Source organism: Protopterus annectens, chromosome 3.part1, assembly GCF_019279795.1.
Source record: "Protopterus annectens isolate FY-2018-M chromosome 3.part1, PAN1.0, whole genome shotgun sequence".
NCBI classification, from domain to species: Eukaryota; Metazoa; Chordata; order Ceratodontiformes; family Protopteridae; genus Protopterus; species Protopterus annectens.
The window spans coordinates 434744795-434816883 of record NC_056732.1 but is presented as its reverse complement, the minus strand read 5'-3'; positions in this window follow the sequence as shown (position 1 = coordinate 434816883).

Sequence of the window (72089 nt, the reverse complement as noted above, 5' to 3'; positions counted from 1 at the left end):
AGTAGAGTGAATCAAAACAACAAGGTGTTTGAACTTGCCTTCCCACTGCCCATTTCAGATGGAATGGACATTATTAGGTGTGTTATTAAGGAAAATTGGAAGGTGAGTTTGGACATTTTTTGAATTGGTAAAAAAAAAAAAATAAAACCATCACCAACCTCACCGAATATAAGAGCTTACATAACAAAGTCAAAAAACTCATTGCTACTGACCGCAGATTATACTTTACCACCCTTCAAACTAGCCATAGTACCAATCCCAAACTGTTCTGGAAAGGAATCTCATCTCTCCTCAACCCAGGCAAAACTGAAAATCCATGCCCCAACCAAAATGCATCTGATATGGACTTAGCAAACCAATTTAATTCCTTCTTCATAGATACCATCAATAAGCTTACATCAAGCTTCAACAATAACTCAACAACTAATGCCAAGCCTGCAGCTCCCTCCCAAAACGCCCCAAGTCCACAACCCCCACCTTTTGCTATCAATCCCATATCTATTAGCACCATCAAAAAACTGCTCCTAAAAATAAAACCTGGTTCAAGTGCCCCCAACGAAATCCCTCCTACATTCTAAAAGCAGCTTCTGAAGCTATCGCTCTTCCCATCAGCATACTTATTAACCATTCCATCTCAGAAAGTCACATCCCCCAACTATGGAAGAAAGCTGTCATTATACCTCTCCATAAAGGTGGCAGCAATAAAGACATTCAAAACTTTTTCCCAATTGCTATCCTTTCCCCTATCTCAAAATTACTTGAAAAGTGTGTAAACCAACAACTCCTACCCTATCTTACCAATAACCAACTTCTAACACCTACACAGCATGGTTTTTGGCCTGGCCACAGCACCTCCACAGCACTCCTTTCCTTCCCTGAAACAATCAATAAAGCAGGTGACTCCGGTCACTTCGTATCCTCTCTTCTCCTCAACCTCTCCAAAGCATTCGACACTATTTCCCATTCTCTACTCCTCACCAAACTAAACCTGACTCCTTCCTCCATCCAATGGTTCTCAAGCTACCTCTCAAACAGACAACAAGCAGTTAAATGGAATAAGGCCAACTCACCCTTCCTCAATACTACCACAGGCGTCCCACAAGGTTCCATTCTAGGCCCCCTCTTATGCAACATATTCATTAATGATTTCCATCAAGCCATACCCAACTCCAGTTTTATTCAATACACTGATGATTCCACTATAATCTCTTCCTCCCTCTCTCTCTCAAATCTCTCGCATGTTACCCAAACCACATTCTCTGCAACTGAGCAATGGATGCTAGAAAACCATCTGGCTCTAAATGCCTCTAAAACAAAACTATTGCTTTTCAGCCCCACTAAAAGATCACCTCTTGACAGTCATTCATAATTACCTGCAAAACAATAGTCCCCTTGAAATTGTGTCTGACACAAAATTTCTAGAAATAGTCATCAATGACCATCTAAAATCTGACAAGCATCTATTAACCAACATAAAAAAAAAGAACATAAAAAACTAGGTATGCTCTACCACCACAGTCATTTCATTTCTCCCTCTACTAGAATCACACTAGCTAACACATACCTTACCCCATCCCTGTTATATGGGGCAACTATCCTTACCAATCTGCAATCCTCCCTTAAAACAAAACTTGCAGCCTGCTATAACAAAATATCCAGGTTTGCCTCTGGTCACAAGGCCTCTTCCCACCACTGTAGCTTCTTTCACCAACTAAGTTGGCTAGAGCTACCCAACTTCCTCACTTATACCCAACTTAACCAAGCCCATAAACTCATCTATAAACCATTTCTCTGTCCCTCCCTAGCCAGTACCTTTGAAATGTATATACCAAATCGACTCCTAAGATCCAATTCCCAAAACCTAATTAAACTATATAAACCCTCACGCCCAGCTGGGAATCACCTGCTATCCTTCTCCCTAGCATGCCTCTGGAACTCTCTTCCTTCTTCCATCTGCACTACCTCTTGCCTTTCATCATTCAAAACATCATTACACTCATATCTTGCGTCATAATGGTTATGCTCCTGCTCCCACCCTACCTAAGCTTACATAAACAGAAAATATAATGGTAGCCTATAGAAAGTAGATTGTGTACACAGAAGATTATAGATGCACAAAAACTAACAGTCAGTTGAAAACCCTGAACTATACTTAAACTGCTAATTCACTAATATAAACATAATAGTACTACTGCCCTCAAATATAACAAAATATCCACACAAATGGTTCTACTCTACACCCAAAATACCATGCATTACCTCAGAAATTGTTTTTCTCCTAATGATATGCTATATTCCTGATTTTCATATGTCCTAACCATTAAAGTGTCACTCTTCTTCAGAATCTGAACTTTCAGTGTCAACCTTGCTGCTAGTAATTTTAATTTTGATTCCCAATTAATCTCACAATAATGTATGCTTTTAAATGTAATGCTATACTACTACTTTATTTCAGAAATTGTACTGTACACTCATTATCTACTTAGAAACTACAAGCATAACTTCAATAGTTCTGTAATTTCTAAACAAAAATATTTTTTTCTATGTAAAAAAAAAACAAACCAAAAAAAACAGTTTTTTCTATGTAAATTTTTTTTTCTCAATGTAAATGTCATTTTATCTTCTTGGAGCTTTTCTCTGCAGGGCTCCATTGAAAACGGGTTTCTTGGCCCAATGGGCTATCCCGGTAAAATAACTGCAAATAAATAAATAAAGTCCTGGGTAATTAATCTTTGTTCACCTATAAAAAGGTATGTAACATAAGATGTATACTTGAAAGTACTTCTAAGACATCACACAATGGGGTCAAAGACCCTGTTGGGACTTTTGCTTGTGGTCATTGCAGGCAATGTAGATACATAGCCAATTCAGGTTCTGTTGAGTGGAAACATTTTAAGAAAGTTATTTGGGCAAAAGACAGGTTTACATGTGATTCTGTGGGCATTGTTTATCTTGCAGTATGCAATTCTTGTACCAGTTTTTATGTTGGCAAGACCATCAGGTCATTAAGTAGAAGGATTTATGAACATGTGTTGGCAGTGAGAAACAAAGACAGGAATAATGCACTGGCACGACATGTTTTATTATGTAACAATTTTACGAAATTTACATTCTTTGTTTTAGACAAAGTAGTTTGTGGTCCTTTGGTGGGTAATTTTAAAGCCATATTAGAATGTAAGAAAACCAAATGGCAAATAGCTTTAAGAGCAGACTACCCGCCAGGACTAAATGAAACTATTAACATCAGGTGTTTTCTTCAATTACAAAGGCTTTGATGTAGTGAGTCAAGCTGTTCACAAAATGGGCTTTATTTGATGAAACACTGTGCAGTAGTTTGTTATTGTTGACTATTATATATATATATATATATATATATATATATATATATATATATATATATATACATTTTCATGTTTTTATACATATGCAATGTTAAAAAATTATGTAGTGTATTTTTAAATTTTCATGACATCACAGTGGCTATTTAAATAATTTATTTGAAGCATTTTGTCATTGGATGAGTTTTTGCACATGACAAGTATTTAAAGGGTGGTTTCAAGTTTTTGTATTTATTCTGCTGAAGTTCGTGGTGTTTTATTAGACAAACGAAAGCTTATAGGTTTTGTGGTCTGATTCCTTCCTGGTCTTTGTTTTGCTGCTTTTTCATTTTTACTTTGTTCTTTGGAGTTGTGTAGCAGTTTTTACTGTTTGTACTTGAGTTACTGGGTCCTTGTACATAGCCTGCATTAATTCTAACAATGTTTCTGAGACTTTGAACCACCCCAGCACTGCCCAAATCAGCTTACTTCGGACCTTGTCATATGCTTTCTCCAAGTTTAGGAGTGCCCGGATGGACTCTTTCCTCATCCATAGCTTCTTCTCAACAATATGTCTCACTACAAACATCAGGTCTGTTGAACTGCTTATCTCCCATCTCACTTTCTACTACTCTGTGTATCCATTTATCAATCATCCTCTCCAGAACTATCATGCAGTTTGGTAGGAGTTTGATGCCTCTGTACTGCCCACAGTTGTGGATGTCCCCTTTGTTCTTGTAAACTGACACGAGTATGCTTATTCTCCCAACATCTGGGATCCGCCTTTCTCTCCACACTGCTATGAGTACCCTCAGGAGCCATTTCTCCTCTATCTCATCCAGAATCTTCGTCATATCAATATGCCTAAAGAAAAGGTTGACTTATTTGTGGAAAGATTTTACTAGTCGTGATGCAGGGTGGCATACAAGCTGATGCTTAGTTAGTAAGGACCACATCAAGGGTATTTGGACTACTGGTGGGGAGTTTACCAGTTGACATTACTTAGAATGGTTTGGTGCTCTAGGAGTTCTAAATTATAATTGTGTAGCATTAGATATGGGATGAGGGTGTTTCTGAAAAAAAAAATAAAAAGAAGAAAATCTCCCCCATGGCTAATGTTAGTCTGAAAGCATAATACATATGGAGCACTGGTACAGAGGAAGAAGTTTTTTTTTTACTGCATTACAACCAAGTTTCTGTAACTACAGAAATATAGATATGTTAAATTTGCAGGAGTGCCTCAAGTTCTGGCATTTTGCTAAGACTCCTAGCATTGAGGATCACCACCTCAATGTTGTCAGGATCTGAATTTGCTATGTTGGGCCTAACAGTAAATTGACCATTAAAAAGTCAGTTGGGGTCAGGAAATATTTTTGCCAATACAGAAAGGTCTAGATGTAAGAGGTGTCAGCCATTCTTGCCAATGCAGGGTACCTTATTTACCATTTCATCACAGGCTGGTGCATTGTGGGTCCCATCTGAATTACTGCAAATAGTTAGCCAGTTTAAAAACTAACTGCTAAAACTAAAGTAAAAACTACTGAGGCTATTAAAAACCTTTCTACAGTCTGCAGAGGAAGTCTCAAACTCAGGTTCATGACCTACCATCTATTCCCACACCCACTGACACCATGTCAGCATATAGTTCCCAAACTAGTCACTAGAGAGAGGCAGGCAGAAGCCCATAAAGCTTAGTCTTTAACATCACGGCAAAAGACAACACCACTATATACCCAACTGAACACACCAAATTGCTAGGAGTGGAAATAGACAAACTAAAATTTGACATTCACATATCCATGACTATAAAAAAAGTCCACAAAAAACTAGGAGCGTTATACAGAAATAAGCAATTTCTCACCAAAGCAGCAAAGATTTCAATAGCAAATTCCCACCTTATCTCCACCCTGCTTTATGCCTCTCCAATATATACCAACCTAAGGCAATGTGATCTAAACAAGCTAGAGACCTGCTACAACAAAATCGCCAAATTCGCCACAGGGCATCCTACCGTAGTCACCACTGTCTCTCACTTGCTGAACTGGACTGGCTTGAACTCCCTCACCTCCTTCAGTGGTATCAACTCTCACTCGCCCACAAACTAGTAAACCATCCATTAAATGTCCCATCCCTCCAGAATCTACTCCAACCCTATCGCACCACCAGACCACTAAGATCCAGCAGCAAAAATCACTTGCAGATCACTAAAGCCAATAACTCTGCTGGTGAAGCACTATTCTCTTGCGCCATAGCCAAATTATGGAACTCACTCCCACCCACAATTACCTCCATACCATCAGGCACCCACTTCAAAAAGCGCAACTAAAAACATGCTGGCTATGCCCTTGCAACTCCCACTCTAATATCATCCCCCCATCCAACCACTACCTTTCTTTCCACTCCACTACCTTGATTATAGCAAGATCAGATGCTCATAAGCCAGTACTTATTATACAGCACGAACTTCTTCTTCTTGTAACATTTGTTAATGTCTGGTATGCACTTCGCAAATCAAGATTCTGGTTGTCTACTGATGTACTATGTTCTTCATCTGTAAATATGTTGTAAGTAATTGCTATGTAAATTATTATTCACTATGTAATCTAATGTATATACTGTCTGTTTATTTTAACTGTGGAGCTTTTCACACCGGGCCTCCGCTGAAAATGGACCTACATCCAGTCGGACACTGCCGGTCAACAAATTTAAATAAATAATAATAATAAATAAATAAATAGTTGTTGAAACTAGTTATCTTGTCTTGATATTTAGGCATCATTTTGGTGAAGGTAAGATGCTATTCAAAGCCAGCATTCTCCCTGTCCCTAGCACATGTGTAACACGTTCTATCATATATCTTTACAGGTCTCATAGTGTGGAGCACTTAAGGTCATTCATTCACTTCCACGTGGTCAGTTATAAGGAGCTTCTGGGCACTTGTGAATCCTCAAAATCTGTCTCCAGACAGACAGCCCATGGACAGTCTGTTCTTGTTTAGTCTGGTGAGTGTGGAGTTAGGTTATTGTACAACAGAATCAGACATTTCCGTTATGGTAATAGGGTCTGAAAGCTTTATGGGCTTCTGCCTGCCTCTCTCTAGTGACTAGTTTGGGAACTATATGCTGACATGGTGTCAGTGGGTGTGGGAATAGATGGTAGGTCATGAACCTGAGTTTGAGACTTCCTCTGCAGACTGTAGAAAGGTTTTTAATAGCCTCAGTAGTTTTTAAAGTTCAGTTGGTTTGCACTGACTGGTGTAATGCTGAAAAAATTAGGTTCTTGCCAACAGTGGTCTGTGCAAAAGTTAAACTTTCAGGTTAGCTAAGCATTTATGCTTCTTGTAGTTTGTGGTGTTATTAAGAAGAAGCAATGGGCAGTTGGTACGTAGAAAGCAACTGCTACACTGCCTCAATATACCTAGTGTAAGGAGACTAGTCCCAGCAGGGTACAGGTAACGATTAATTGCTCTACCACAATGCCAGAGGTATGGGTCAAAGAAAAATACAAGAAGTATTTGAGGTTTAAGACCAAGGTGATGGAAGATATAGAAATGATTTGGGGTTGGAAAGCACTACACCTATATTAATCCTTAGGTTAAAGGAAATATCAGCTATTGCATGTTATAACATTGCAATCATTATCTGTTATAACATTGTACTCTGTAAGGGAACAGAAACACCTTGGGTGTTATACAGTGCTGTATCTACAGGATTTCAACTTTTTCATTTAGAGATATTATCAGCTTAAACATGCTTTGCAGAGCTATAATGTGGTATGCAGTTTTATAATATGTTATATAGTGCTATAATAAAGCAATAACCGATGATGTGGTGTGGTATATTGAAGATTTGCCCACAGTTGGTGTGGTTTAATCACGAGGGCAAAGCCCGAGTGATTAAACAAAGGCAACCGTGGGTAAATCTACAATATACCACACCCACAAAGTCGGTTATTGCTATTATACAATGACATTATTTAAGAAAAAAAATGCTTACTTTTCTTAAATAATGTCTTTGTATAACAGTGGATTACTGTTCTTCCACCGGTTGTGGTATACTGCTTGTTAATTTTGATGTACTGCGCATGCGTATGGGACTTGCGTTCTCACGCATACCCAGTACATCAATGCTTTGAAACAGAAACAATGGAGAAAAGAAAGTCTCAGTTGCTCCGTGTTCTCTCTCTTTTTTTTTTTTAATTGTAAAAACAAAAAATGGTTTTGGGGCACTTTATACCAATGGAAAACCAGACCTTTTTCCGTTGGTATATTGTGGGATTTACAATGGGCACGCTGGATGGGCTGGTCCAATCAGTGTGCGCGTTTTCCGGAAGTAATAGGGAGTCATTGTATAATATTCACTACTGTCTTCTACCTATAGGAGTACAACTTCTCATGTTAGAAACAGCAGATAAAATACACTTTTGCAAAGCTATAATGTGTTGCACAGTACCCTATTCACATGAGTACAACTTTGTGTATATTCAGTCAAGATGTGAGAGCTATGTAGACAGAAATGTGCAAGATGTGAAACGTTGACTGAAACAACATAAGCAACTAGTTAATAAATTGATCAAAATAACAAAGAAATACAGACTCAGGTGATATTAGTAAGGTAAAATAGCACATGGTATGCACACAGTACTTTATGGTAGAATAAGGTAGAATACCCCTACAATACACATATAGTATGAAAAGGCAAAGTGACTGAATAATACAGGCACTGTAATTCAAGATTTCAAGCATCAGAAAGTTAAACACAGAATGGTAAGTCAGTATCACAGTACACTAATTCAGAGTGTAATAATGCAAAAAGGTTCAAAGATGCAGGCCCAGATGCCATGAAGTTATGCAAGCACAGAACAATAGTTCAAAACATGGTATGAAATACTAATAAGCAAATGCTGCAAAATATATTGAGTTGATGACCTTAGCTGATAAACATATTAGAAGAAATATATTATAACTGGTGGCTTTAGGGATAACATTTCATTACCAGGAACACACTATTAAATCTTTCAATTTTCCATAACAGATTGCATTTAAGGATAAACCTGTAAAAATTAGTAAGCTGGAGGTTTGAAGATATATATTTCTGAATTCTGTACTATCCTGGAGGGGAGTCAGAAATCAGTGGCGGCTGGTGACTTCAAATCACAGGGGGGCTGCAGGAGATGCTGAATGGGTGGGGTCAAAGGGAAGGGGTGTGGTCAACCATAAAGGGGAGGAGCTATGCACAAAACGACAAAAAACTAACTGTAATTAAATACGCTGCCCTGGGTGGCAAACCATCATTATGAAAGTCCAATCAAGACAAAAATAAGTGTAGAAGAATAAAAATATTTCAATGCATTGGCTGCATGACAGCTTACTTAATATCTAGATGGAAACAAAAGGTTGTGAGGCATGAAAAAATAAATTACTTTTTAAATACATTACTGGAATGCCAGTCAAAATCAAGTATAAGAAAAACCAGAAGCACTCAACTCAAACCACTTCTCCTTGCACTGCAGTTCTAATTATAATATATTCAGCTTTATTAAAGTACCAAGCAACATGCTGAAAGTAGAAATCTATGTGATGCCCCCACTTGTAAAAATGTTTCTTATCCAAAAAGACCTGCTGCCTGACAACTTGTTTCATGGGGAAAACATGATAAAAGTAAAAATGAAAAGCAAACAAGAAACAAGCTCAAGATACATTGCTTAAAGGATTACTGTACAGGTTATGGACCACACATGATTGGCATTCTGTTTAGTTTACGGGTAAAGTCTGTAGAGATGACTGGAAGTCTCCAACAAGTGTAATGAGCTTTTTAAAATAATGGAATCCTGTCCTTTAATACCCAAGGCTTATACATTATCTAGTCAAGTATTCTCTGCATGGCAACAACAGAAAGGCTTTCAATGTTGGCAATTCTTTAACAGTATGCTTATTAAAGCTTACTTGCATCTTACGATGTCAGACAAGCTTACCTTATGGTCATTAAAGCATTGCTACTTAAACACAGAGCAACAGGCACTTTGAGTAATAAGCATAAATCTGAGTAATAAGCATAAATCAACAGTACAAAAATATGACAGAAACCAGACCATTCTGCAAAATCAAGGACAGATGAAAAGCCACTGTAGTACTTATGCAGTGTGTCCTCCCCATCCAAGGTAGATACAACTACTCCTTGCCTTGCTTGGACACATCCAGAGTCACTACATGGGGAGTGGGGTGCAACAAGCATGTCACAATTTGAAATCTCTCTGGCTGACTGTGATGGCCCTGACACATTTGTCATACCTCTCAACCTCAAGAGCAAGAAATCTGGACAAAGCCATACACAGAAGTGGGACAAAGGCACAACAATAAGGACAATTTTTAAATATTGCTCTAATAAACTTAGAAAGATAATAGAATAGGTCTTGCATTAGTATGAATTTTCTGAAGGGTATAAAATCTGAAACTCAAATGTCTGTCATTTTCTAACTTCAGTCTTTAGTGATTTGTCACTAATTTGCCAAAAACACAATTTTATGAAAAATGGACCAATAATGTGATGCAAAAATATAAAATAGACACACAATACAGCTGCTACCTGTCAAAGAAGGGACACTTTAATATTAGTACTGCTACCTTGAGCAGCTGACAAAATAAAAGAATCTACATGCATTTCAAGTAATCTATAACTTTGATTATTACAGTTATTTCCTAATTGTAAACCCTCCATGTTTTCTTCCAAAATTGCTATTTTGCGGAGGGATTATTAGGGGGAAGAGCAACATTTTGAGCCAAAATTGGGGACAGTTGAGAGGTTGGCTATGCCTAATTCTATAAAGCAATTTATTTGCATGTACCTCTCAACCTGTTAATGCAGTAAATCTGAACAAGGCCAAATATATTGGGGGCACATATAAACAGTACTAAAAATTGCTCTTGTATAAATTGAGACAGTTGATAGAACGGCTCTTACTTTAACATGCATTTTTATGAAGGTTATGAAGTCTGAAACTTATTATTTAGTGACTTCTGGCAAATCATTTAGGAATTAAAACTACAAATTTTATGAACAACAAACCAAAAATAAGAAGCAAAAATCTATTCATTCTTTGAAAATCTGGACAGTTGGGAGGTATAGTTCAGCTGGGCCTGTCTGAGTTTGCTGCCCTTCCCCTGACAAAATAATGGTTGAACTGGAGCCTCTGCAGCCATTCCAATTAACCATTACTTGGCTATTTCACTCCATTTACCATAAACACTAATGTGCATACTGCTTTACTTCAATGATTGGACTTCATTTGAAAGTTTTATTTTGTATTTTACAGCACAAACATTAAGTCATCTGTTAAACAAAGCAATGCAGTCTCACAATGAAAACTTAGCATTAAAACTTCTCTGCCCTTGAAACTCACATTCATTGAAACAGCATTGAAACCCACATTCAAAGAAAATACATTTTGCCAGTGGCAGATAAAGATTAATTTTGGGCTGTTTTCGAATCATAGGCCCCTTGCATATGAAACATACATGTGCTCTTTGATACACCTTCCTCATTGTACTAAAAATTATATTCCTTGTACAATGCAGTACACTTGTTAGAGGGTGTTTTAAATTTGTTTTGAACATTTTTCCAGTAAGCAATGAAACAAAACATATGCACCCATAATGGCAAAGCTGCCCAGTTGAGAACATTTATCATAAAAAAGTCTACTCAGACTTCCACAGTCCACCATTATTAGTAAATATACACAATTCTACAGTCCACCATTATTAGTAAATATGCACAATTCCACAGTCCACCATTATTAGTAAATATGCACAGTTCTACAGTCCACCATTATCAGTAAATATGCACAATTCTACAGTGCACATTTATCAGTAAATATGCACAATTCTACAGTCCATATTCAGTGAATTCAGTTCTTGCCATAGCTGTCAACCTTAGCACAAAAACCTGGGCGAAGCCAATAATGGGGGAATACAGTCCCAAAAATAGGGACAAATTTAAAATATTCATCTTATAAACTTAGAAAATTGCTAGAAAAAAAGGTTGTGCTACTATGTATACTGTAGAACATGAAGTTTGAAATTCAAATGCCGGTCAATTTTACGCGGACAGAACAAAAACAATTTTCAGCATAGACGCAGGGATTAATACTGCAGACACGTCTTTGTAAAATGGCAGGGCACCAGAGCAAATCCACACAAACACAGGGAGGAGATGCAGACTCCACACAGAAGCCACCCCAACCAAGAATCAAACCAGAAAACTTATAGCTGTGAGGCAACAATACTACCACTGCACCATCAAATCTGCAAGGAATTAAACATTCAGAAACCTGAAGTCTGAAATTCAAATGCCGGTCAATTTTACTGCGGACAGAAGAAAAACAATTTTCAGCAGAGACGCAGGAATTAATACTGCAGACACGTCTTTGTAAAATGGCAGGGCACCAGAGCAAATCCACACAAACACACGGAGGAGATGCAGACTCCACACAGAAACCACCCCAACCAAGAATCAAACCAGAAAACCTATAGCTGTGAGGCAACAATACTACCACTGCACCATCAAATCTGCAAGGAATTAAACATTCAGAAACCTGAAGTCTGAAATTCAAATGCCGGTCAATTTTACTGCGGACAGAACAAAAACAATTTTCAGCAGAGACGCAGGGATTAATACTGCAGACACGTCTTTGTAAAATGGCAGGGCACCAGAGCAAATCCACACAAACACAGGGAGGAGATGCAGACTCCACACAGAAGCCACCCCAACCAAGAATCAAACCAGAAAACCTACAGCTGTGAGGCAACAATACTACCACTGAACCATCAACTCTGCAAGGAATTAAACATTCAGAAACCTGAAGTCTAAAATTCAAATGCCGGTCAATTTTGCTGCGGACAGAACAAAAACAATTTTCAGCAGAGACGCAGGGATTAATACTGCAGACACGTCTTTGTAAAATGGCAGGGCACCAGAGCAAATCCACACAAACACAGGGAGGAGATGCAGACTCCACACAGAAGCCACCCCAACCAAGAATCAAACCAGAAAACCTATAGCTGCGAGGCAACAATACTACCACTGCACCATCAAACCTGCAAGGAATTAAACATTCAGAAACCTGAAGTCTGAAATTCAAATGCCTGTCAATTTTATTTAACATTTGTTAATCAGGACAGTCTGACTTGGAACAATAAAACAATTTTCAGCAGAGGCCCAGGAAGAAATAATGCAGACATGTCTTTGTAACATGGGAGGACACAAAAGCAAACCCCCACAAACACAGGGAGAAGATACAGACCCCCCAGCCAAGAATCAAACCCGAGAACCTGCAGCTGTGAGTCAACAATGCTACTACTACACCATCAAATATCAAGCATTGCAACATTTACAAACCACAGATATTATGAGGAACAGATCAGATCAAATATGAGGCAAAAATCTGCAATTTTTTTACAAATGGTGGTGGGTAGGGAACTCAAGTCTTTAACACCTGCATACAGGGTACAGGGTTCAAGCCCGAGGTATTCCCTACCACACCACCATGAGCACCTGGGGCATTTTCACACACACACACCCCCCCCCCTCCAGTTACAAGCGCCAGCTAACACATACACATCTCCAAGCACCAGCTAACACATACACAACTCCAGTTAAAAGCACCAACACATAAAGTAAAATGCACCATACACTTACCTGTCTGTTCTCCATACCATATCCTGCCTGCGCAATACTCACAAAAACCTGCGAGATCCCAGTAAAGCTCCTTCCTGATGACGAGATCCCAAGCTCCCTCCCAAGACTGTTCTGGCTGTTGCAGTCCGGATGCAATATATCCTCCCAGCGTGTCTGTGCACTTTAAAAGTGCACAGACGTCTCCTTGCATCCCTCTATGGGTCCTGCCGGACTGCCTTGAGGATGCGCATAGACCGATGGTATCGGGACTACTGCGCATGCGCGAAGTCCGCGAAATTTAAAAAAATTATTTTTTTTTTGTTTTCTTTTTTTTTTTGTTTTCTTTTTTAATTTGAGGGGGCTGCAGTCCGGCAGCCCGATGCCATGAGCCGCCCCTGTCAGAAATCCAGAGCCAGTAGTCTGGAAGGAAAGATTTTAGGGGGGATTTGAAACTGTAGAGGGTGGGAATTAGTTAGGGTTACCATAATTGTTTGTATGTAAAAGAGGACGAAAAAATATGTGTTGCTACCAGCACATATTATTTCGTCCTGTTAGGGCTGAAGAGCAAAAAAAAAAAAAAGGTCTTTACTCTTGTAGGTACCCTCTTAGCTTGAAGAGCAAAAATGCCAGTATACGAGCCAATCAAAACCTCGAACAGCAGACCCTCTTCTGTTCAATGCGGAACATCAAGCAGTTCCGCATTGAACAGAGCTCCATTTTTTTGATTGGCTCATATACCGGTATATGAGCCGATCAAAAAAAAAAAAAAAACAAAGCAGAGGAAAGACTCCGAAATAGGGATGTCTGTTTTTTGAAAACAGGGTTTTAAAACCCGCACAAATCGAGGAAATCCGGCCATATGGTAACCTTAAATTAGTCTAAGAAATAAAGGAATACTATTCAAGAATTTAGACATATAGCCTGATTAAACAGAGGATTTCAATGAGCAGATATATGATATTTATCTCTAGACTGTAGGTCTCTTGTAAAACTGAGCTATGCTGCTATGGATGGACATTTCAAAGGCTGACAGAGAGTTTTGTGGGCTGTTATTAGCTGGAATATTTGAATGAATTGCATAGTTCCAGTCAATTAAGTTTTGAGAGGGCCACACAATGGTGTGTTCTTCAAGGGACGATAGCTTTAAGCCTAGCCATTTTTATTGTAGCATTGTTCTAGCATAGAGACTTGAGTCTCTGTGGTGAGTGTGAAGTGTGGTGAGTGTGAAGGACATTTATATGCTGATGTTGTGGTTTTGTAGCTGAGATCAGTGAAGAACGGGGTTGTTCTGTATAAGAGATACAGTCTGGTGAGCTTTCTTGATAACTTGTGGAATATGGATGTTCAGGCAATTTTCTGTGTGAGAAGATACGATCGTGAAGGCAGATTTGTTGTCAGTATTTGACTTAGGGATGAATAACATTACTTTAGTTTTTCTGGAGTTTGGTAGCAGGTGAGAGTGTTATAACCAAGTTAATATGGATGAGTAAATATTTAATTACAGGTCTGCAGTTTGAATATTGCGGTGACAGAGAGTATGAAGGAAGCGCTATCTGCATATTGTATTAGTGTTGATTGTTGCTTATTGCAAAGTATTAAACAGCTCAGCTCAACTCAGACACTAGGTTGCACAATACAATATAACTTAAAGTGGAGCACAACAAGCAGTCAATAGAAACTCACAGTGCTAATTAGCTACTAGCAAACACATGTCAAGAACAGTGCAACTTCCACTTCTCTCATAAGAAGAAATAGCAAAAACTGTTCCAGATGTTCATAGGTTCATAGGTGTTTACTAGGCTAACAACCCCAAGATCCTGTTTAAGCCTAGCCATGCATCCCAAATCTCTGACAAGTTCTGCTACCCTTGATAAGTGTAAGCATGGGCCTAGGAGATGAACCATTTACAGGTTACCCATTTCCATTAGAGACATAGGTGCAAACCAGGGATGAATTTCCAGTTTCCCATCCAGTTGTCCAAGCTGCACTTGAATTGGGTTAGGCAGGAACTCTGCTTCACATGGATGGGGAGCCTGTTCCATAGATGTGGTAGTCTCTGGGATACATACCTATCTCTCCAGCAGGTCTTATTTATAGCACAGGCAAGGTTTAAGTCTTAAGAATGGGTAATTCTGGTGCTGTTTGTTTTGTGGGTATGCAGGAGGTCCATCAAAGTGGAGTTTTACAATGCCCTGTATTCCAGGCATAGATTTCCCACCAAAAGCCTGTAGGAGACAGAATACAGGGAGAGGGCCTTGAGGCAGTCCACACAGGACATTTTACTGACGCCTTGTATTCTTTTAGTGAGAAACTTCTGTAGACGTTACAATTGTTGGATATGCCTGGTTAGGTACATACCAAAGGAGGCATTGTACTCAATGACAGGTTTGATGAATGCCAAATATAGTGGAACAATGACTTCTTTGGACTTAGATGCTATACCTTTGTTTATAAGTTGTGCAACATAAAATAATTTTTCTCACCACTGTAGACACATAATGATCAAAGGCTAGATTGCTATCTATGTGTGTCCCTAAGACCCTGACTACTGGATCAACTCTAAGGGGTGTATTGTCAATATGATAGTTACCAGGGATGGATGACTTCCCAAAGGGTACTATTATGCATTCATTGGCATTTAGTTTTAGTCCATGGCTCTGACACCAGTTGTTTGCCTGTGTCAGCCCTTCCTGGAGAACATTTATGTCAGTGTGAGATTCAATGACAGCTCCTAATTTACAATCATCTCCAAATTTAGTCAGACAAAGACCACAGACATTGGCCTTGACTACTGAGAAGTAAATGCCAAAAAGGAGCAGTCCAAGGACTGATCCCTGATGGACTTCACTTGTGACTGGCCTCTTTGTAGAGGTGAACTTCCCAATTCAAACTTCTGGGTCCTCTCTGTGAGCCAGTTGGCTAGCCACTGGGTGACATGCAGTTTGTACCTAACATCTTGAGTTTGTCAACAATGCCTGAGTGGGGTATTGTGTCAAATGCCTTAGCCAGGTCAAGGTAGGCAGTGTGAATGATTTTGCCTTCATCCATTGCTTTGGTGACTTTCTCAAAGAAGTCCACCAGGTTGAGTAGGCATGATCTGCCATTGACTAAATCAAACTGGGTTGGGTCCAGTGTCTGGAGGTGTACTATATCTCTGTTGATCATCTCCATAATAATTCTTTCCATGGCTTTACATGTAAGAGTAGTGAGACTTATAGTTCTGTAGTTTCCAGGGTCTGTAGATGGCCCACCTTTCTGCAGAGGTATGGCTGTTGCCTTTCTCCATTCATAAGGCATGAAACCTGCTTGGAGGCTACAGGTGAATAGTAATTCCAGAGGCCCTGGTAGGTCATGTTCCATGCTATTTAGAAGGCATCCTGGGATATTGTCTGGCCCCATTGATGCAGTGTTCTTTGTCTTAGAGACAGCATTAAGGATCTATTCCCTAGTGATAGTAGGGGGAGTTATATTTGATGCTATTTCCTGAGGGAAAGTTGAGGGGGAGAGAGGGGTAAAGTTAGAGATGAATTTGTCAGCCAGGAGGTTTTCTATGACTTCTGGCTCAGTATAGGTGGCTCCATTTACAATGAGCTCTGCACACAATTTTGTATCGCCTTTAAGGTTGCGGGCATCACTAAGGAATGCTTTGTGGTTGTTTTTGGCCTGGGAGGCCAAACTTATCTCATTTTTGGCTTTGGTAGACTTTATTTGTCCTATGAGTTGTTTGTTTAGTTTGATGAGAGTGCTTTTATCCTGCTGGGTGCTGCACTTCCTAATTTTTGCCACGATTTTATTCTTCTGTTATACAGCCTATTGATTTTGTGATTCCACCAGGGTGGCTTATTTTTTGGGTTAATTCTGTACTTCTTCCTGGTGGGTACAGCTGCATCTATGCAACTATTAACATGCTTGTACAGTGTTTCTGTGAACAGATCTGCATAGGCAGCATTGTTCTCACAGTTTATGGGGGCTTGAAATTTTGCCAGGTTCTCACTTAGTAGCATGAGGTTAGCCTTACAATAGTTCCTCATTATTCCAGGTTTAGCTGGGGGTCCAGGTATTATTTTGTCTTCAAAGGGTACCATTTTGTGGTCTGATCTTACCAGTGAAGACATTAGGGTAGTGGGTATGCAACACTGTCCCATATTAATAAAGACCAGATCCAGAATGGTTGCACCCCTGGCTGGTGTATTGACTATCTCGTCCAGGGAGTTTGTGTTTACAAAATCCAGGAATCTCTGTGCATGTACATTTATATATAGGATTCCTAGTTAATAGTAGGGTAAGTAAGTCACCCTTGTTTGTGGTATTGGGTTGGATGGTTGGTGTTTCTAATAAGTTTAAATACATGGTATGGGTTTTCTGGGTCATAGATGGTGACTTATAGCTTGCAAGGAAGTGGTATTGGATTTTGCCTATCGTGATTTGAACATGGAACAACTCAAGTGCATTGTCCTGTTTGACCAGCCTTGAAGTATATTTATCTTTGATATAAATAGAGACAACTCCACCTTTAGTCCCTGCCTGTGAAGTAGCTGGCCGAAATGTGTGAAAGGCATTATAACCTTGCACTGTTGGTGTGCTGTCCACGGCTTTAAACCATGTCTCAATGACTGCACAGACATCAGCATTCTCTAGGGTAAAGAGAGCTACTAGAGACTGGAGTTTTTGTTTAGACTCCTAGCATTGAGCAGTAATACCTTTAGATTTTCTTGGTTTTGATTTGCAATGTCAAAAGTACTTTCATTTTGGGATTACCTAAAAAAGGCACTATGGGGGAAGACAATGTTTTAGCTAATATTCAAAAGACTAGAGGAGAAAGGTGCAGACCATCCCTGACAAAGCAGCATTGGTCTCTTCACCATCTCCTTCCTTGCTGACAAATATTGCACCCCCTTATAATGTCACCAGAAACTAAGCCTATTATTAAAGTCAATCATCTTTTGTTCATATTGTGGCATCATCCTTGGAGAAGGTAAAATGCTACTTAATGCTAGGCTCATACCAGCCCAAAACACATATTCTGAGAGCTTCATGAAGTTCCTCTTCATATAGTCTAGGGAGGTACGTCTCAGGTCATTTGCTCCCACATGGACTGTACAGGGTTGCCACTTTTTAACAAGGGCAAAGTGGAGCATGGGGGTGTGGTCAACAGGATAGAGGTGTGGCCAACATGACACTGGCCACACCCCCACCACGACATCACCAGAGTTGTTAAAGGAGATGCAGTATTAGTTGTGGATGCAACATTGTGACATTACAGCATACTGAAAACTCAAACCATTTAAATGAAGTGAACTATTACTGCAAACACACACTAATCAGTTGTAACAATAAATAAACTTTAAAGGAATTAAAAACACATTACTCATTAAACAGACACTTGTTTATTTAAAAAGTAAAATTCATAAACCGACCATTGCTATTCAGAAAGAAAACTTAAAAAAAATCTACATACCACATACAAGCCAAGTATAAAATTAAGACTTTTTATTGTCAATTAAAGCTAAAGCAAAGAACAAACACAAAATTACATACCCTAGCACTACATATGCACCCTAGCAAATTAATGCTAAACAAAGAAAAACACAAAATTACGAACTGCACCGTAATACTTTATACTGCACACTAGTACAATAAATCACTTTTTTTTAAAAGTGTATTTTGAATTTGATTTTATGGCTTGAAGAAGGGCCCGATTTGAAACAATATTTGAGTAAAAGTCACAACATTTCATCCGGTAATTTACACTCATCATTAGTTCAACTTTTAACAAACACTACATTGGTTTCACACATCTGTCCATTTACCTTTCACCAATGAAAAAACTCTTTCTGCAAATGCGTTTGAGGGTGGTATAGATAAAACCCTAGCAATTACCGGATAGAGTGTAGTCAGTTCAGGCCCTTCTTTGAAAAGCTTCAGCCACTTCTCTCCTGGGGTCAAGCTTGTGTTACATAACTGTTCGAGAGAGGGCCTAATTGCCAAGTAGTCCCTAAAAAGATAATCTTCATCTACATCCTGCAGACTCAGGGCAGTGGTCACATTAAGCAAGTCACTGAAGGCAAAGGGCTCATTTAGAGATAATTTAGATAGTGTAAACAAGTAGTTGCTTTCAGTATAATCAAACCACTGCTCCAGGTATTTCACTGCTGTCTCCAAGAACACAATGAAGTCTCTTTTCAGTTTGTTAGCAGAAGTGCTGTCTAATGTGCTCATAAGTGCCCTAAGTTTCCCTCCAAAGCACCTTCAGCTCTTGCCTGCAGTTTTTGCTTCAGAGAGACCATTACACAAAAAGTTTCCATGGCAGTAAGTGCTGATTTTTCTAATGTACTTATATGTTCATTAAAATCAACAAGAACAGCACAGAGAAACTGCAAATAGTACTGGTGCAGCGTAGGCAATTCATTCTCACCATGTTCATTAGCTGAAAAGTGCTGCCATATCTGCCAGGGGGTCTTCTCTTCTCCCTGAGTAAGGAAATAGGACTGGAGCACTGGGAGATTTTTCACTACTCTTTCAATGGCTGGGAGTAGTGACAGCCACCTTGTTGGCACATGTCTTAACAGACTCTCAAATTCCATGCCACAAAACTCAAAGAAGTCTTTCAAGTCTCTGGTCCTTGTGGCAGAACCGGAAAAGTGGCTGAAAAGTCTCATTACAAATGGTTCCACATCATATGGTAGTTGTGCTGCAGCTTTTTTGGCTGCATTGTGAATGATATGGGCAACACAGTTAGCCTTCTGGAGTGATGGGCACTTTTGTTTTAATCTGGTATACACACCAGATTTCTTCCCGTAGTTCACACTGGCATTATTAGCCCCATAAGCTGAAATATGGTTCCAGGGCACTGTTAGTAGGGTGAAATAGCCTGTGCCGATTCATCAGGGTCTTCATAGAAGTCCAAAAGGCCATTCACCACCCATTCTTCTTTAGAAAAATACCTCACAACAAGGGGAAATAATTTTATGTTCCCCTTGTTGGAAGCATGTGATGAAATTGCAGATGAAGTACCTGGTTTTTGAAGGTCATGCATGAGGCATTCCAATGAGTGTGGTCCCAAAGCATTTTCGACTATGGCTTCAGCCTTGGTTCTGCCACAAGATAGTTTCTTTGCAGTGTCTGAGTCACTGTACAACTGGCTGGCCAACTTTACTGCACAGTCCAAGCTGTTATACGAAATATTGTGCTTAACAGCATGGAAAACCTCAGAGGCTTCTGCTGCAATGATCCTAAGTTCTGGTCCTTCAAGGTTTGTGTTCCTTGCCCACTTTGTCATCAGGTGAGTGGATTTAGCTTGAAGAATGGCAGTCTTATGTTGTTCAGTTGCCTCATGTCGTGCAACATCATTTCTTCCACCGTGGGTCACTAGAAATTCTCTCTTGCAGTACCTGCAGAACGCTTTGACATCAGTGCATCTCTCGATCCAGTCAAATTCTGTTTTCCAAACGTCCTGCCACTTGCACATTCTCTTGCTGCTGGTTGACTGTGATGAAACTGCTGCTCTCTTCATGCTTGAATCTGTACTTACGTGATATGCAACATATTTACCAACACTGTTAGTAGGGTTCAGTAACATACTGCTGCACAGCACAAATGAACTGGCTTAATTGGCACACAAAAAACTGACTCGAAAAACATTGGCATGCGAAAGAACTGGGTCGAAAAACATTGGCATGCGAAAGAACTGGCTCGAAAAACATTGGCATGTGAAAGAACTGGCTTGAAAAAATATTGGCACACAAAAAACTGGCTCGAAAAACATTGGCACACAAAAAACTGGCTCGAAAAACATTGGCACACAAAAGAACTGGCTCGAAAAACATTGGCACATGAAAGAACTGGCTCGAAAAACATTGGCATGCGAAAGAACTGGCTCGAAAAACATTGGCATGTGAAAGAAATGGCTTGAAAAACATTGGCATGTGAAAGAACTGGCTTGAAAAAACATTGGCACAGAAAAGAACTGGCTCGAAAAACATTGGCATGCGAAAGAACTGGCTCGAAAAACATTGGCATGCGAAAGAACTGGCTGGAAACACATTGGCATGTGAAAGAACTGGCTTGAAAAAACATTGGCACACAAAAGAACTGACTTGAAAAACATTGGCATGCAAAATAACTGAGGAATGGAGCAAAAAAGAGTTTGCAAACAGTTTAAAAAGGTCAAATAGTAAATGAGGTAATGTAGGGGGCATTTTGGCCATTGAAAACTAACATTAATACAGCTTGTAGAAAATGAAATGCATTATTTTTACCACTGAACATGCCCACCTCACCCCACCCCTCAAGACAAAAAAAGTTAACCACATTCAGTGAACCAAAAAACAGTAAAATGAATGAGAATGCACAGTGGATACCATAGACCTAATTTAGCTTTTGACCACAGCAGTTAAGAAATGTATGGCACTAATTTACACAGCGCAATGATCTATTAATGAACATGCCCAACAGCAGCATTGGTCATAATCAGATTATAATGAAAACAGTACATTGTAAGTTTATTGAAGACATCACTAAAACACAAAATACAAACTTTGCTACTTATAGACGCAAACTACCCTGTAACAACAACATGGTTTAGCACAATCTCAAATACATTGCATTAACTTCTGAGCATCCATCCACAAAAAAAAATAAATGGGAAAAAAGTCCATAAACATTTTAACTTTTAAAAATGCTTCTTGCAAGAGAAGTAATATAAACTACAATGTACAGCAGACTCCATGGGCTCCTTTTACCTCAAAACATAGCAATTAATCCAGCACAGCAATGCAATAAACAGGCCCAAGTAAAAGCAACACACCCATATTCACATTACAATCAAAGCAGTACACTTTAACCTTATTAAAAATGCATAATAAATTAAATGCACACATTTACAAGTATAAATGAAAACAATCTTGAAACAGCTTCGGCAAATTGGCTACATGTACCTACTAGAATGATAAATGAATTACATTAACTGTTAACATTCCCCCTCAAAAGGTAGACTTGTACCACATAGACATGGACTTGCAGGAACAGGAAAAATTACCTATCGTAACTTCCTGAAAACAGCATTAAAGTGCACACATTTCCATACAAAAAAGTGCAAACTATGCTCGAACATTTCCTATCTGCAAACAGACAATACCCAGAAAAAGCTACGACAATAGAAATGCGTCACACTAAATTTATATTTCACTGCCCCCCCAACAGAAACAAACAACTTCTATACACAGTTCAGCCTTTTAAAAGTAATGCTTCCAAATCATACCCCCAAGAATAATAACAATTACATATACATTCAAGTTTTATATCTTTAAAAACTACTACTCAAAAATATCAAAATTACCACTGCACAGATTTAAATACTGCGTACTGCACCCACCATCTACCTCTAAACATTAAAAAAATTAAACCACAACATATTCCCATTTTAAACTAGTACTCAAAAGTCTCAAAATAACCACTGCACAGATTTAAATACTGCATACCTACATCCCCATCTACCTCTAAACATTAAAAACTTAAATAAAGCATACTATTCCCATTTTAAATAACTAAAGCCACAAAATTCAATTATCTACTTACCACTATCACAGTTATTGCTGGGCTAGCTTGCTTCCTTCCTGCTGGAATGACTAGTTGGTTGTTCAAGCAGTGGCTGGGCTGGCTGGCTCTCTTGCTGGCTTCTTTCCTGGCTGGCTGGGCTGGCATGCAGGCTCCCTTGCTGCTTCTTTCCTGGCTGGCTGGGCTGGCTGGCAGGCAGGCTCCCTTGCTGCTTCTTTCCTGGCTGGCTGGGCTGGTTGGCAGGCAGGCTCCCTTGCTGGCTTCTTTCTTTCCTTCCTGGCTGGCTGGCTGGCTTCAATCCTGGCTGGCTGACTAGCTTCAATCCTGGCTGGCTGGCTTCAATCCTGACTGTCTGGCTTCAATCCTGGCTTGCTGGAGATAAAAATTAAATCAGATCTTTCGCAGCTGCTATAGAGCTTAGTGCTCTACAGCTGCGACCTTTATAGGGCTCTTCTGAACAAGTTCCCGCCCCCTCCAATCCCTGCAGCCAATTACTGTGCTGCATTACCACCCGGACCTAGCAGGGAATCCCTCTAACTGCAGGTCTGGGTGGTGACGTAGCCACATTGCCGTAGAAAAACCGGAATTATTTTCGGCTTTTCCACGGCAATTGATTTGAATTACGATCGCGAAGCGAAAAGGGGAAAAACGGGACTTTTAAAGTCCCACGCTTGGTGACTGCAGGAAGCGGGATGAGAGGCCTCAACCCGTGAGTGTCCCACTGACAACGGGATGGGTGGCAACCATAGGACTGTATGAGTCATATTGGTAATTATGGTCCAATGACCTGAGTGCCTGCATAATGTGGTGGATCCTAGCCCCTGATAAGCAACTGACTATCACTTTCTCCTTACTCAGCCCAGTGAGAGGGACATCAGTGTGTCTCATGATGGAGTCTCCAATGACTAGAATGTTGGATTGTGTGGTGGATTGCCCTAAGGGCTTAGAGGTAGAGGCTCCATTAGATGTAGCTGTATGTGTTGATGTGGGTGTTGTTTTGAAAGAGCGTATTTGGGGCTGCTGAGGGTATTTGTTATGTGCACTTTGTCTAGGAGGACTTTGTGGTTTAGGAAGGTTACATTTAAGAGCCTCAGCATGTGTGGGTCGATATGTCTGCTTTAAATTGTGCGTGATGGGTGCAATGTTTGTACTGACAACCTTATTGACATTGGGAGTACTTTTATGTGAGAGCTTTGCCTCCAGTGACATTGTGTAAATACATTTCTCACATACCATATCAGTTTGTTTGAGAATTAATTGGTTGTCAGTAAACATGAGGCAATTACTATATTGATTCAGGATGCCCATATCCACCAAGCTGGTAATGGAAACAGTAGGAAAGTTCATATCCATGGAACAGACCCTTTTTTATTGATTAGATAGCTGGAGTGAGAATATCAATCACTGTCAAGAGTATCCTGTTTGCAGCTATGGGGACAGTGCTTATCACTGCAAAGTGGTTGTCCTGTGTGCAACTAGGTATTGGAGAAATTTCAATTGTGATATTACAGGAAAAATGTCACTCAAGGTGTCTGAGTCTATACAGAACACTGCCAAACACATGAGGGGAAAGTACTACATAAACCCTGAAAATTTAAGGATAAAGTATTTAGGCAGATATTCTGAAGTTAGAAACAAATCAAGCAGTACTTACTGAAAACAAAGAATTAGCTTGTCAAGAATGATGAAAAGAGGGGAGTCATATGAATGGCTACTGCCTGGCTACTACTAATACTGGTCTCACCACAGTTTCAGTCTGTTGGGATACAATGCTCCTTTGCTTCTTCTCTCACCAGAAGCAAAATATTAGCACCAGTCCCAAAATAAGGAGGAGGCCACAGCCTGTTTGGTGATCCACAGTCTTAGCCTAGATGATCAAGGGTCTCTAGGCATGTAGCCTTTTCCTGCTAGATGCCTTGAATAACAACTAGACCAATCACGAACGTTAAGCATAGGCACTCACTCTCCAACCAGAAACAGTTACAAATCAATGCACTCTGTTCCTTCTTTCACCAGGACCAGGATATAATCCCAGATTCCAAGCTGCCACCTATAAAGTAGTTATTAGGCTTTGTGGTGATCAGCTGTCTCCAGGAAATAATGTAACTGCACTCCTTCTCTCACCAGGAGAAAACAGAAGCACTAATTCCAATATGACTACTGAGAGGCAGAATGTGGGCTGTCCTATAACTGGTGGTCTTGCAATAGATGGTTAAAGGTAAGATGAAAAAAATGGTTTATCCTAAACACTGCATTAAAACTATTATCACCAGACAATAACAAGTCTCAAATTCAATTTGTAAAAGAGATTAAAAAAAATGAAACAGGGATCTTTAGAAAAGGGAAGGAGCAAATTACATACAAATAAATAGAAATTGTGGGAACAATACATGCAGAATAATGTCCAGGAGGAGGAAAGGGAAGTCAGGAATTGAACAAATTATTTAAGGTTGGACTGATGATACTTATAAAGAAAGAAAATAAAATATTTATGAAGTATTACGTATGCAGAAGGAAAAAATGTTAATACAGTTTGTTTTATTTTCCGTAATACATATCTGACTATGTTTTAAGTGATAATTTAATAAGGGTGTTTAAAAAAGCATTACTTCCCTGATGCTAAGGGATCAGAATGGTAATCACTTCCATTATTTCTGATGCTCAGAAGAATGGCATCATGCAGCTCAGCTCAAACACTGTTGACACATTCAAATACGAGTGGAGCCCAGTGGTGCAAAGGCAGAGCCTCCATTTGAGTCACTGGTAATCTGGATTCGGCAATGGGGTTGAGATGCCTAGTAGAGCTAATTGAGGGTGAGGGATAGGATGAAATGGCCAAGAGCCATTTCTCCTTTTCTTGGTGGAGTGCAAGGGAAACTGGACACTCTACTGGAGACCAGGAGCATCACAATACATCTTAAGGTAAAATTACCACTCAACTTTCCAGATTTTCACAGACTGCCAAGATTTTGCCTCGTATTTTTTGTCTATTTGTCATAAAATTTGTGGTTTTCTGGAAAATCATTGAGGACTGAAGTCACTAAATAAAGACAAATGCGTGTTTCGGATTTCATATTCTTCAGAAAATGCATGCCAATCAAAGCCTATTATTCTAGTAACTTTCTTAAGTTTATAAGAGCAATATTTAAAATGTGTCCCTATTTCTGAGCTTTTGTCCCCCCCCATTATCTTTGCCTTTGTCTAGATTTCTTGTGCTTAGAGATTGAGAGGTATGAACAGGGGGTGCTGATGATGTCCTAACATCACTGCACTAGCTATCACTGCAGGTAGGATAATTGACCCATTGCCACAAAGAATGCTGTCTCCCAGGTACTATGCTTTTTACATCCCATTGGATTTATGACTCCCTTGGCTAGTGGAAAGTTACGATAAAGTAGACTTCATGAGGAGTTGGGAGGGACTACTCTGTGAAGGGATAACTCTGGTATACCTGGCAAGGATCTGTTGGTGGATCTGTGATTGGCTGAGTTTAAAACTCAGGGGTACAGCCTAAGGCTATGCCAAGTCAGGGAGAGTTATGTAAAAAAAGAAATGAGCAGGAGAGATTTTATGCAGCTCTGTGGATAGATATGGAAATACAGAATGATAATTAACAATTACCAACAAGTAGTCAAGCATTTAGGGATGTTTGCCAACATTATATGACCGAGTAGTCATTACGTCTGTTGCCCATTTGTTTCCAAGTATGGCTACATAGCTAGTCTGGCATATTTTCAAAATGTACTGCTGTGTCCCTGTCAGTGCCATACCATTTCCCTTCTAGTTAGCACTACATCTTTTCAGTTCAAGTACAGAAAAAAAAACAAGCAAACAACCACATGAACTGGAAACAAAAACATACATACGCCACAGCTGTTAGTTCTTTAAAGAGGCTGGCATTTGGGGAAATAGTGGAATTGTGGAGGGACAGTCTAATTCTTGACTTAACACACCTCTCGAAACCAAATGTCCGAAGGAAGGGAAACTCCAAAGTACTTAACTATTTCTTCAAATGTGGCTAGGAAGGTTATTGCAATGTATTTACAGAAGGCTATGCTGCCTGCTGTGTGAACAAAGAGTTTTATGATGTAGATCATCCTGGATTTCTCTAAGCTAATATTCATATCCTTTATTTTAAATCTTCAATTCACTTTCATTTACGCTATACTGTATTTTCCTTTTCTTTAGTCTTGCAGCACATTAGAAGTTATTATCCATTCCAGCCTAAGCGAAGATAACGTCAGTCCCCATATTTGCATGTCGTACCATCTGCCAGTCCTGTTCCACAGTTATTGCCACAATAATATATGTACTATGTTGCCGTCTTCATGTCCTGCTCTACAATTATTGTCACAATAATATATGCACTATGATGCCTAAGTACTGACACTGGCAGGCAGTGAGCTTCACGCACAGCATCTTGGTTCTTTTAACTCTTTAGTTTCTACCTTATGGCCATCATAGTAGTGTATAACTACAGTATATAAAGACCAGGGTTAAATTAATATAGATACAAACAGAGAAAATCCACTCTGTTCCATAATGTAATTCAGGTTATATGGTACACATTGAAACACATCATGATTTCCTTATCTGATTGCTTTAAGGCTTGCTGATTTAAAAATAGTTTCTGTTTGTAAATTCTTGCATACACTGTTGGAAACTCCGGGTGTTCTAGCTGGTGTGATTCTCAAACAATCTAGAAATATATTGCTGATTGATAAGTATATTTCTTGGAATTTTGCATTCAGAAATCTGCATTGTCTTAATTTTGCCTGACTGAATTACTGTTTGCCTGACTGAATTATTTAAATATTTTTTGGCATTGTTTTATGTTTTTCATCTGTCCTGAAACTGTTTTTTCTCCCTCCCTCCCATCCTATTCTTGTAGAGTTGTTATATTTGGTGACTTTGCAGTTGCCCGCCCCTACTGTAAATTTGATCTGGGACACCCCTTCCAGTCTGGTTTTCACTCTACTTAATATAGAGAGAACATTTGAGAAGGCCAACCCACTTAGGTTCTTAACATCTGCTCCTCCATCCTCTCTCCTTGCACTTTACTAAAACAAAAAAAAACCAAAAAAAAACCAAAAAAATATATATATATATATATATATATATATATATATATATATATATATATATATATATATTGCACTTTATTTTGCTTTTGCCTCTTCTTAAAAGTATTCAGTTTTATTTATTCTGCTGCATTTATTAATGCTTGGTTGTAGCCTGATTAAATTGTAACTGTTATTCTAAGCTTTTTGGTTTAAGTATTGGGCTTCAGACCAGTTGTTTTACATTAAGAATGTTTGTGGTCTGCACTGTTGTGGCAGGACAGGTAGCTTACATCCTTCTAAATTGGGAATTGCTGATTGAAGGCTCAGTGTCTGTTATTCTAAAAGTGTATTAGTTCTGGTTTATGCACTTGGGCTTCAGGCCATTTATTTTATATTAAGAAGGTTTGTGGTCTGCACTTTTGTGGGAGGAGAGGTTAGATTATGTCCTTCTGAGCTAGGAATTTCTGGTTAAAGGATTATTGTGCCTGCTTATTTGAACTGTTTCTTTCTGAAATTGGTGCACCTTGTTTGCTGTAGCATAGACTAGATTCAGGCATGCTGAATCTAGCTTTGTTTGTATAACTTGAGCACTAATACAGGCCATCTTCTCTGGAGAAGGTTCCCCTGCACCCTAGTGGCAGGAGTGTGCAGTTAGAACTTGTCTGATTGAAGACTGCTGGACCAGGGCTCAGTTTTGAGCTTTTTTACTGGTTAATTGTGTAATTTGTTTAAATCAGTTTGTTCATTTTCTATTGTTATATAAAAAATGCACTTTATTCATCTGCTTTTACTCTATTTGTGTTTCTTCTTACTTTATTGCATTTATTCTGCTGCATTTATTACTGCTTTTTAGTAGCCTGATTAAATTGTAACTGTTATTCTAAGCCTTTGGTTGAAGCAGTTGGGCTTCAGACCAGATGTTTTACATTAAGAAGGTTTGTGGTCTGCACTGTTGTAGCAGGACAGGTAGCTTACATCCTTCTATGTTGGGAGTTGCTGATTGAAGGCTTGGTGTCTGTTATTCTAAGAGTGTATTAGTTCTGGTTTAAGCACTTGGGCTTCAGGCCAGTTATTTTACATTAAGAAGGTGTGGTCTGCACTCTTGTGGGAGGAGAGGGTAGATACTGCCCTTCTGAGCTGGGAGTTTCTGGTTAAAGTTTTATTGTGTCTACTTATTTGAACTGTTTCTTTCTGAAATTGGTTTGCCTTGTTTGCTGTAGCACAGACTAAATTCAGATCTGCTGAATCTAGCTTTGTTTGTATAACTTGAGCACTAATCCAGACCATCTTTTTTTGGAGAAGGTTCCGCTTTTTACTGGTTAATTGGGTAATTTGTTTAAATCAGTTTGTTCATTTTCTATTGTTATATAAAAAAATGCACTTTATTCATCTGTTTTTACTGTATTTGTGTTTCTTCCTACTTTATTGCATTTATTCTGTTGCATTTATTACTGCTTGTTAGTAGCCTGATTGAATTGTAACTGTTATTCTAAGCCTTTGGTTGAAGCACTTGGCTGCAGACCAGTTGTTTTACATTAAGAAGGTTTGTGGTCTGTACTGTTTTGGCAGGAGAGGCAGCATACATCCTTTTAAGTTGGGAGTTGCTGATTGAAGGCTTAGTGTCTGTTATTCTAAGAGTGTATTAGTTATGGTTTAAGCACTTGGGCTTCAGGTCAGTTATTTTACATTAAGAAGGTTTGTGGTCTGCACTTTTGTGGGAGGAGAGGTTAGATTCTGCCCTTATGAGCTAGGAATTTCTGGTTAAATGCTTATTGTGCGTGCTTATTTGAACTGTTTCTAACTGAAATTGGTGCACCTTGTTTGCTGTAGCATAGATTAGATTCAGGCATGCTGAATCTAGCTTTGTTTGTATAACTTGAGCACTAATACAGGCCATCTTCTTTGGAGAAGGTTCCCCTGCACCCTAGTGGCAGGAGTGTGCAGTTAGAACTTGTCTGATTGAAGACTGCTGGACCAGGGCTCAGTTTTGAGCTTTTTTACTGGTTAATTGGGTAATTTGTTTAAATCAGTTTGTTTGTTTTCTATTGTTATATAAAAAATGCACTTTATTCATCTGCTTTTACTGTATTTGTGTTTCTTCCTACTTTATTGCATTTATTCTGCTGCATTTATTACTGCTTGTTAGTAGCCTGATTAAATTGTAACTGTTATTCTAAGCCTTTGGTTGAAGCAGTTGGGCTTCAGACCAGTTGTTTTACATTAAAAAGGCTTGTGGTCTGCACTATTGTGGCAGGACAGGTAGCTTACATCCTTCTAAGTTGGGAGTTGCTGATTGAAGGCTTAGTGTCTGTTATTCTAAGAGTGTATTAGTTCTGGTTTAAGCACTTGGGCTTCAGGCCAGTTATTTTACATTAAGAAGGTGTGGTCTGCACTCTTTTGGGAGGAGAGGGTAGATACTGCCCTTCTGAGCTGGGAGTTTCTGGTTAAAGGCTTATTGTGCCTGCTTATTTGAACTGTTTCTTTCTGAAATTGGTATGCGTTGTTTGCTGCAGCATAGACTAAATTCAGACCTGCTGAATCTAGCTTTGTTTGTATAACTTGAGCACTAATCCAGGCCATCTTTTTTTTTGGAGAAGGTTCCCCTACACCCTAGTGGCAGGAGTGTGCAGTTAGAACTTGTCTGATCGAAGACTGCTGGAATGGGGCTCAGATTTTAGCTTTTTATTGGCTAATTTGTTTAAATCAGTTTGCTAATTTGCTACTGTTATATATATATATATATATATATATATATATATATATATATATATATATATACCTAATGCATTGCTGCTTAGCTAGGGTTAAACTATTCCTGGTGCCATAAAGTCTGCTCTTCAAATTTTCCTTTAGAACTAGCCAGTTTTTTTAGTTTTAGCACTCAAATCTGTTTCTTTGAGCTCAGCACTTGTTCAGAACTCGTTGTAAGCACTAAATAAGCTACAAATTACTACAGCACTCATCTTTCCTCACTTGTCTAGAGGAAAATAGTTTTTAGTACTTAATAAATAAGCACCTACCCAGGCATGTCTAAGGGTCAGCTCCCGGTGTTTTCTCCTGTCTACCTGATGAATCTGGGGATCTTGGGGCAATGCAGCAATTGTCTCATGTACACAGATAACCCTCTCTTCCTACTACCCAACACTACAACCTGTGAGAGATGCACTTATATAGACAAACTGGAAGCAAAGCTCTCTTCACCCAAGACTGGACAAGACAGTCAAGAGGAGAAGGTAAACACTTGCACCACACCACGCTCATCACATAGTCTCTCAAAACCTACACCACCAAAACACACACATATCAACACAAAACAGACATCTACATTCGTGGAGGCTTTCAATAAAAATCTGCCCAAGCCGCAGTGACCTCCAAAGCAGAAACACATGCAACCTCCACCCCCAACACAACCCAAATGACACATAGCCCACAAACTCAATGTGCCACTCAACCATATCCCATAAGGCATAACAATCTACCCAACACTCTAGTCATAGGTGACTCTATAATCAGGCACACTGATGTTCCACTCACCAGGCTAAACAAGGAGAAAGTTACTATCAGCTGCCTGTCAGGTGCCAGGATCCGCCACATAATGCATGCACTTAGGTCACTCCACAACAAGTACAAATATGACTATGTCATTGTCCATGTTGATGTGAATGACATGAGATGTACCTCCCTGGACTGCATGAAAAGAGACATGGAGGAGTTCTCCGATCTTGTAGCCCAGACAGGTATGACCCTAGCCCTGAGTAGCATCCTGCCATCACCCAGAATGATACCACAGTACAAGGACAAAATGAGTGACTTCAACAATTGGCTAAGCTTCTGGTGTCATTCTAAGGGGATCCAGTATCTGTCTGCCTAGGATGACATGATCGACAGACCATGATGCTTTGCCAGAGATGGCCTGCAGCTGTCACCCTTGAGATTCTGGATACTGGCTAAGGCTCTTGCCTCCCCTATAGTGCCTTTTTTAGGCAAGGTTCAAATGAGAAATTCACCATGGTAACAGGTACAAGCAAGCAAAATCTGAGGGTAATGCTACTCAGTGCTAGAAGTCTAAATCTCAAAATGCATTCACTAGAGGCACTCCTTAAAATGGAGAACATCGACATCTGTGCAGTGACAGAGACCTGGTTCATGGCTCCAGAGAGCACCGCTGCATTACCAGGCTATAATTCATACCACACCTTTCGGCCAATTAACCTGGACTGAAACACTAAAGGTGGAGGCATGTCCATATTCATTAAGGATATCCACACCTCCAACTAGTTGCTCAGCATAATGCATCTGAGATTATCTAAGTGCAACTAACTCTGGGCAAGACTGCAATCCAAATTGTAACTTGCTACAGCTCCCCCACCATGTACCAGGATTCCCACTCCTCATTTCTTGATACACTGGAAAATATTAGGGTACAACCCAACACCCTAATAATGGGCGATTTCAACTACCCCACCATTAACTGGGAAAACTACTCATGTGGCAACTCCTTTGCTCAACGTTTTCTGGAATTCATAAATTCCAATGCCTTGGATCATCTTATCCACACCCCCACCAGGGGCAGCAATAACCTAGACCAACATGGGTGACCGGTGTTCCACACCAGAATTCAATTCCTCGTTGGTCAGATCCGACCACAAGCTAATCAGCCTAGACATCCACATCCCGCCCCAACCCCATTAGGGAAACCACCATAAAAAATTTCTCCAAAGCCAACTTCACGCTTCTTAAGACAGAAGTGGCAAACTTCACGACACCCATGCAGATGGACAATAAAGGTACAACTGCTGAATCCTACACAAATGCACTTTATAAGCACTTACACGAGTGCATGGATCATGCTATCCCTAACAAAACCAAGATGCTATCCTCCAAAAAAAGGAAGCCAATCTGGTGGTCCCCCTGCCATAAACAAACTCTACAACAGAAGTAAGAAACTGTTGCAAAAAAGAGTAAAATCTCATGACTGGAAGAACTTCCTGGTCAGCCTCAGTAAGAAACTGAGATCCCTCATAAAATCCTCTAAAGTTAGTTATGAAAACAAAATTGCCACTGATTCTAAAGACAACCACAAAGCATTCTATAGCTATGTCAAGAATCTCAATGGCAACACCCAGATCTGCTCTGATTTACAGCAACATCAACATCCTAGAAGATAGGTTCAGTGCTTACTTTATCCCCCTCACCCCCTAAAGGGCCCATCTGTATACCGGAATAATGCAAAGTTCCTGTAATCATGGCTGCACAGGTAAAAAACACACTCTCCAAAGCCAAGAACACAGCATCCATGGGACCTGACAACATCCCAGAATGAACTGGCACCCCACCTAAGCACCATGTTCAATCATAGCCTCACCTCAGGCTTTGTGCCCACTGAATGGCACACAGTGATGGTTAGCCCACTCCACAAATGGGGAGCCACCACGGACCCCAGGAACTACAGCCCCATTAGCCTAACGAGCCTGATCTGCAAGGCGTTGGAACATATCATCATGGAACTTATAAACAAAGACATTGGTAATCTCCAAACTCTGAACCCCATCCAGTTCAGGTTTGTAAAAGGCAGATCATGTCTCTTAAACCTGAGTGACTTCTTTGAAGCAGTCACCAAAGCCGTAGATGAGGGTAAGGTGGTTCACACAGCCTATCTAGATCTCGCCAAGACCTTTGACACCATCCCCCACTCTGCAATTACAGATAAACTCACTAAACTAGGTATAAATCCCTATGTCACAAGATGGGTTGCCAACTGGCTCACTGACAGAACCCACACTGTGAAAGTAGCAGACTCCAAATTCGACTTCAGACCAGTGACAAGTGGATTACCACAGGGTTCAGTCCTGGGTCCTCTCCTGTTTGGTATCTACGTTTCTGAAGTACAGGCTAACATGGAAGGTCTTTGGCTAATGAAGTTCGCAGATGACTGCAAACTAGGAGTCATAATTGAAACTCCTAATGATGTGGACATCCTACAAAAGAGCCTCACTGAGACAGATGCCTGGTGTCAAAGCCGTGGCCTCAAGCTCAATGCCAAAAAGTGCATTGTCATCCCCACTTGGTAAAAACTCTGTACCCATGAGCTACCACATAGGTGGTAGTCTACTGAACACCGAAAGTGTGATAAGAGACCTTGGGACACAGGTGGACAGTAGTCTCTCCTTTGATAATCACATCACCACAGTAGTCAGGAAATCCTTCTAAGTGGCACACCTCATCACAAAAGGTTTCTCATCCAGGAAAAAAGAGGTCATTGTTCCCCTGTAATCATCACTCATTAATTACACCCATTATAGAGTACAATGCCCCTTTTGGTATGTACCTCAAAAGACATCTACAAAGACTGCAAGGCCGCTGAAATACCTCACAAAGAGGATTACCGGCCTCAAACAGATGCCCTATGCAGACCGTCTCAAAAAACTCCAGCTTTACTCCGTCGCATATCGACTACTCAGAGGCAATCTCTGCCTAACATACAAAGCTATGTAAAAACCCAGAGCTGTTGGACATGCTCCACTTAAAAAAATCCCAATCCCTCCGAGCTACATGCTCTAGAGACCTACACCTTGTCACCACAATAAAAAAAAACATGCTGGAGGGATATATTCCTGTCTCAGAGACTTCCCATACTTTGAAACAAACTACCTAGCTATATCAAACAAAGCTCCTCATTAGCACTCTTCAAGAAAAATCTTGATGATTGGATGGGAAATAGGAAATTCACCCTGGGGATCACCTCTGTGGTTCTGCTCATCAGTGGCACAGGAAATAATTTTCATGGGTGGCGAAAGCCATTGTACCTTTTTGGCTAGGCTTGTATAGGCCCTAGGGCCGATAGCCTAGTAACTACCTATGAACCTATGAACCTAAATAAATGTGCCTGTTCATTTATATCAAAGAACATAGCTATGCATTTAAAATAATTAATATGCTTTAATTTGATGAAAAACAAATTGCTTAGTTAGATTTGTCCACAAAACCTTTAATGCTCTGCCTCTGCTCAAAATTTGATCATACCGTGATTAAGAAACAGAATTAAGGAAGACCTGTGCAAGACAGTGATGGTTTATTTAGTTATTAGGAGAATTTCTTTAGATAAATATATCATGTACATCTCGTTGCTGTGTGTGCTTTATCTGATGCATTGAGTATAATGACCTCATTTTTTCTTTCACTTTTTCTCCAAGGAACAATATCAATGTTATAAGAAATGTTTCTTGCCACCACCTAAAAGCACAGATTCCAAGTATTGCAATAGCAAATTAGATTTGATTGTCACATTTATGTCAAATATTTCTTTATTCGTCATTAACTTCCATCAAGTCTAAACCAACCAATACAACATGCAGTCATGGTGACTGCGTGTTTTTTCTTGGTTGTGATGTATTATTTTTCTGGTAGGAAAGAAACACTCTGTGCTGTAGAACCAATTTAATCTGTGTTGTTAGATGACTTTTAGGAAATATGATCAAATAGTTTGTTTAGTACGCGTTCCTTGATTTTTCTAACTGTAAATAACTGTTAATTTCTATCTGTCTTGGCTTTTCAGTATCTAAGTTTATTCTTTGTATGTTTACAATTACTTCTTCCGCCAAGAGCTTTGGGAGTTTTATAAATTACGCTTATGCAATCTTCAGTTAAAATTCCTCAAAATTACTAAGCTCTGAAACTCAGCTTTAGTGACAAATTGCTTCTCAGTGTGTAAAACAGAATGGATTTAATTTTATTTCCTGTGAAGCTGTTCTATAGGCAGAAATCAGAAAACAAAAAATCAGCAACAGCTTTACTTCAAAGTTGTACATTGCATGGAATGCAGCTTTATTGTTTAGTGGTGATTGAAGATAACTAGGTGGCACTATACAGATGGCTTAGAAGAAAGTCTGAAAACAAAATACATAAAACAGCAGACACTCTGCAAATAATACAGAAAAATAGCATTACTACCCAGAAGTGTACGTGGAATGCAGAATTTAAACAGAATCATCAGGCTGAATGTCGACAGCAGAAAATAAAATAACACTGATCAAGTTGTGAGAAGCAATATTTATTTATTTTCAGTTTGATTATCTGGGAAGTCCACTGGGCCCAGAGAGATTGTTTTCAGTGGAGGCTTGGGGAGAAAAGCTCCATGAAACAGAATACAGTAAAGATAGCAGTCCAATAAAAATAAAAGTATAAGTACAAATACATATCAAATAATACAAAGCATGAACAATATTGCCCATAGTGGAAAAATATTGTGCAGATACATTTTAAGAAATTCACACAGTTAAAGTCAAAAGTCAAAAGTTATTTACAATATTTACAGTGTGAGAGATCGTATGCGAATTAGCTATAGAAGGTTATAGCCAGCTATAAGGTGCTTAGGAACTCAGGAGGATACCCTCCCAGGGGCTTTTGTTAAAGAGTTCTAAGTAGGGAGAATGCAGTTACATTTCCATTTGGAGGACAGGTAGGTGTAAAGCTGAGTTTTGAAGTTGCTTGTGTGTGACATTGTCCTTAGTGTGGAAGGGAGAGAGTTATATTTCTTACCTAAGGAGAAGGAGAGGAGAAGTTGTCCAGCAGGACATTTAGGTTTGTGGACAGTAATTAAGTTTTGGTGTTCAGATCTGAGAGTTCTATTTGGGGTATAACGGGGAAGGATGTTAGAGCGGGGCATTTGTTTGGATTAAATATTAGTCTATGTGCTGTAGTGAGCTGGAGGAAGTCCAGGTAATTTGTGAATTCTAACCAGTTGAGGGATTGGAGAGTAACACAGTGATGAGTGGAATGTTTAGCTTTGGTGGCAAATTTAGAAATTTTGTTATAACAGCTTTTAAATTTGGAAGTGATGGAAGAGGATAAGTTAGTTAGTAGTGGGGCACCGTACAGAAGGGAGGGAAGGAGGTAAGAGGAGGCCAGAATATGCCTGGTAGAAGTAGAGAGGAAGTGGTTGTTCCTGCATAGCACACCTAGTTTTTGGTGGGTTTCATAGGTTCATAGGTTGGTACTAGTCTATCGTCCCTAGGGCCTATACAAGCCTAGCCATAACAATTCCCTGGCTATTTCTTCCCACACTATTTACTTCCTGGACCCCTGTCTAGCAGGGAGACTGACGTGATCCCTGGGATGAATTTCCTTTCTCCCATCCAATCGTCAAGGTTCCTTTTGAAGAGGACCAAAGAAGGGCTCTGCTTGACATGTATGGGCAGTCTATTCCAGAGTCTGGGGAGTCTTTGGGTCAGGAACCTATCCCTCCAGCATGTTTTGTTTATTGTGATGACAACGTTTAGATCCCTGGAGCATGTGGCTCTGAGGGATTGGGATTTCTTTAAGTGTAGCATGTCCAACAGCTCTGGGTTTGATATGGCCTTGTATGTTAAGCAGAGATCGCCTCTGAGTAGATGATATGTGACAGAGTATAGCTGGAGTTTTTTAAGGAGGTCAGCATAGAGCATCTGCTTTAGGCCTGTGATTCTCTTAGTGAGGTATTTCTGCAGCCTTTCCAGTATTTGCAGGTGTCTTGAGAGGTACATACCAAATGGGGCATTGTATTCTATAATGGGTCTAATGAGGGATGAGTACAGTGGGACAATGACCTCCTTTTTTTCTGGATGAAAAGCCCTTAATGATGAGGTGATCAACATATAAGGATTTCCTGACTGTTGTGGCAATGTGGTTATCGAAGGTGAGACCACTGTCCACCTGTGTCCCTAAGTCTCTTATCACACTTTCGGTGTTTAGTGTACTTGCCACCTATGTGGTAATTCATGGGTACATGTTTTTTCCCAAAGGGGATAACTATACATTTCTTGGCATTGAGCTTGAGCCCATGGCTCTGGCACCAAGCATCTGTTTCTCTAAGGCCCTTTTGTAGAATATCCACATCATTTGGAGATTCAGTAATGGCTCCCAGTTTGCAGTCATCTGCAAACTTTGTTAGCCAGAGTCCCTTAGTATTGGCCTGTACTTCAGAGAAGTAGATGACAAACAAGAGTGGTCCCAGGACTGGACCCTGAGGTGCTCCACTTGTCACTTGTCTGGAGCTGGATTTGGAGTCAGCTACTTTTACAGTGTGGGTTCTGTCAGTAACCCAGTTGGCAACCCATTGAGTGACGTAGGGATTAATGCCCAGCTTAGTAAGTTTATCTATGATTCCAGAGCGGGGGATGGTGTCACAGGCCTTGGCATGGTCCAGATAGGCTGTGTGGACCATCTTCTTTATATTTTGCTGAATATGGATGTGTTCGTCTATAGTTACACTGAGTAGTTTGGCAAAGGGAAGAACTTTGATTGGAGAGTTGCTTTGGCTATGGACTTGGAAGGAATTTTTATCAAAAAGAAAGATTTTGAGGGTGTGAATAGTAGTATTTTAGACTTGTTAGCATTGAGAGCAAGGTGATTTTGGTGCATCCAGATCTTGGTAGTTGAGAAGGCAGTCTGAGATTTAGATAGGAGTTCAGGGAAGTTAGAGGCAGAGCAGACAAGTGTAAAGTCATCTGCATACTGGATGACTTTGGCATTAGGAATAGCAAAGTGAAAGTTATTGATAAAGATATTAAACAGCATTGGTCTGAGGATGGACCCCTGTTGTACTCCAGTAGGGGTGGGTAAGAAAGGTGAGGTGCCTTTTTTCCATTTTACAGCCTGAGATCTATCTGAAAGATAGCTTGAGAGCCAGGAAAGAGTGTTTTGGGAGAGATTTCGGTTTGAGAGGTGACTTAGAAGGTGCTTATGGGAAACAGTATTGATGCTTTACAGAGATCTAGGAGCACTGTGGATACCAAGTTCCCAGAATCTTGGGCTTGATTGACAGTTTCTATGAATGAGAGTAGAGCTGTTATGGTGCTATGTCCTGGTCGGTATCCATGTTGGTTAGGGGTAAGAAGTTGGTTTTTAGTCAAAAAAGGCATAGGTTGGAGGTGGATGCATTTTTCTAGGATTCTGGAGATTGGAGAGAGAAGAGCTATAGGGCAGAAGTTTGAAATGTTAGCGTTTTTGCCTCCCTTGTGGAGAGGAAGAATAAAGTCAGAATACCAGAGTTTAGGGACATAGGATTCCTTTATGGATCTATTAATTAGGATACTAATTGGGAGAGCTATACCATCGGCAGCAGACTTGAGAAAGGAAGAGGGGATGTTGTCAGGTGCATTGGAACAGGGTTTAAGTTTGGATAGAAGTCTTTTTATGTAGTTAGTGGAGACAGGTTTAAGCTCAAACATAGGGGGAAATTATTTGGGGACTTAGATGAGGTGGAATGTAGGAGAGATGACTCGTTGTTGGGAAAAGTTTTTGTTAGGTTGGATATTGACTCTATAAAGAAGGAGTTGAATAGTGAGGCTAATTCGAGGTCAGATTTACTTGGGTCTGGACAGGGGTTATTTTTGGAGCCTGGGTTGAGGAGTGAGTTTATGGAGTTCCAGAAAAAACTAGGGTTTTGAGGATGGTTGGATTGGAGCTTAGTGTAGCAGGATTTTTTTGTCTTTGAAGATTTGTTTTTTGCAATGTTATGGAGCTGTTTATATTGGAGAAGGGCTTCAGGAAGTTTATTCTTTTGGTAAAGCTTCCAAGATTTGTCTCGCTGATGCATAATTTACTTTGTTTCTTTGGTTAGCCAAGGGACAGTTATAGTTGTTATTCGTTTTTTCCTTGGTGGAGCCAGGGAATTTAGAGTGTCTAGGAAAGTAGAATGAAAGTGGTCTATGGCTTTATCGAGTGGAAGGGTGTTTAGAATGTTCCAGTTCATTTGTCTGAGATAGTTAGCGAAGGTTTTGGGGTCAAATTTACTAAGGTTGTAGGTCTAAATATATTGATATTGGTGTGGATGGGAGGTGGTTGCACGGTAAATTAAAGCTGGGAGGTGGTCACTAACAGAGTCAGGGATGGTGCCAGAGTTGGTAATTTTATTTGGATGGGTGACTAAGACCCAGTCAAGAGTGGATCCTTGGGGATTTTTTTATTGGGTCTGGTGATGGAGTGGGTTACTTGAGTAAAGTTGAAGAGGTTAATGGACAGGGAGAGTATGGGACTGTTGCTTTTATTACAGTAGATGTTTACGTCGCCCAGTATGTAAGTTTCAAGGTTAATTTCAGCTGAGACCCATTGGAGTATGTCTTCAAGGCTTGAGATGTTATTTCCAGGTGGGATATAAAGGGCGATGATACAGAGGCTTTTGTGATTATTCATTTTTAATAGACTGACTGTTAGTTCTGCATTGCTGAATTTAGGAATGGGGTTTGGTAGGGAAATTAAGGTAAATAGATTGGAATAGATTAATGCCACAGCTCCGCCTTTTTTTTCTTTGGGCAGTCACATCTAAGAGTGTGAAATCCAGAGGGTAGGATTTCAGAGTCAGAGATGTGGGTTTTGAGCCAAGTTTCAGAGATGGCTACAATGTCAGGTTGGTTATGACTTAGCCATGCTTGAAACTGATGTGCTTTGTTGTTGAGACTCTGGGCACTGAGTGTAAAAAATGTAAGAGTATTGTAGGGGGGTGAAAGGTTAGAGGAAGGGTGTGATAATTATTTGTGAGTGGGTTAGGTCTGGGGTTGGGATGAATGTCTCCAGCTAAAACGAGGTTATTGAAGGAAATTATTTTAGTGTGTTTGGGTTTGGATTTAGGGTATTCTGGATGGTCTAGTATTTGTTTAAGAGCAAGTGTCTTTGCAGTAGTGGAAATAATTTTAAGATTAAAAAGGTGCAGGGGGTTGAGCTGAAACAGAGAGGAGGAGATAGAAAAGAAATGATTATTTGTGTGAGGGAGGAGATGGTTTTGTGTGGGAGTATGGTAAGGAGTAGAGCGTGGAAGTTGATTGGAGGTATAGGAGCTGGCATGGTATAAAGTTGTTAGGAGTAGTAGGAGGGAGATGGGGGTTCGGAGTGTTAGGAACAATAAGGAAAGCATGGTTGGAAGAAGGTAGTTTAATATGGGAGGATTTGTAGGACTTCTAACGAATTATTTATAGCAATATATAATACCTTATTGCATTTCACTGAGAACAAAAAGGAAACACATTGAGATGCATAAATCTATATGATATAATTAAGTAAATAAAGGTCACACATTTGAGAGAGTATATTTCCATTGCTCCTGATTGGACACAATGCTTATTGGTGTGCATGGTGTCATTTCAGAAGAGAAGAGGGTAACAAATAGAGGGTGTATTATGGAAGAATTTAAAAGGTTCTTTGAGGAGTTTTATGTCAGTAAAGGGATTTGGTAAGATGAGCTGAGTGAAGAAGTATTTGGTAGTATAGGATCACAAGATACTTGAGGTTGGGCTAGAAAAAAGGATAGCTGAAAAATAGGAACAGAATGAAATAATGTAAAATCTGTAGTTTCTACCTTATGGCTATCATAGTGGTATATGATGGATTTCTGTTTCACCTGTATAAGAGGTCAGGGGAGCAGGTGGTTTGCCATATTACAGAGGTACTCTGTACAGCACATGTGGTACAGGAACTTCCAGACTTTGGACACCAGGCACTTGAAATGCTGTGACACAAGAGCAGAGGAAGAAAGCATGTGTGTGTGTGTGTGTGTGTGTGTGTGTGTGTGTGTGTGTGTGTGTGTGTGTGTGTGTGTGTGTGTGTGTTTGTGTGTGTTTGTGTGTGTGTGTTGGGGGGTGTTGGAGAATTACAGATCTATAGGGATTCTTAATGCAGATATTAGTATTTCTACAAAGGTGCAGTGAGTCTGCTGTATGGGTATTGACAAGGGGGCTGAGACAGGACAGAGCGGCTTTGTGAAAGAGAAGACAGAGTGGAGCTGATGGAGATCCTGGGTAGGATGTGGAAGGTGGAACAATGAGGGAAGGGAGTATTTGCTGCGGACATATAGTAATCATGTGACAAGTGGAAGTGTCTAAAAATGGTGATGGATAGAGTGACCACAACAAGGGTATTTTGAATGTGGGTTCAGAAGATAAGGTCAAGAACTACAGCTAATGGATATATGTCTTGGGCTTTTCCATTTTCTGAGGTAAAAAGACAATCATTACTCTTGTCCCTGTTACTTTTTTTTCCAGTAACGGAGATCATAACTGTGACGGTTAGTATTGAGCTATGGGATGGTCCAAAGGAGAAATGTAGTTGTCACCTTTAGTCAGATGACTGTATGTTGTTCCAAAATGATGGTAGACACTGATAACATCCTTGAGGTTCTTAGAGAATCTAGGGAGTTATATAGGTTGAAGCTGTGTCAGAGAAAAACTGTTATCATGGCAGTGAGACAGCAGGACAAGGTAGAGGGTATAGAACTTCCATGGCCAGGGATGGTGACACAAGTTTATGGTACAGAGAGTTGGGAAATGGCATAAGAAACAATGATGTGTACTTATAAGGAGTTAGGTAGGCAGGTTGCAGATATGTTAAGTTTGAGGAAAAAATTGACTGCTGTGCTTGAGGAAATGGTGGGTGTAGGGAAGCTGGAGATCTTACCTACAATGATTTGTCTTATGTAACACTTTCAGATAGGAAGAGAAAGAAGGTACTGGAACAGCTGCAAGGTAGTGCTTTAGAAAAGATGGTGCTAAGAAAAGGGAAATGAAGAAGTGAAGTAGGAAAGGAGGGGAACTTGAAGTTATCATTATTTAGGGACAGTGCATTCACCAGAGTTGTGGATGCAGAACGAGGCAGGATTAGGAGGGTAAGGGTACAGGGATTATTTATTTATTTACATTTTGTTTACCGGCAAAGTCCGACTGGACCAGAAGTCCATTTTCAGTGGAGGCCCAGGGAGAAAAGCTCCACAGAAATATAATCAAAATACAATAAAGGATGGAAAGTAAAGAGAAGAACAGCTAATTTGAAAGGACCGGCGTGTAATGGATTGGAGAAGAGGTGGTAGAAAAGGACAGGAAGAAACACAAATTATAACACTGGGAAGAGATGAACAAATGTAAGGTAGAAAAGGAGAGGGATGTGTTATATGGTAGCTGATGGACACACAGGTAAAGGAATTATTTAGGTTTGATGACACTTATGAAATGTCTGAGGTGGAAAATAGAAATTTTGTCATTTTCAAGCTAGAAGTGCCTAAGAGATTCGGGCCAAGGAAAGACAAAAGATGGGTGGGGGCTATTAAAGAGAAGAGATTCGAGGAGACATATTTGTAGATTAGTGTGAGATGGAAAAGGTGGGAAGGTAATGATGAAGGTACAAAAAGTCTAAGATAAGATACTTATATAGCAGCTAGACGATAAGGAATGCAGAAAGTTCTGGATAATGGTCAGTGAATTAATCTTCTGGAGTGATATGCATAAGAAATCAAATATTAGAAGTTGCTACTCGGTCATCAATGAAGGTTTGCTCAAACTAATGAGTAGGGATAAAAGAGTGAAGAGTGCTTATACCCTTTTTAAAACTATCATCACACATTCTCTAGAGTACTGTGTTGCAGCTTGCAGCTGCTGTTTTACTCAGATTAAGAGACTGGAAAGAGTTCAGCAACGCTTTACAAAACAGATTTTTAAAGTTGTGTCCTTGAATTGTAAAAGCAGGCTCAAGCAGTTGCATCTTTTTTGATTAAATATACATTTTTTTCTGTGGGATCTAATTTTAATATGCAAGTGCAGACATGGTGTAACTATAGCAGCTACCATGGCTATCAAATTTTCTAATCCCTGCCTGGGCACTAGAAAAAAACAGGATCATGTTGCTGTCCCAATCACCAAGGCTCTATGTACTGAAAAGCTTTTCATAGTAGAGCAGGGAGACATAGGGTAGGGGGTTGGCATAGTGGTTAAAGTGTTTACCTCAGATACCCAAGCCTCAAGGTATGATTCTTACTCTGAGCAAAATTGGCTAAACTTAAAATGTCCCACAAGGGCTGTGAGCCTAGTACTTACATGTAAACCTAAGTTGACTTTGCTACAGTTCTCCCTTACTATTTAGAGGGTTGGGATGGTATAATAATGAAAGTGTTCCATGCAGACACAAAGTACAGGGTTTGATTCTCACCTTTGAATGGCAAATTGTCTAGGCTTAAAATGGCCCACAAGGGTAGCTAACCTAGTATTTAACTATGAATTACAAACCTAAGAACCTATGCAATATGCTTGCTATAAATGAAAGGAAGGCAGATACAGTGGAGTCTTTTAAAACCAGTGTTGACAAATGGTTTGGTAAAAGAGTCTATGATCCACTACTAACTGGATACACATTTCTTGAAAGTCTCTTGAGGAGGCAGTGAATTTGATTCATGTACACTCAACACTCTATATAGTAGCTGGTTAGGCTATGGCAGAGATTTTTTAGGGATCTGACAGAAATCATGGAAATGAAGCTTTCACATTGTACATGAGTATAGAAAGATGAAAGATGCCTGTTGTCATTTATGGTACCCAGAGGCGGGAAAAGGCTGAAAGACCAGACAAGAGTAGAATTTTGGACTGGATAGGAGAGGGTGAAAGAATGAGTGATACAGGAAAGGCTGAGTGGAAAGTGCAAGTCATAGCAGATTCAGCTTGAGGTAAACTGGCATCTTGTGAGTTTATACATTAGAAATTAAATATCACAGGATCGAAATATTTATATTCTGTTCAGCACTATGCAGTGTGACTGTATACAGTGAATGCACAACATATTTAAGGTAATAACCTTGTCATGCACAGATATGACTATGAAAATATATTTAAGATCAGTATAAATGTCCCCATACTTAAATATAATGTAATATATCACCAACATGCTGATTAATATTGTAGTAGTATATTTGATATAGATCTTTACCTTTAGTCGAGTTACTGCATTTAAGTATCCCACTTTATTTTCTACTTTCCAAATATTTATACTTTATGACATTTGTCAGTGCATTTCAAACAAGCTTACAAGTGCTGATTCATTTAACAATAGTTAGAGCACCACAATGTGAAATGCTATGTAGTGCTTGTAAATAAAAACAATAAATATTGTATTTGTTATATAGCATTATGGGAAGATGGCAGCATTCTCCAAGTAAGCAACCACTGGAAAAAAATAGCTCATATTTTTGGGGGCACCTGTCTTCAAAAAAACATAGGAGCTAAGTTCACAACTTCTGACAGCTAAGTCCAGATAGGTGGTATTTGAAGAGGATCCTCTGGAGAAAGTCTCATTCCATGGACAGACATATCCAATGTCACCACCACTTCAGCAGTTTCCTTTTGTAAAGGAAAGGAAATGAATATTTCAAAGCTGAGCGAATCCTTATTTTAAAATATATACTATTTCATATTAATTTATGTTATTTTTGATGTTTCGCAAAAAAAGTTTTCGAAGGAAAAGACCATGTTTAGGATCTTAGTATCATAGGATCATAGGAGATTAGTAGGCTATTGATCCAGAGGTCATTTTAAGCTTAGCCATTTCATCCCAATGTAATACCATAAAAATGCTAGTCAATACCCAAGATTGCATTTAGTGATTACGGCCCATGTCCATGAGGGTTGTGGGTTCTATCGCTGATAAGAATTTACTGTGCCCCATCCACTCGTCCAGGTTCCTCTTGAGAAGTATCATAGAGGTGCTCTGTTTCACATGAATTGGTAGCCTGTTCCAAAGATGCAGCAGTTGCTGTGAGATAAATCTGTCTCTCTATCATGTCCTACTTAAGTTGTAGGCCATATTTAAGTCCCTAGAATGAGTACCCCTAGTTCCTTTTGATTTATGGATATGCAGCAAGTTCATTAGGTTTGGGTCTTGGATTGCTCTGTAGGCCAGGCATAAGTCTCCCCCAAGTAGTCTATATGATACGGAGTATATTGACAGGGACTTTAGTCAGTCTGTGTAAGACACATGCTGGAACCCCCTGATCTTGTTTGTTAAAAACCTTTGAGGTTTCTCTAATTGTTGCAGGTGCTTAGTACGGTACATGCCAAATGTGGCTTTATATTCAATTATGAGCTGGATAAGTGCCAATTGTAGGGGAGTTATAACTTATTTTGTTCTTGAGGCAATGCCTTTACTAATCAAGTGTGCTACATAGAAAACTTTACTTACTACAGCAGACACATGGTGGTTGAAGTTAAGGTCGCAGTCAACTTGTGATCCCAGGCCCCTTACCACTTCATGGGTACTTAGGGTATTGTTGATTTGATAGTGTGAGGGGAAATTGTTTCTATTGAAGGAATGATGATGCATTTCTTTGCATTCAGTTTGAGACCATGACTGATACACTAGTCGTTAGTCTGCGTGAGACCCTCCTGGAGTATACTGACATAATTTGGGGATTCAATGATTGCACCTAGTTTGCAGTCATCTGCAAACTTGGTCAACCACAACCCCTTAGTTTTGACCTCAACGTCTGAAAAGTATATACCAAACAGTAGGGGGCCCAGCACTGACCCCTGTGACATCTCACTGGTAACAGGTCTGCTGGTTGATGTGGAGTCACTCACTTTGATAGTGTGTGTCCGGTTTGCGAGCCAGTTGGCAACCCATCATGCAAAGAAGGGGTTTACATTCAGTTTGCAAAGTTTATCAATAATGCCTGAATGTGGGATTGTGTCAAAAGCCTTTGTCAGGTCAAGGCATACTGTGTGGAAAGATTTGCCCTCATCAATGGCCTTGGTCACATTTTCAAAGAAATTCACCAGATTTAACAGGCAGGATCTGCTCTTCACGAAGCTGAATTGGATAGGATCCATGGTTTGGAAGTCACCTATGTCTTTATTTATGAGGTCCATAATGATACATTCCATGGCCTTACAGATGAGGCTGGCCAGGTTTATGGGTCTGTAATTCCCTGGATCTGTTGCTAAGCCACCTTTGTGAAGAGGAATAATTGTTGTTCTCCATTCCACAGGAACAAAGCCTGTGGTTAGGCTATGACTGAAAAGGGTACTTAGTGGTGATGCTAGTTCATGTTTTAGCCTGTTTAGAAGACAGCCTGGTATGTCATGTGGTTCCAAAGAGGCTGTGTTTTTTGCCTTGGACAAGGCTTTGAGGACCTGCTCTTCAGATATGTAAGGTGTAGGGAAGTTTGGGGGAAAGTTTGTTGTAAGTTAGGAGGGGATAAGGGAGTGAAATTTTCACAAAACCTATCCGCGAGCAGGTTTACTATCTCTGTGGGGTTAGTATGTGTGGTACCATTGGCCACTAGTTCTGCACATGCTTGGGTCCTTCGCTTTAGGCTATGTACATAGCTGTAAAAGGCCTTATGGTTATCCCTGGCTGCACTTGCTAAGTTTCTCTCAAAGGAGCCCTTGGCGGATATATAAGTTGTCATATTTGCCTGTTAAGGCTCAGGAAGCTGCTTTTCGATTGTTGAGGCCGTGTCTTTGTTTTCGTAGATGGCAACTTTTTGCGTTTGTTGTAATGTTTGTTAATGCTGGATGTCCACCATTGCAGCTTGTTTTTACTTGTAGCTCTGGCTTTGATTCTTTCTGGTAAGGCTGAGTTTACACACTTATGCAAGTGTACAGGGCTTTAATGTAAGCTTTGGTGTAGTTACCACTTACAGCTTGGAGTGGGGCTTGGAATACATTTATACCTTCACCTAAGAGGTTTAGTTTGCCTTGGAGAAGATCTTTAGTCCAATTTCACTCTTTGTGAGTTCTGGTGTTAGTGCCTACTTGAAGGTGACTGATTTGTATTCAGTTTTAACTAATGAGCATCCAACAGGTGCAGTAGTGCATCTGTTTGACATGTTGGTGAGGACCAGATCAAGAATGTTTGTTCCTCTTGTCAGGGTATAGACAATTTATTCCAGGGCATTTGAATTAACAAAGTCAAGGTACTTTTGTGTTAGCTAGTTAGGGCTAGAGTAGGCTTTCCATTTGATGATGGGACAATTGAAATCCTCCATAAGCAGTGTGTTTGGTAAAATTTGGATTGTCTCCAGTTTGGTCAAGTAGACTTCATGGGCATCATGACCCATAGAGGGGGATCTATAACTGGCTATGACTTGAATGGGGGTCTTACCCACTGTAACCTGGATCTGGAGTAACTCCATGGAGTTGTCTAACTAGATGGGAGGTCATTTTGTGGTCTAAAGGTGTGGAAGGCATTGCAGCCTTGCAAGGCTGGGGTATTGTCTGAGGCCTTGAACCAAGTTTCTGTGATTGCTCAGACATCTACATCTTCTAGTGATAGAAGTGCTTCCAGGAGTGCAGTTTTTGGGTTAAGATCTTAGCATTTAGCAGCATGACCCTTATTTTGTTTCGATTGGTTAATTTCATGTTAGTAAAATGTTATTTTTGATATCTTGCCTAAAAAAGGCACTATAGGGGAGACAATAGCCTTTGCCAGCAGCCAAAAGTCTAGAGGAGCCAGGTGCAAACTGTCTCTGGCAAAGCAGTGAGGTTTGTCAACAATGGCTTCCCAGTCTGACAGAAACTGGATCCCCTTTGAATGACACCAAAAACTGAGCCAGTTATTAAAATCTATTATTTTTTTGTTTATACTGTGGTTTCATTCTAGGTGAGGGTAGTTTGATGCTCAAAGCTAGTGGCATACCCGCCTGGGACACATAGGTTCACAGGTAGGTACTAGGCTATTGGCCCTAGGACCTATATAGGCCTAGCCAAATGGTACCCTGGCTTTTGCCACCCAAGAAAATTATTTTCCTGTGCCCCTGTCAAGCAGAGCCACAGAAGTGATCCCCAGGGTGATTTTCCCATCTCCTATCCAATCATCAAGATTTTTCTTGAAGAGTGCTAATGAGGAGCTTTGTTTAATAAAGATAGGTAGTTTGTTCTAGAGTATGGGAAGTCTCTGGGACAGGAATCTATCCCTCCAGCATGTTCTGTTTATTGTGGTGAAAAGGTTTAGGTCCCTAGAGCGTGTAGCTCGGAGGGATTGGGATTTCTTTATGTGGAGCATGTCCATCAGCTCTGGGTTTGACATAGCTTTGTATGTTAGGCAGAGATCACCTCTGAGTAGGTGATATGCGACAGAGTAAAGCTTGAGTTTTTTAAGACGGTCTGTGTAGGGCATCTGTTTGAGGCCAGTAATCCTCTTTGTGAGGTATTTTTGTGGCCTTTCCAGTTGTTGTAGATGTCTTGTGAGATACATACCAAAATGGGCATTGTACTCTATAATGGGTCTAATGAGTGATGAGTAGAGGGGAACAATGACCTATTTCTCCTGGATGAGAAACCTTTTGTGATGAGGTATGCCACGTAGAAGGATTTCCTGACTACTGTGGCGATCTTATTATCAAAGGAGAGACTACTGTCCACCTGTGTCCCAAGGTCTCTTATCACACTTTCAGTGTTAAGTAGACTACCGCCTATGTGTTAGTTCATGGGTACAGAGTTTTTACCAAAAGGGATGACAATGCACTTTGACATTGAGCTTGAGGCCATGGTTTTGACACCAGGCATCTGTCTCAGTGAGGCCCTTTTGTAGGATGTCCACATTGTTAGGAGTTTTGATTATGGCTCCTAGTTTGCAGTCATCTGCAAACTTTGTTAGCCAAAGACATTCTGTGTTAGCCTGTACTTCAGAGAAGTAGACACCAAACAGGAGAGGACCTAGGACTGAACCCTGTGGTACTCCACTTTGTCACTGGTCTGAAGTTGAATTTAGAGTCTACTACTTTCACAGTGTAGGTTCTGTCAGTGAGCCAGTTGGCAACCCGTCTTGTGACATAGTGATTTATACCTAGTTTAGTGAGTTTATCTATAATTCCAGAGTGGGGGATGGTGTTGAAAGCCTTGGCGAGATCTAGATAGGCTGTTTGAATCACCTTACCCTTAACTATGGCTTTAGTGACTGCTTCAAAGAAGTCTATCAGGTATAGAAGACATGATCTGCTTTTTACAAACCCAAACTGGGTAGGGTCCAGAGGTTGGAGATTACCAATGTCATTGTTTATAAGTTCCATGATGATATGTTCCATAGTCTTGCAGACCAGGCTCATCAGGCTAATGGGGCGGTAGTTTGTGGGGTCCATGATGGCTCTCCCTTTGTGGAGTGGGCTAACCATTGCTGTGTGCCATTCAGTGGGCACAAAGCCTGAAGTGAGGCTATAATTGAACATGGTACTTAGGTGGGGTACCAGTTCATTCTGTAGTTCATGCAGAATGCAGCCTGGGATGTTGTCAGGTCCCATGGATGCTGTGTACTTGGCTTTGGAGAGTGTTTTTTTTACCTGTGCAGCTGTGATTACAGGAACTTTGCATTTGTCCGCTATAGAGATGGGCCCTTTAGGGGATGAGAGAGGGCTAAAGTTAGCACTGAACCTATCTGCCAGGATGTTGGCAATATCATTTGGTTCTGTATATTTAGTGCCATTGTGCTGTAACTCAGGGCAGATCTGAGTGTTGCCATTGAGATTCTTGACATAGCTATAAAATGCTTTGTGGTTGTCTTTAGAATCAGTGGCAATTTTGTTTTCGTAACTAGCTTTGGAGGATTTTATGAGGGATCTCAGCTTCTTACTGAGGCTGACCATGGAGTTTCTTCAATCATGGGATTTTACTCTTTTTTGCAACAGTTTCTTTCTTCTGTTGTAGAGTTTGTTTATAGCAGGGAACAACCAGATTGGCTTCCTTTTTTTTGAGGATAGCATCTTGTTTCTGTTAGGGATTGCACAATTCCTGCACTCGTGTAAGTGCTGATAAAGTGCAATCGTATAGGATTTAGCAGTCGTACCTCTATTGTCCGTTAGCATGGGTGTCGTGAAGTTTGCCACTTCTGTCTTAAGAAGCATGAAGTTGGCTTTGGAGAAATTTTTTACTGTGGTTTCCCTAATGGGGGGTGGGGATGGGATGTCTAGGGTGATTTGCTTGTGGTCGGATCTGACCAACGAGGAATTGACCTCTGGTGTGGAACACCAGTTGCCCATGTTGGTAATGACCAAGTCTAGGATATTGCTGCTTCTGGTGCGGGTGGGGATAAGTTGATCCAAGGCATTGGAATTTATGAATTCCAGAAAACATTGAGCACAAGAGTTGGTACATGAGTAGTTTTCCCATTTAAAGGTGGGGTAGTTGAAATCACCCATTATTAGGGTGTTAGGTTGTACCCTAATATTTTCCAGTGTATCAGCAAATGAGTAGTGGGAATCCTGGGGCATGGTGGTGGATCTGTAGTAAGCTACAATTTGGATTGCAGTCTTGCCCAGAGTCAGTTGTACTTGGATAATCTCAGATGCATTATGCTGAGCAATTAGCCTGGAGGTGTGGATATCCTTTATGAATATGGACATGCCTCCGCCTTTAGTGCTTCGGTCCAGGTTAGGTGGCCGAAAGGTATAGTATGAATTATAGCCTGGTAATGCAGGTGTGCTCTCTGAAGCCTTGAACCAGGTCTCTGTCACTGCACAGATGTTGATTTTCTCCCTTTTAAGGAGTGCCTCGAGTCAGTGCATTTTGAGGTTTAGACTTCTAGCATTAAGTAGCATTACCCTCAGATTTTGCTTTCTTGTACCTGTTATGGTGGTGAATTTGTCATTTGAATCTTGCCTAAAAAAGGCACTATGGGGTGGCAAGAACCTTAGCCATTATCCGGAATCCCAAGGGTGACAGGTGCAGGCCATCTCTGGCAAAGCATTGTGGTTTGTCGATCATGTCATCTCAGGCAGACAGATACTGGATCCCCTTAGAATGACACAAGAAGCTTAGCCAATTGTTGAAGTCAATCATTTTGTCCTTGTACTGTGATATCATTCTGAATGATGGCAGGATGCTACTCAGGGCTAGGTTCATACCTGCCTGGGCTACTAGATCAGACAGCTCCTCCATGTTTCTTTTCATGTAGTCTAGGAAGGTATGTCTCAGGTCATTCACACCAATATGGACAATGACAGAGTCATATTTGTACTTGCTGTGGAGTGACCTGAGTGCATGCGCTACGTGGCGGATCCTGGCACCTGACAGGCAGCTGACAGTAACTTTCTCCTTGTTTAGCCTGGTGAGTGGAACATCAGTGTGCCTGAAAATAGAGTCACCTATGACTAGAGTGTTGGGTAAGTTGTTAAGCCTTATGGGCTGTGGTTGAGTGGCACACTGAGTTTGTGGGCTATGTGTCATTTGGGTTGTGTTGGGGGGGGGGTTGCTTGAGTTTCTGCTTTGGAGGTCCCTGTTGCTAGGGTAGACTTTTTTGAGAGCCTCTGTGAATGTAGGTGTTTGTTTTGTGTTTCTATGTGTGTGTTTTGGTGGTGTAGTTTTTGAGGGACTATGTGATGAGTGTGGTGTGGTGCAAGTGTTTACCTTCTCCTCTTGACTGTCTAGTCCAGTCTTGGATGAAGAGATCTTTGCTTCCAGTTTGGCTATATAAGTGCATCTCTCACAGGTTGTAGTGTTGGGTGAAACTCAGAGAGCCCAACCATATCTCTTTTCATATAGTCCAGTGAGGTGCATCTCAGGTCGTTCACTCTAACATGAACTGTGGCAGTGTCATAGTGGTACTTCCTGTTGACAGACCTGAGTGCATGCGTGATCTGATGAATCTTGGCAATGGACAGGCAGCTGACTGTGGCCTTCTCCTTGTCCAACCTCGTTAGCGGGACAGCCATGTGTCTCACTATTGAGTCTCCAGTGACAAGAAAGTTTGTTTTTGAGTGTTACACCTTACTGCCTTGGTGGCTGAGACACTGGTGTTGCCCTGTGGGGACAGTGTTAGTTGTAGCAGTCTTGTATTTTGGAGGTCTCTAGTGATTATGTAAGCTTTTTGAGAGGGACTTTGTGCATGTGGATATATGTGTTTGCTGTGTACTGTGTGTATGAGTAGTGGTACTATAATTATATGTAGTGGTGTGCAAGTTGACAACCTTCTCCGTGTTACTGTTTCGAGTGAGAGAGAGCATGGATTCTAGATTCTTTGTGTAAATACATCTCTCGCACTCTGTACTAGAGTGTGTTATTAGTAGAGCGTTGTCTGTATACATGAGGCAACTGCTACACTGTCTCAAGATACTCAAGTCAACAAAGTTGGCAGGAGAAACAAGGGTAGTCCTACTGTCCATAATACTATGTTGAAGACTGTTATCACTAGGGGTGGGTATTCAGAATCAGTCACAGAGGAGTTCAGTGGATGGATATTTCTGCCTGGGTTGTAGGGAAAATTTGTTGAATTTAACTGTCCGCCTTTCTCGCACAACTGCACAACAAGTACATGGTGATGCACAAAGTGCAAACAGGCAGAAACCATCAGAAGCTAAGTTTTGTACATTCTGTTTGAAGAATAAGTGTATTCTAAAGTTTTTTTTGCAATTAAAATGCTTTGTAGCATCATTCATAAAGAATGAAAAATGTGAAAATAAATTGATCTTGCTACACAGCCATATTGCAAATAAAAATGCCTGACAGAATGAGAGCTGTTGAGGAAATAAGGAACTGCATAGGGGGTGTTAAGAGTTTCAACACCATAGGCAGGATTCACAAAGTCTTGCACGGAGTCTAAGAGTAGTGTAAGACTCCATGCAGCCCTCGCGATCCAGGAACAGCCCGAAATTCCGTGTAAGAGACCAGCTAAAACGTGTCTTACACGGACTGGGCGTGGATATGCTAATCACCTCACTTGCAGCTGGAAGGCATGCAAATGAGGTAGATTAGCGATCCACGAAGCCCAAACCAGCCCATGTAAAAGCCGTGTTAGCTGCAGAAATGTACTCAGTTGACAACTGAGTACGTTTCTGCAAATAACACAATGGAGCCATGTCAGCTCCAAATAAAGGATGCGTATGTGTCAGGCAGCATGCCAATGGCCAAATATGTGGTCATTGGCAAGGTACCGCGATGCAAATATGCGAAATAAATATGTTTAAATGCAGCGCAGCCCCGCGCAAAACAAGCTGCGCTATATAAAACATAAAAATGAAGGTTATAAACCCAAAAATGTGGGTTTTATGCAATACATGGATTTACAATGCAGGGACCAGCAGACCAAAAACAACATGGCCACCGTTTAGTGGTTGCTAAGGGGGGAAGCTGAGTCTAAGACATGTAACTAAGCATTAGTAGGCAATCTGATGTAAATGAGTGTTAGGATACTGAATCCCACTGTCACATAGCAAATGAGCACATTCTGAGTAGTGTAAGAGTTACATAAGGGGGAGGAACAGAGTAGGAGATAGGTGACATCAAAGGGGGGAATGGCAGAAAGAAATGCAGTTCATTGGAGGTCAGTGTTACATGACAGATGTCAGACACATATCATGGAAAGAGGAGTGCCACAAGATAAGCATGGGAAAGTCAAGAAATGGAAGGTGTACACTGTTGCCAACACCAAAGTTTCTTGCTGGGCGTGCATGCGCACATGTGCGCGCCAGGAGGCGCGAGTAGGGCAGTGTGTGCGCGTGTAAGGTAGACTGAGCATGTGGGAGCCTGTAGGCAGACTTGTAAGACTGCTTGCACTGGTGTACGCATGTTTTAACCCGAATAAGAAGATTCTAAACCATGTAAGCATGTGTGCGCGCGTGTAAGCCACTGTGAGCGTGTTTCTGCTGGTATGCGCTTTGCTCCCCCCTGAGGAAACAGAGAGGAAAAAGGAAGCAACAGAATTAGTAGGAAGCTAGCAGGGAATACTGCTGGAGCTAGCAGGTGAAAACAATTAGAAGGAGGCAATTACACAGGCAGAATAGTAGCCCAGCACAGCACTTAAAACTCTGCAAACAGCAGTGCAGGATGTTTCTATCAAGAGACACTGCAAGACAGGAGTAAGCTATTAGAAGTGAAAACTGAAAAAGCTGAACTCAGAGCAGTAATGCTAGGGGCTGCCATAGCTGTCATAAGGAGACATAGGCAACTTGCTGAGGGTGGTGGCAATGCAAATGGTGCCAGACAACCCACTGTGAGGAGACGGAGAAGAGTGTACAGGCCCAGGGTCACCTACCACGGGTTACATGAGCGGCAGATAGTGGAGCGCTGTAGAGTGGACAGAGACCTCCTGCAGCAAATTGTCGAGCTGTGCAGACCACGCCTCACACACAGAACCAACAGAGGGGAACCCATCCCAGTGGAAACCAAGGTATGTGTTGGCCTAAGAATACTAGCAACAGGTACCTTCCAGGGACCAACTGGTGATATGATGGGGATATCACAGGCATCAGCCTCCAGGGCACTGCACCAGTTCCTGGATGCCATGTCAGCACATGTCGGTGATCATGTATATTTCACCAATGCCCGTGAGGTACTGGCCAGCAATATCCATCTCTTCCAGCAAATAGCGGAATACCCTGAGGTAGTGGGTGCAATAGACTGCACGCACATAAGCATCAAAGCACCAGCTGGTGAGTGGGGTAGGGCCTACATAAACCGCAAGGGCTTCCCCTCCATCAACTGCCAGGTCATGTGTGATGCCCAGGGCATAATAATGAATGTGTGCGCTGGCTGCCCTGGGAGCTACCATGATTCCCATATCTGGCATTTGACGCAGCTGTACCAGACATTTGCCAATGGGGACATCCCACATGGACACCTAGTGGGGGATGCAGGTTATGCACTGGAGCCGTGGCTGATGACACCCATCAGAAACGCACACACCTGAACAGGAACGCCATAATGAGGCACACGCACAAACACGTAATGTAATAGAGCGTGTGTTTGGGCTGCTCAAGTCACGGTTCCGGTGTCTGGACTCATCTGGTGGAGCCTTGCAGTACTCACCAACTACATGTACCCAAATTGTCATGGTATATGCTATGCTACATAATATGATCTTGTGAAAACATCTGCAGCAGGACCAGCATAGGGCCGGGTCAAACAGCCCCCCACCATTGCCAAGGCCATCACAGGCAGAGCGTGACTCAGAGGAGGAACAACCTGAGCCTGCCCCAGTAGGCAGAAGGAGGCATGCCCAGTATGCCCTGGCTTGGGAAAGAGGCAACGCAAAGCACATACACTGGCTCAGTAGGAACCCTGGGAATTATAACCCTCTCTGACTCACTCATATAATAACAGGGATGCCTAACATGACATAACCTGCTCTCAAACATGTACAGGGAGTGTAGTATGTGCATCCGACAGAGGCAGCCCTGCAGCACCACCTCAGGCATGAATGCCATGTGTTAAGCAATGTAACACCATGTAGTATATGCAAACTTGATGACCCTGACTAACATCCTACCCTCACCAAGCATGATGCCACAATATGATGATGAGATGATCAATTGCAATAATTGGCTGAAGTATTGCATTTAGTCAAAGGGGATCCAATGTGTGCCATCCTGGGATGACATGCTGAGCATGACATGATGCTCCACCTGCTAGGGGTGGCATGCACCTATCAGTCCTGGCCTTATGGATACTGGAAAAGGCTGTTGTTACCCACAGCGTGCCTTGAATAGGTAAGGCTCAAAACACAAACCCACCTCCATAGGTATCACAAGGGATAAGAACCTAGATGTAATGCTACCCAATGCCAGAAGTCTAAACAGCAAGATGCATGCAGTCTAAACTCCCCCAGTATGGAGAATGTTGATATCTGTCCTGTAACAGAAAACTGGGTCAAGGCTTACAACAGCACCCTAACACTACCAGGTTACACCTCACACTGTGCTGTACAGCCTCAAAACATGGAACAAGCTACAAAAGGAGGGTGACTAGCAATAATTGACAAGGATAACCACACCCCCATGTTGGTACCACAACAAGAAGCAGCATTGACTAGCCATGGTCAAGTAACAGTGGCTAAAACTTCCTCCCAGTTTATAGCCTGCTACAGACTACCATCCTAACACCAGGAACTGCACTTGGCCTATGCTGGAATACATGAATATATCAAGCCCTCCAAACCACATTATATTGGGTGACTGAAAATACCCAAACATAGACTGGAAGCATTATTCTAGCTCCAACACTGTAGGACAAAGTTTCGTAGAATCCATAAAACAAAATGCCCAGGAACAACGTACCACTCCCACAAGAGGGGTAAGCATACTGGATGTGATAATCAGCAACATGGGTATTGGATGGCAAGATGAGAAGTGTATCCCTCACTGGTAAGATCAGACCATAGAGTAATCACACTGGATATACACATCCTGACCACAGTCCCTGGCCAGAAAACCACAGTGAAAAACATGTGTAAAGCAACAGTTGCACTCCACCAAACTGACATGGAATCCATTAAAGGCCCTGTGCAGGTGCAAAATATGGGCCACACCTCAGAACCTGTTATACAGGCATTCCAGAAACACTGCCAGGAATGCATGGATTATGCAATCCCAAATAAAACCAAGACACAATGCCATACACGCAGGCATCTGGCATGGTGGACCCCAGCGATTACCAAACCATGCAAGAGAATGAGGAAGCTACTATATAATAGAGCAAACATAAAAAGGGATGTAATCTCTGATCAGTAGTATGGCAATAAAATATGTCCACTCATATAATCCACTAAGGCCAGCTACAACAAGTTGAATCTGTGAATCTTGAGGCAATGTTACACCTGCCCCATGTACACAGACAACCCTCACCTCCCCCCAAGAAATACAAATATATGTGAGATATGCAACCATTTATCCAAACCGGAGGCTGAGCTCTCTCAACTCAGCACTGTCAAAACTAGTCAGGAGGAGAAGGTAACCACACATACCACAAACCCAGTCTCACATAGAACAATCACAACTGCAAACCAAAGACATAAACACAGAAAAACATTCCTGCAGGCTCTAATTACAAACACACCACATCAACAGAGGCCTCCAAAGCAGACACCCAAGCAACCACTACCTCCAAACATAGCACATGCAACACATAATACACAAAGCTGGTGTGCCAAACAGTCACAGGCCAGAAGGAGAAACAACATGCCTGATACAGTTGTAATAGGTGACTCCATAGTCAGACACACTACTGTCCCGCTCACCAGACTGAACAAGGGAAAGGGTACAGTAAGCTGCCTGTAGGCTGCTACAGTATGCCACATAACACAAGTACGCAGGTCACCCCAAAGCAAGTACAAATATGATGCAGTCATTGTCCATGCTGGTGTGAATGACCTGAGACGTACCTCCCTGGACTACATGAAAAGAGACATAGATGAGCTCTCCGATTATGTAGTCCAGGCCGGTATGACACTGACCGTGTGCAGCATCCTACCCTCACCAAGAATGATGCCACAGTACAAACACAGAATGATCAGCTTTAACAAGTGGCACAATTACTGGTGTCATTCCAAGGGTATCCAATGTCTGCCTGCTTGGGATATCATGCTTGACAAGCCACGCTGCTGTGCCAGGGATGGCTTGCACCTGTTACCCCTGGGTGTCTGGATATTGGATAAGGCTCTTGCCACCCCCATAGAGCCTTTTGTAGGCAAGGCTGAAAAGACTAACCCACCTCCCTAGAAAACATAAGTGGAAAGAAACATAAGGGTAATGCTGCTCAATGCCAGATGTGTAAACCTCAACATGCATGCTCCTGAGGCCCTCCCCAGTATGGAGAACATCGATGTCCGTGCAGTGACAGAAACCTGCAGCAAGGCTCCTGACAGCACACCAGCACTACCAGGTTATACCTCATATCATGCGTTATGGCCCCAAAACCTGGATCAAAACATAAAAGGAGGGGGAGTATCCATATTCAGCACAGACACCCACATGTCCAGGTAACTGACAAGGCACGAAGCATCGGAGACCACCCATGTGCAACTAACCATAGGCAAAACTGCTGTACAGTCTGTAGCATGCTACAGACCACACTCACACACAGGAACCCCACTTAGCTGTCCTGAAGACACTGGACAGTATGAATGTCTCACCAAATACCAAACAAGGTACTCACAAATTACCACATAGGTGGTAATCCATTATGTATGGAAGGAGTAATCAGGGACCTAGGGACAAAAATGGACAGTAACCTATCATGTGACACTCACATTGCCAACGTGGCTAGGAAGACTGTCTATATTGGACTCCTTATCATGAAAGGATTCACATCTACATCAACAGAGGTCTTTGTGCCCCTATACTGTTCTCTTATTAGACCCATAATTTAGTACAATGCCTCATTTGGGATGTACCTTACCCGACACCTGCAGCAGTTAGAAAGACCTCAAAGGTACCTCACCAAGAGGATAAAGGATCTCAAATATATGTCATATGCTGCCTGGCTGTAGACACCCCAGCTGTATGCAGTCGCATACTGCCTACGCAGAGGCATTGTATGCCTGTTGTACAAGGCCATGTCCAACACAGGAGTAATGGACATGCTCCACCCCAGAAAACCCAAATCCATCGGAGCTGTGAGAGTGAGAGATGTCAACCTCAACACATAATGAAATAGGATGTACTGGAGGGACAGATACATAACCCAGAGGCTCCCTACACCCTGGAACAGAATCCCACTCCATGTTAGGCAGAGCCCCTCACTGACTCTCTTCAACAGGAATCTTGCCAAGTGGATGGGTGATTGTAGATGTACACTGGGGGTCTTCACTGTGTCACGTCCAGACAGAGGCACAGTAAAGTAAATCCTAAATGGCCATAATATTCACATAGCAAGGGGTGGCGAAAGCCACACACACTCTGGCTAGGCTTATAAATGCCCTAGGGCGGATAGCCTGTTATGAACCTATGAACCTATGAAGATACAAATTGTACAGGACACTAACGATAATCACAAGGCTTTCTTAACTGATGGTAGGAACCATGTTGGGAATTCACAGATATGCTCTGAATCACTCAAATATTACAAACAACATACCAAACACACACACATATTGCCAACATCCAACCTGACAGGTGCAGTGCAACCCCCCCCCCCCCCAAATGCAAAATATCTATCCCAGCAGAGTGCTGGCCCCCTGAAATTGCAGATGCTGAGGTAACAGCCAGCATCTACAAAGCAAAATACACAGCATCAATGGTACGAGATGGTGTTCTGGGCTGAGTCCAACATCTACTCCAAGAAGAATGGAATGCCAAATAACACTACTGCTCAATGTCAGCCTTACCACAGGATATGTACCCAAAGAGCAGTGTACAACAACAGTGGTCCTTCTCCACAAAGGTGTTGCCTGAATGGATACTGCAAACTACCACCTCAGAATCCTGACAAGCTTGGTCTGCAAAGCTATGGAAAGGATTAGCATGTACCTCAGACATAAAGATATTGGGGACCTACTGACACTGGACCCTACCCAGTGTGGCTTTCTTAAGTGCAGATCCTGCCCCTTAAACATGTTTGACTCATTTGAAACAGTCATTAAGGTCATTGATGAGGGGAATGTGGTCCACACAGCCTAGCTGGACCTTGCAAAAGGCTTCCATACAATACCCCATGTGTTCATTAAAGATAAGCTCACCAGCTTAAATATAAACCCCTATGTCAATAGAGGGGTTGCAAACCAGACTAAGGACAGAACTGACATGGTCAGACATGCTGCAGCCATGTCAGACTACAAACCAGATATAACTGGCATCCCACAAGGCTTGGTCCTGGGACCTCCCTTGTTTGGTATATATGTCCCATAGGTACAGGCCAACATGGAAGGACTGTGTCTCAACAAGTTTGCAGAGGACTACAAACTGGCCACCATATCTGACCCTCCAGCTGACGCAAGCATCCTACAAAAGGGCCACATAGAAACAGACAACTGGTGCCATAGCCATGTCAGCAAGCTAATTACAGAAAAGTGTATAGTCAACTCCCGTGGATATACAGTAAGTGCCCACCAATTACCACATAGGTGTTAACTCATTAAGTACTTAACATGTAATAAGAGACCTGGGGACACAAGTTGATAGATATCTTGCATTGGACAAGCATGTGGCTGTAGTGGTTACAGAAACATACCATATACCCACCTAATCATGAAGGTTGTCAGATCTAGATCAGGGGAGGTCGTTGTGGCTCTGCAGTCATCCTTCATTAGCGTCACAATTGACTACAATGGCCCCTGTGGGATGTACCTCAGCAGACACCTCCATCAACTGGAAAGACCCCAAAAGTACCTCACCAGGAGTATCAAAGAGCTTGAACAGATGCCATGTGTTGCCTGATTGAACAAACTGCAGCTCCACACACTGCCATACTGCCTGCCCAAAGGCAAGCTGTGCCTGACGTATAAAGCCATGTCCAAGCTGGAATCAATGAACATGCTGCACCTTGTACAATCTGAATGGCAGTGAGCTATGCACATGAGAGACCTGAACCCCAGCACTGACATACATAGGACAAGCTGTACTGAATGATCCATAACACAAAAGCCACCCCCACTCTTGAGTAAACCCCCAGTACAGGTTAGCCAGAGAGTCACTCATCGACTCTCCTCAAGAGGAATCTTGATGAGTGGATGGGAGATGGTAGGTTTACCCTGGGTATCACTGTTATGTCACGGGTAGACGGAGGCACAGTATACTAACCATGACATATGTCATGGCAAACTCCAGTTACAATGTGTGTCAAAGGACAAACACACCCTCTGACTAGCATTAGAAATGGCCTAGGGCACATCGCTAGTGTTTGCCAATGTCCACCTATGTTGTGGAATACACTACCAATGTTGGACAAGCCTGGTTTAAGTAGTCCATATCTGAACATAATGCAACATGGTCATATGTGCACAACTGGCCCCTAACCAGTCTGTTGTGCTCACTATGAAAATTTAAAGCAGTGATAGGACTAAAGTCCAGGATACTGTCCACCACAGTGAAAGTACTGAACCAGTACACTATACGGTACTACAGTGTTAGGTCAGTATGAAATGATGTTGACAACTGTATGCAAAGTATCCCATGCAAACCCTGCAGGCACAGTATAATCCCTGTTGTGTTCAGACACAATGCAGTTGGACAGTAAGTACACAACAGGACACACAACACACAACCATACACGTGAGATATTGTTGAAGTTCACACTCATCCACAAATGTGATGGACTGCAGAATTCAACATATGGAAAGTTCACACTGGGCATGCTCGCACACTTTGATAAATGAAACATATGTCAGACAACATGCCATGGAAAGCCTGAACTGGGCATGCTCACACACTTAGGCCATATCTCAGTTTAGCAGTTTGCCACACATATCTGATATTTGTACGTGTTATTCCAGGAACCAACCACATTACAGCAATCTGCCCAGTGCACACAGTTAAATGACTACAGAGACATAAGTGATATAGTGGATCCCTCTCATATTCAAACATCTTCCACAGATACAGACGTTGTTCATAGAAACAGGGAATGCTATGGCAATAAAGACCTGCAAACAGTCTATCAGCAACAAATATTGTGCATCTGACAATTAAACATATGGGTGTAGAGGTCAATACTAGGCTGTTTGCCCTAGGGAATGAAAGCTTAGCCAGAGTGTGCTTGGCGTCTGCCTCCCCAGTACAGTAGGCTACTGTGCCACTGTAAAGTAGGTCACATAAGACACCGTTTGAGGCTAGTCTGCTGTGCCTCCGTCAAGCAGGGACACAGTGGAGATCCCAGGGGTTGAATTTGCTATGCCACATCCATACATCCATGTTGTTGGTGTGTGCTGGAAGAGGGTTGGTGAGGGCCTCTAACAGTAAGTGGGCATCAATAACAGGCTGAGGGGAGCCTCATCTGCAGTGTCTGGACAATTTCACTGTCAACACTTTGTCGTGATGATTATGAGGGATTGAAGTGTTGTGCCAGTACTGTTCATTGATGTCCTCCCTCTGTGGGCTACTGCTCTGCAATGTATTAGCTCACTCCATCTGTTGGACAGCTCATATATGGCTGGTGTACACCTGACAGGTGTCCTGTTGTGGAGGAGTCATGGGTATATTTGGGATAGCATGATCAATGTAAACCTTCCACATGCTCATAGAATGCAATTGTCAGGGATTATGCAGAGTGGCCTGTATACCCCCCCAGCATGGGTCCTTTGAAGTCTTCCACCCCAGTCTTCACAAGTGCAAAGTCTGCTTTTGATAAATACACTTTGTTTGCAGTGACAAACTTGCCTGGGGTGGGGATGGGATATGGATGTCCAGGAAAAGGTGGGTATGGTCAGATATGAACAATGGTGGTCTACCTCTGGTGTGGAACAGTGAGTACCCGTGTTGCAGATGGTCAGGTGGAATATGTATTCCCCCTTGTGGCTGTGGTGAGTGGTCCTGCCATAGCACATGGACTCACAAATTGTAATGGCTGTAGGGTAATGTTGTAGAGGCCTGAGTAGTTCCCACACACAATATACCTGTACCTGACGTTAACAACCGGAATGGTGTATGTGAACAACATCATATCTTGGCACTGTTCCCAGGGAAGCAAAGTGTGTGTCATGGATATGGGAGGTGTGGTCTGAACTGGTTGTGTTGTGTGTTACAGGTCCTGTGGTCATGAAGCATGTATAGAACATAACCTGCCAGTGCTGATGTGCATATCTGACCCTGAAGTAGGTGGCTGCAAATGCATATATATGCTATCCCCCACCTGATAGGTAGTAATAGATGTACATACCTCTGTATAAATAATGATGTCAGCACCCTATAAATACTGCAGGTGCAGATCAGATACCCAGTAATTCGGATAGTGTGCTCTGCTAATGCGTCTCCTTCAAGTGTCATAATATAGTTAGGTAGGGGTTTGAATCCTGCAAATGCTCTGTGTGTGGGTGAGCGTGGTTGGTGTGTGAGCAATTCTGTGTGAGATAAATGTCCCTTTTGGCAACAAGGAGAACACACAACAGGATGTACATTCCCCTTTCTAAACACTGATGATGTCAGCACCCTATAAGTACAGCGGGAGAAGGGAAACCTCCCAGTAATGCGAATAGCGCACTCTGCTAATGTGTCCGTATTGAGTGTCATAACATAGTTAGGTAGGGGTTTAAATCCTGAAAATGCTCAGAGTGTGTGTGCAATTCTGTATGAGAGTAATGTCTCCTTTGGCAACTAGGAAAACACACTACAGGATGCACATTCCCCTTTCTAAACACTGATGATGTCAGCACCCTATAAGTACAGCAGGAGAAGGACAACTTCCCAGTAATGCAAATAGCATGCTCTGGTAATGTGTCTGTCTTGAATGTCATAACACAGTTAGGTAGGGGTTTGAATCCTGCAAATACTGAGTGTGTGTGTGTGCAATTCTGTGTGAGAGAAATGTCCCTTTTGGCAACTAGGAAAACACACTACAGGATGCACATTCCCCTTTCTAAACACTGATGATGTCAGCACCCTATAAGTACAGCAGGAGAAGGGAAACACCCCAGTAATGCGAATAGCGTGCTCTGCTAATGCGTCCATCTTGAGTGTCATAACATAGTTAAGTAGGTGTTTGAATCCTGCAAATGCTCAGTGTGTGTGTGCAATTCTGTGTGAGAAAAATGTCCCTTTTGGCAACTAGGAAAACACACTACAGGATGCACATTCCCCTTTCTAAACACTGATGATGTCAGCACCCTATAAGTACAGCAGGAGAAGGGAAACCTCCCAGTAATGCAAATAGCGTGCTCTGCTAATGCATCCATCTTGAGTGTCATAACATAGTTGGGTAGGGGTTTGAATCTTGCAAATGCTTAGTTTGCGTGAGGGGGGTTAGTGTGAGTGCAATTCTGTGAGAGAAAAATGTCCCTTTTGGCAACTAGGAAAACAAACTACAGGATGCACATTCCCCTTTCTAAACACTGATGATGTCAGCACCCTATAAGTACAGCAGGAGAAGGGAACCCTTCCAGTAATGCAAATAGCACGCTCCGCTAATGCGTCTGTCTTGAGTGTCATAACATAGTTAGGTAGAGGTTTGAATCCTGCAAATGCTCAGTTTGGGTGAGGGATGTTAGTGTGTATTCAATACTGTGTGAGAAAATTGTCCCTTTTGGCAACTAGGAGAACACACTACAGGATGCACATTCCCCTTTCTAAACACTGATGATGTCAGCACCCTATAAGTACAGCCGGAGAAGAAAAACCTCCCAGTAATGCAAATAGCACGCTCGGCTACTGCATCTCTCACTACTGTCATAGCACAGTTAGTTATGGCTTTGAATTCCACGAATGCCACGTGTGTTTTTGTTACACAGAATGCCCATGTGTGTGGGTTGTTGTTCACAATAATGCATGACATCGATTAAACCAGTAATGGCAATGCACACAGATGATGTATGTGTGTGCCAAATACACATATATACCTGTGACCTTCAATAGTTCCCATGTCTGACGCCTGCCACATGTGAATACATGGTATTTGCACTGGATAACATTATGACTGTGGTTTTCTGTGCGGGTGCTGCATGTGGTATGTGTATATACAGTGTGAGTTGTATATGGTATCATCCTAGCGGCAAGGGATACACATCTGGTCTGGGGCATATAGTCTACATGTTGTTGATGAACAGGTGCTGCATGTTTTCAACTGTTGTGGGAGTGGTAACAAGTTGTTCCATAGCAATGCAGTGACTACATGCTAGGAATCTTTCAGCTAGGGTGTTGTAGCTACAGTAATTCATCAGCATTCAGTAATACTTCAGCATTCTTGGTGAGGTTATGATGCCAACCAAGGTCAGGGTCATACCAACCTGTGCCACATGCTCAGAAATCCCTTCTATGTTCCCTATCATGTAGTCCAGGGAGGTACATCACAGGTCAGCCATAGTGGCATGGACAATGACTGAGTCATATGTGTCCATGCCTCTGACTGACCTGTATGCTTGTGTTATGTGGTGGACCATAAGTGCCCCACGGGCATATCACTGTGACCTTCACCTTGTCCAGCCTGGTGAGTGGGACCTCACTGTACCAGACAATAAAGGTACCTAACACAACTGTAGCAGGTGTTTTGTCTAGCCGTACAGGCTGTGACTGTTTGGCTCACAGGATTTGTGTGCTATGTGTTGCACGTGCTGTGTTCCTGCTTAACGTATGCCTGTGTGCCAGCTGCAGAGGTGTCTGCTGCTCAGGCAGGATGCTATTCTGAGGCTCCACAAATGCCCCAGTGTGTTCATGTGTTTGGATTGCTGTCAGTGTAGGTCTACATCAGACTGGTATTGTAGTCACTGTAGTATTTCATGCCACCTGACAGGTTATGCCAGTACTGGGTTCAGAGTGCTTATTCCCCAGTTTGGCTATGTGGTTGCATCTCACACATGTGTTGTACGTCCATGTGTAGGGGAGAGGGTTGACTGTGTACATGTGGCAGCAGTGACATTGCCACATGACTCACATATTCCTCAACTGTACCATAGATGTGACTGACAAGTGACCTTTGCACATGCTACCTTAGTATTGTGATTGCCATGGTGATTAACAGCACATAGGGCCAATGGGGAACAAGGTACAGGAGGTGAGTATGTGAGGGTGTAGTGCCTGTGATTAGTCAGCACTGGCATATATGACTGCTCACGTGGTCAAATGCCAGGTAAGTCATATGCAATGTGTCACAGACAACGTGCATGCGAACAGGACAAACAGTGACGTTCTGCCAAGTGAGACATGGACATACATATAGTAAGCTATGCAGGTGTCACTAGGAATCCACAGAAGCTCTATAAATCTGCATTGCAGGTGGAATCAGTGTTCCAGGGTAACTGCAAGCAAACATGCATGCAAACAAAGCTACAGTAAGCAGGGCTGCATGTAGTCCAATGTACAACAAACAAGCTGTACCACTTCCAGTAGGTAACAGTGCAAATATGCAGGCACTATACACATGTACATGGAAATACACAGGTCAGATGGCCAGGGTCCAGTCTCAGCGCACACAAGTGTACAGACCATGCACCGTCAGGATGTACAATAACCGGATGGAAACCCAGGTGCTCACACCTGCAGTAATACACATGTCAAATAACAGACACTGAGCCTTCACTCAGTGGTTCCATACTTAGTAGGATGTATGCTACCTGTCCTGCCACCACAGTATCCCTGACATTTATGGGGACTCTCCCTCCTGTGAAAGTTAGTTTTGTGTGTTGGGGCTGTCTAGCATGGTAGGAGATGTGAGCTTGCAGTGCTGGGGTGCTCCTGTGTGTCCTGTACCAGTCGTGTAGTACTGCAGACATATCAACATCCTCAAACATCTGCATTGCAGAGTCCAGTGTGGGCAACATGCCACTTTCAGTTTACATGTCCATCATTGCGTATCAATACTTTCATTACCTTATCCCCTGTGCTACCTATGTATGTGGCCTTCTGTTGACATCCTTACCACCAGTATGCAAACATGTGCAGATGATACACTATGGTACTTACCATGGGTGTAGACAACAGTACAAGACAATCATACCCTTACTGCATCAGGCATGCTGGGATATACCCACAATTATATCAGCACACAGTACTGTTAACAGAATGATACTATTACTACACGTCTATGTAGTCACCCTGTGCATCAGCAACATGTTAACCTGTACCTGCACTGATGTTACAGTTTGCAGGAGGTGGCACAGTTTCATCATATGCACAGGGTGTGAACTTGGTATGCCTGAGTCCGCCACTGATACCACCAATTGACATGTATGTGTATGTGTGTTGGTGAGAGACAGCAGTACAAGGTGGGGCAATGTTGATGCAGTGTGTGCGTGTATGCGGTAGCCCTAGGTGTTGTCAATTCGCATGTGTGTATGGATGCACACAGTTCCACCTCATGGCTGCCATATACCGGTGTTTGTGGACAGCCACTGACTGTACCTGCCAGGTCATACAGATCAGTGTCTCTGGCCACGGACACGGTACCTGTGCCTTGCAGGGGTGCTACGGACCATATCCTGTACCAATCCAGACTGGGTACTGTCATCAGAAGCAGGTGTTCATTGACTGGACACAGATCCCTGTTGGGCCTGTCCAGAGCCACATGCACGTGGTTTCCTGGGGCGGTCTGATGACAGCACAGACCCAGCATTGCTGGGGCTGCTACTGGCACTATGGGGGCGGCCACAGCCCTGTTGTTGTCCGCGACGACTGCCAGCTGCTGCTGTTGCTGGCATACACCCACGTTGATGCCTCAACCATCCACCATTGCCCTGGCTCATGAACATGTAGTTGTGGAACTGATCTAAAATGTCCCCACAATGGCTGTTTATGACATCGGTGAAATTACGGATGGCAGCCGCAATGTCACGCATACTGTCAGTCATGGCTGTGCGACATGCTGTCAGCTCCCTCAGACCCTGTCTGGTGTACCGTTCCATACGTGACTGTGCCTGCATGACACCCCGAAGCATAGCTGAGATTGTAAGACCTCTGTGGGCACGTCTGACAGGGGCAGTACACCCACGGATGCTCCCACGAGAACCCCTGGACATCTGTCTGTGTGGTACCATCTCAGGGCCATGCCCATGGCTGCTGTGTGGGGAAGCATGTGCCACAGATACCACATTACCCTGGTCAATGCCCACTGTATCCTGTCCATCACCTAGGGACATTGGTGACAAAGGATGTAGTGGCAGGATGACTGTGCGCATTGATGGGGTTGACAGCTGTGTACTGTCAATTGGCTGACCAATGACGGACCCTGGCACACCTTCTTGTGCCATTACACAGATGTCATCATTATCAGTACCCGTGGCACCTGATTTAGGTTCCCTGCTGCATGACACCAGAGCAGCACCAGAACCTGTGGGAGAGAAACAGGAAACACAGTTTACAATGTCTACACAATGTTACCAGTGATGCACACATGCACACGTGCACAGGTGCACACATGCACACATGCCCACATGCACACATGCACACGTGCACACATGCACACATGCACACATGCACAGGTGCACACATGCACATGTGCACACATGCACACGTGCACAGGTGCACACATGCACACGGTTGCACACTTGCACACAGTTGCACACTTGCACACTACTCAGTATGCGAGATAGCAACACACAGACACAAACACACCTGCATGCATACACAGAGCACTACTAAGTGAGCCTAATATTACTATTACTATCAAGACTATTAAAGGTATTGTTAATGCACACTCACCAGCATGGATAGGCTGCATTGCTGTTACACCAGAGGGACCTGCAGAAGTGAGGAAATTAATGTCAGTGGGCACAACTGTGCCATTGTTACTGAGTATGATACAGGTCAGTAGTACAACAGTTGTCTTTCACAGGTCAGCTGCTGATATTGAGAATATCACACTTGCACATTAAATACTATGATGACAGCTACAAACCAAGGACACACCTCACACATGCATTAACTACCAGTGTACACAACAGTCAACTATACATATGGCATATTATCTGCACGCTCATAGTCATGGTGCGGTGTGGCTCCAGCCTCCATTATAATGCAGGTCTGCTGCTGCTGTTGTTGTTGGTGTGCTGAAGCCACAACACTTATGAGTAGTCCCTCCAATCTGGTGAGTGGTACGTAGGGAGATCCGGGACGCTGTTCTTGGGAAAAAAGCTTTAGGATTGGCACAACTGCTTGTGTTTTACACCCCAAAGTGTCCCGGGGGAGTGAACACATGGAATGCCCCGGGGGGGCTCAGCCCCCTTTCCATCTGGCCCCTCAAAAACCACCCATATTGGTAACCCCCCACTTGATACCCCGTATGCATCTTGTTTTTCTTTTCTTTTAACCTGAAAAAACCCACTAACCCGACCCTTAGCATACCCCTACCAGAAAAAAAAACTTAACTCCAAAAACAACATGCTGCCCATTTTTACACATTCTGCTGGACATGGAAACTTAAACAAAGGGGGGTTCCCAAAAGATTTTGTTGCCCACCTCTTTCAGGGGTGGAATTTAAAAACAGTTACAAACTATGGGCCCCTTAAATGGGGACTTTTCCTCCTCAAAACCGGGCTTGTTTTTCCCTTACCCTCTTTTTTTTTTCCCCCTTTCCCCCCACACTTTCAAAGTTGGATTTCAAAAAAAAACACTTTTAAATGGTTTTAACTGTTAGATCCAGGTGAGCCCCCGGGGAACCCATTACAATGGTCCTTGCACTCTGAATAAAAACCTGAGTTTGTAAAAACAAAAAAAAATGCCAGTCCCCCCAGGACTTAAAAATTCCCTAAAACCCCCACCCCCTGAAGCCTGGGATACCCAGCATACTTTTGATTAAAAATGAGTGATAGTACCTGCCTTTTAAAATTAGGTGCCATGCATTTACCTCGGGCCACTTCCCCCAGTGCAGCCCCCTTTTGCTACTGGTGGTGCAGGGGTTTTTTTAAAATCCTCACCAGGCTCTTGTTCCTACCCAGTGCAAGTTGTGGATTACTGGTGAGCCCTGGTTGCAAAGAAATAAAATGATATAGCATGTCAGCAGGAAATACTACATGTACTTACTGTGTCCTTCTCCATATTAGCTCTGTTTTGGTCACATGTAAAAGGGAGTTTTCATGCTCAGCCAAAACTGGCAACAGTCCTGGCACCTCCATTAACCAAACCCCCGGCATCAGAAAATGATTCACCAAAGCATCCTCCTCTGGGGTTTGTTAGGGTATGTATGGGGCTCATAAAACTGTGTCTCCACCTTTGCCCGGATTCAATCCCCCCTTACCCCCAGCCCACTCAGGAATAACATTCCCTTTCTTTAAATAATTATTTTATCCCCAAAAAATTTTTAAAATATTTCTAAAATTCAAATATATCATGAATATAGCAAGAAATACAAAGGGGGATCCGGGTGGACCCCCGTGAAAATTGTATAACAAAAATAAATACAAAACGGCATAATTCCATAAAAGGATGTTGATACATATATATGTTTTCTACAAAAAATCCTCAATTTAAGGAAAAAACCCACACTACAGATAACCCCAAAGGGTTTTATTATTTAAAATTAAAATAATATTTATATTATAAAAAAAAATAATTCATAACCCCCAAATATTGGCAACATTTGGAGAAGGTTCAATGTTTTCCCCCCTTTCCCCCAAATGAAACATACATACTGTGAACCTCCTGTCATCACATCCCGGTGAAGGCCCTCAAAAGAAAAACAGCTCAATGGGCCCGATGGTTTTTGCATCTCATAACTAAAAGCAAACACAATGGGGGGTTATTAAATACACTTTTGTTGACACTGCGGCGTGGTTCCCTCCAGGAGGCTCTAAATACTCTTCCCTCTCTTTCTCTCCCTGGGAAAGATCTGTTCTGTACCCCCCCTTGTGGCAAATGTATTGATGCTCCCGCACAAGTTACACATGCTATATGGCATTTACCCATTGACTAAAATTCAGCATATGTGGAAGTACTCATGGGGGCTTGTTCTTAAAACTGTGTGGTTTATTAGGGATTCTTATCTGTGGTAGGAACCTTCCCCCATTCTCTCATTTTGTCAAGGGGCACACATGGTCATTTAGGGTTTTGGGATGGTGTGGTTTACATGGTTGTTGGCATCTTCAATTTTCTTTAAATCCCAATGGGAACCTCTAGTGGGTGATGTATGCCCCTGTGGTTTTATCATGTCATTTTGGGTGCATTTCAAGTGTTGTCTCATGTGTCCTTCTCCATATTGTAGCTGCTGGGGGAACCAGGCACCATTGTGGAAATGACCTACATGTCCATAGCTGAACCCCATGTCTGTAACATACCATGTACATATTCCCGAATGTATGACTTATATCATTGGGGTTTTACACTTTTGCCCTGTTACCCTACAGAGTGGGGGGCACCAATCATACTGGGGGTTTTGTTAGGTATTTAAATGGGGTGGACTCCAGTTTACAGGTTTTCCCATGCCTTTGCCCCAGGCACCTTTCAAAAATCTGACATTGTCCTCAGAATATAAACATTCTTCCTTCTCCCCCTTAAATAATAATAAAATTATTTTTTAATTTAATATTAATTTTTTTTTTTTCCACATTTTTATTTCTTAGTTGGGGTTTTGTGAAGAGGGGGTGGAGGGGTGGGACGGGGAGTTGGTGCAGTCTTCTGCAATTTTTTACTATACATAACTGTTTTTTATATATTTTACATAATATCTCATGTTTTACACTCCTATTTTTACAAAATTCATTTATATTAATATATATTTTAACAAAATTTTCTAATACATCCCTTGTAGTGGTTTTAATCAACTTTTGTTTCAAAACTGTTTAAAAACTGATAGTACAAACCCAATGTTTCAATAAGCCCTAACATTGTACCCGGTTTGCGAGTCCTGCCCACTCTTCATTCTTGTACAACCAATGCACTTGGAGGGTTTTTTGAGATTTTTTTAAGGAACAATTAGGGTCCCCCCGGGGGGGGTTGCGTAGGGGCAGCTTTTTGGGTTTTGAGGTTTTTTTTGGTAGCCCTCTCCCTTTCCCCCCCAATCAAGAAAGTTTGCATTGTTGGGGTTTGTGGGACCCTTTTGGAAAAAAAAAAAAAAAACAAAAAAAAAAAAAAAAAAAAAAAAAAAAAAAAAAAAAAAAAAAAAAAAAAAAAAAAAAAAAAAAAAAAAAAAAAAAAAAAAAAAAAAAAAAAAAAAAAAAAAAAAAAAAAAAAAAAAAAAAAAAAAAAAAAAAAAAAAAAAAAAAAAAAAAAAAAAAAAAAAAAAAAAAAAAAAAAAAAAAAAAAAAAAAAAAACCCCTTTTTTCCCACCCCCCTGGAGGGGAAAGGGAAAAAGGTTTTTTAAGGACAACAAAATTTAATTTACCCCCCCTTGGGTTTTTGTTTTAAAACAGGCCCAAAAATTGGGGGAAAAATTGAAAAAAGGGGTTTTTTCCCAATGTTTTTCCCCCAAAGGGGGAGAAACCCCCCC